This window comes from Parasteatoda tepidariorum, chromosome 5, assembly GCF_982258835.1.
Source record: "Parasteatoda tepidariorum strain Cologne lab strain chromosome 5, Ptep-v5.0, whole genome shotgun sequence".
NCBI classification, from domain to species: domain Eukaryota; kingdom Metazoa; phylum Arthropoda; class Arachnida; order Araneae; family Theridiidae; genus Parasteatoda; species Parasteatoda tepidariorum.
In genome coordinates, this window is record NC_141759.1 from 81211392 (window position 1) to 81283480 (window position 72089).

Consider the following 72089-nt stretch of genomic DNA (forward strand, 5'->3'; position numbering starts at 1 on the left):
GCATAAAATTATGTACACATATTTTTGAGATACAAGATATTACCGGCGTATATGCAGATTAATTTTTGTCATACATTAATTCCGTGCATCAATAGCGGGACAAAACGGTGGTAATGAGACAAAGTTTGTCTTCAGCCATGTCACAGTGAATGTAAAATGAATTATTTATCAGTACTACTTTTATTTAAAGAAAAATATGAACTTGAATACTATTGTATCTTGGTCATATTATAATTTAATATGAACTTCAGTAATAGTTTTGGATATGGTTATATGGTCTGTTATATGGTTTGTTAGAGTATTGTCACTTTGCGTTTTTAGATGTTTAAATATCATAATATAATTTGAAACTAAATGTATGCCAGGAATAGTTTACCATGCAATAACAAATAATTTTATTACTCTATCCTCACGTTTTTTCAAGTATCATTATCTGAAAACTTGTTCGCTTAAATAGATATCAATATTTGCCTAACCTCAAGTAAAGAATATAATTGTGAGTTAACATATGATCTTGAGTGTCCAATATAATTTCTGTCAAACCAAATATTTCAGTAAGTTTCGAAGGAATACTAAGTTTTTAATACTATAAGAGTTCGTGCAAATTTCTAAGTCTTTGAAAGAAAAATCCCTTACTAATTTAACATATTAGAGTCCTATCTGCAAATTATTTTGCAAGGGCATTCACGTGTTAATTAACAAACTTCAGCTAGTTAGGCATTATTACTCAAAAAATTTGCCAAAAAACTTATTTTTCAAATGAATCGTATGAAAATCGCATGGCTATTAATTATATCGGACAAAAATGAAACGCATCTAGACATTGTAACATTTATTGAAAAAAAAACTTATCGTTTGTGTTAACTGAAGTATATGAAAGCTTTAGATTCTATTTCACAATTCTATTATTAAATTAGTTCTATTATTAAATTAATTCTATTATTAAATACTCTTAACATTGTTATTTCGGGACTTTCAGTTGACTGACAGGGTAAATTATATATTCGTCAAACTCTTTTTCGAAGTAAACAATCTATGATCTTAGTTATTTTTCGTCGCTAACTCAAATTTACTATTAACGAATCTAGTTAAATAACATAAGTATACCTTACACTGAGTTTTATTGTATTTTAGTTTAAACCAGAATAAATTAAATTATTCAAAGTCAGCGTCATGTTAAACTCAATGACATTTTTAAAGTTCTGCATCCAAATTCCTTTTCAATAATTTTTTATCTTTGAAACTTATTTATTAAATGGTGTATTTTAATAATTTTCAGCCTTAATTATTCGCTTAAAGTTATTTTACTATTGATAGGCTTCTCAGAATGCAGGCACATAAATAAAAATAAATAAAACAGCCAATATAACTTGCATTAGATGTTGCCCATAACTAAACATTGCATATGATACTCTTCACAGTGTAATTTCCTTTTTTTTTAATTATGTGGAAAATATTTGTTTATTTTCCACATAATCAAAAAAACAAATAACAATGTTAATTTTTTAGTTTAATGTTTGTTAATTTTAATTATGTGGAGTTCTGAGAGGAAATTTGTTTTCGGTTAAGTGTACTTTCAAAACAAAATATTATGAAATATATTAACAAGAATTTCTTAAAAGTTAATATTTTTTTGATACAAATTCAATAATTCTAATTTAATTGTATTCATTACTTTTAAAAAGTCAAATATATGTATTTCATTTTTTATTTGAAATTTTGTGAAATTAAAAATTAATTTTTATTAAAAATTAAGATCATTCTTATTAAGATAAGAAAAAAATTAAGAATCATTTTCATTATAACTGTGGGAAAAATGTCCAGTGAAATTGTCAATATCTCTCCTAAATCTAAACATTTTAAATTTCAACGCATTTCATTTCTGCAGATTTTTTGATTTATCACTTTCAAAAGTAGTGTATTTGTTTTTTTTTCAATCTAATATTGTAAATTAAAAATAGTTTAAGATAAATAATTTTTGAAAACTGAAATTAATATTGCTTTTTTCTTTTAAAGGGAATTACAGTTGAAATTCGAGAAACTAATTAAAATAAGAAAGAAAATCTACAAGATTCGGTATTTTTTTCCAACGTGGTATTGTTTATGAAATCGAAATAATTTTTATTTATTGTGGAAGATTTTATTTCTTTCGCATTTCTTGTAAAACATCAGTACAATATCATGGTTTTTAATTTTATTAAAATTTGATGTGAAACTACCAAATTGGTGAGCAATTAAATGAAGGAAAGTAATTTGGAAAACCAATTGTTACAGTAAGTAGATGGTTTTGATGCAGGTATTTTAAATTGATATCTCCAACACTGGATACAGTGCTAAATACTTTGATGCGAATAACATTGACTTTTCACTAACATTAATACTAATAATCTAAACACCGAAAGGTATTTAGGAGTGTTGATAGTAACATCAGGGGTCTACAACTATCTCAAATATCGAGCTTCTGGTTGCTAGTGCGTCTAAAAAAACTATAGCTGGCCCCAGAATGTAACACATAAGCAAAACGTTTTTACGCTATCTTATATTCTAGAGCAGGGGTTTCCAACTTACACGAGGCCGGGGGCCACAATTAGAAACACAAATCAAATGGCGGGCCGCAACTTTATCAAAATTTTATGTAGGACTCTTTTATGTTTGAAGGAACATTAAATATCACTGTCAGATTTTTATCAAGTTGTGCAAAACAAAAGTATTGAATTACAAATTAAAATAAGAAGTATATTTTAAAAATATTTAATTGCGAATTTCAAAATTCGGGCTACAATAACTTTAATGTGCACCTATGTATTAAACAATTCATGTGCAACAGATATCTAATTGTTAAGATAGAAAACTTTAAAAAGGTTGGTATTAAAACTTACATAGTAGAACACAAAATGTTCAATGACAAAATTGAGGTTTGTCTGCTGCAACCACCAGAGAATAGATATTTACATTTTAAATTTAAAATTTACAAATGCGTGTGTAAATATTTTCGTCCAAAATGAGTGGTTTCAAAAAGTTAAATCGGAGAATTCGAGAAAATTTCTGATACACACATGCTAAATTATATTCACAAAATACAAAAAAAAAAAAGAAATAAAAAAGAGCAACATACAAGATTATTTTTGTATTTGAATAAATATTTTCTTGGATATAAAACCTGAGATATAATTTTTTTTGCACCGTTGGTATGATAAATCTCACAGAAACGAAGAAATTAGGTTTTTATTAACGAGAAAAGTATTTTAAACCCATATAGATATTTTACGAAAATTGTCCGCAAAAAAATGACAACTAATATATTTCAGTTCGCGGGCCACAAAAGAAGGCTTCGCGGGCCGAATGCGTCCCCCGCGCATTCTATATAATATATTTTGTTAAGCTGCGCTCGCTCGCCAATGAACACAATGTTCTAGCACAAAGACATAATATATTATCATCAAAGACATAGTATTTTATCATCAAAGACATAGTATTTTATCATCAAAGACATAGTATTGTACTTATGTAGATGAATTCTACGAATGTTCTTATTGGCTTTTAAAAAAGTATATTAGCTATTTAGATTGTACATGTTGAAAAAATCAAAACATTAGCTAAATAAGAAACATATTAGCAAAATAAATTATCAAATATTGCTTCACTAATATTCTGCATTTTAAAGCGTGAAAATTCAATGCATAAATAAACGCGAAATATAAAAAAATTCAATGCATTCAATACAAACACTTAAACGTTTTTTAGACGTTTAGGTAGCTCCCAGTAGAAAAATATCAATTCAACAGCGGCCTTTTAAAGCATTCTCACTTCAATTAATTAATTAATTCCTAATTGAGTTTAAATTAAATATTGTCATGTTTTTAGTGCATGAATCTGAATTGAACAACCTGATAATGCTCACTCTGGTTATTGTTATCTGGTTGCTCACTACGTGCTCTTGCGCGCCGAATCCAATCAATTAAAAATGAAAACTGTTGCCAGCGCGAGAAAAGAAATATCATCGGTTTTATTGATACATATATTATATAGATGTTAATTTTTTTTATTATATAAACTACCAATTGAAGATTTTAAAAATTAGCAACGATAATAAAAAAGATCCGCAACGATAAAAGATACATGCCACCAGTTTATATGCTTCTTAATAATTCAACTGATATAAAAGCTGCCGCGATGCGCTTAGTTTTTGTCATTAAAAGTCTATTACTTTCAAAGCAAAAACATTTTGCAAACACATAAAATTTGTTTTTGAATTCATACGATTTAAATGAAGATATATAAAAAAAGGATTATGGCGGAATAGAATGTTATATTGATATATATATTGATAAATCGCTCCGTCCTTTTGAATTTAAACAGCCAGAAAAGAGAGTTTTGAACTAATTTTTTTCTAATGTTTTATTTTACAACCGTCGTTGAACAGTCGACCCAATTTTATGGGTTTACGACTGTTCAGCTCCGTAGTCTTGTAATTTTGAACCTAATCCAGAAGACAATAGATCGAATATTGGGAGAAATTTGCCTTCGTGGAGGGCTTTTTGATGGAGCTAACCCACATTGCGTTACATGGAGAGGAAGACCACCTCCCACGGTTAACCTGATGGCAAGGGGACTTTAACCCATGATCCGCCTACCACTGAGGATATTTCACGTTAGCACTGTGGTCGGTGCAAACCGGATGCGGAATTCGTATCGACTGGGATTCGAACCCGGTTCGCTTCATTGGAAGGCGGGAAAGGTAAAGAACGAATGTTCAGTATAATTCGTTCTACATGAGTTGGTACTTGGCTCCGCCTTCATCACGTGGTATCCGACGATACCATTTCGCTATTTTTGAGAGAAGGGTGTGAACAATCCTGAAGACAAGGTTGCTATTTGGCGACCATGTGATTAAAATATTTATTTCGTAATCATAATGTGCATTTTTTCAACATTAAATATTACATAAATTTGATGATATTTCTTTCTTTTGAGTGAATAGTTTGTCCTTTATGAGACATTTTGCTGCAATATATTTAATTAGCTAGAGTAACGAAAGGCATAATAGCAGATGATAAAGCGAAGTAAGTGACTGAAAAAGAATGCACTGTTTACGTTTGGCGCGCATTAAGGGTTGTCTCATTTTCAGGAGCGGAGATGTTTCTTCTGTTACTCCCGCGTGAAATGAACTCTTCGTCCAAGCAGGTGGTGAACTCTTGGTATACCTGACATTAGAAAAAAAATTAATCTGTTTCTAGCATTAACCGTATTAAGGGTTGTCTCATTTTCAAGGGCGGAGATGTTTCTCCTCTTATGCCTCTATCACACGAGAGAAAAATATGTGCAACTGCAAGTGTAACTGCAAGTGTAAGTGCAACTGTAAGTGAAATTCCTCCGTTCGGAGTTGCCGAAAGGGTTGCTTAATTGCCTGAACGGTTGCATGAAATTGGGTTACCATATTTTGTTATTTATCTTTACTTTTGGCTCATATTTAATTTTATCATATAATTCTATTATATCATAGTTTCTCAACGATGTTCGTAAAGATGCTGTAGAATATTGATTGATTTTGATTTAATTTTTTACATTTGTATTTGTGTTAAGTCTTTTCTTCAGCAGGAAATTAAAATTCTGAAAACTTTATTTCCCCATTAGTGAAGTAGCATAGTATAAAAAGGATTATGATTTCTACCTCATAATATAAAATGATATTAAGATATCAATGAATTTCATGTTGTGTCCCTAAAAGGATAAGGAGGTGAAAGGGGGATGGACTTAAATACTATCTAGAATTTTGACGATTTTTTTTATCTTGATTTGAGTGACTAAGGTATAAAACATGGTGCGTAGCGTTTTTAAAAAGTGCTTAAAGGTGCTTATTTTTGATTTTCATTTTTTAAAGGCCCTTAAAGATGCTTTTCTTAATAAGTGTTTTTAAAAAGTGCCTTATTTTCCTTTTTCGAGAAAGAGATTTATGAAAAGGAATGTCGATTTTCGCCACATATTATGTAAAAACGTACTTTTCACATTTTTCTATTTCACGTTTTCAGAATTCATTCGTCCCGCACTGGACTGATCGTTAAGACACGGTTCCCAGCAGATCACCGAAGTCAAGCATCACTGGCTATGGTCAGTGTGCGGGTGGGTGACCACTTGGATCAGTCTGCGTAGGGAACGAGGGTGTGCGGTATGGGTCCTCGTTAAACTGTTCTACCGCAAAGTGCTCAACTTCGCTCGCAGGTCGTCGGGCTACCGAGGCGGGGGTGCCATCCCCTCCGCAGAGGATCAAAATTGTGATGGCATGTCTTCGGATCATCCTCCGGGATGTTTCCCAGACCGTCGCCAATAGCCCATTGTGCAGCCCTAGTGCGACGTAAATTAACAACAACAGCAGAATTCATTCAACCATGATCAATTTCAGCGTACCGTCAGTCCATAGCGTATTAAAACGCCAATCATTTTACAGGTTTGGTGAAATACTTGCGAGTCCGCATGTGCGTCTAGTGAGCTGGGTTCGGTGAGATTCTTGCTCTCTCATGCTGTATTTTGCAAGATATTCTCAATTTCAGGCTTTATTTTCCACCCTCTGAAATCGAACCGAAAAATCTCTTGATCATTTTTTTAATGGCTAATATAATCAAGAAAACAGTTCTTTGTCAAATTCTAATTATTTTATCATGATCATGTAAAGTCTGAGAATTATTTTGCATTTTGTCAATTTACCTAGAGCTTTAAAATATTTTTTGAGTGCCTAAAATGTTCTTAAAAGTTGCTTATTTTTTGTTGAAAGATTTGGCTCCGCACCCTGTAAAAGCATAGTTTATTTATATATATTTACTATGTAACATGCTAGCTAGGCAAGTGCGGTATCATTATCTATGTAAACACTAAATCGAATGAGAATAAAAACAAGCTGTCTGATTTAATAGTTTAACAATTCGAAAATTTATACAAAGTTTAATGTGTAGAAAGGACTATTTTATGACTTATACCACTTTATGCAACTGACATTGCTATCTAATCAAGTAAGGCATTTCTTCAAATTTATTTTTTAAGCTTAATTCAAAAACATAGTCCTTTGAAATAATTCTGTAGAAGAAATGATGGTTTAATGTATGAAATATAAATTTTTGAATTACCTTTCACTCATAAAATATTTATAACATCAAAACTATTAGATCTATCAAATCAATTCTATTTTTTAAATTCAGTCTAAAAAATACATAATAAATAATGTCAGACTTGTCTATATTACAATGTCTCAGAATTTTATTTTCATCAAATTAATTTACATTACATGAAGGGATCATCAATTTTATTCATTTACACATTGCATATCAGGAATATCACTTTTATGAAAATTATTTTTTCCACTTTCTTAGTAAAATTGCTTTTTAAATATAAGAGGATTTTCAATGTCATACTTACATTTTATTATTGTAAAATTTATATCATTCATTATTGGTATAAGATAATTTAATTAAAAATTATAGGATTTATTTTGGGACAAATTTATTGTAATATACAGTATATAAATTAAAATTTATTTATAACTATAAAAAAAAACAATATTTTATTAAGAACATACTTTTAATGTATCATATTATTTTGTTATAGCCCTTTACGTGTTTTGTTTTGCATTTTAAATAATACAAGAATCAATTTAAAAAATAAAACATTTATTGTCAAGTGAAACATTTAGAACATTATTCATTTTTATTTCTTATTTTTTAATTTCTTCCATAAAAACAGTATTACATCTCTTTCCTTCTTTACCAGATAAACCTTACAGGATTATACGAAATATCTGAAATAAAAGAAAGAAATCACTTTCATGATAAAATTTTACCAACACATTATTAGAATAAGGAAGATTAAATGCCATTAATTTGAAATCATTTAAGTCCTTAGGTATCCCTTTTAAACTTATTTTAAGTTTGACAGATATTATGATTATAGTTCTAAGATTATTCTATACACTAATGAAAGATGGCAGCTGTGTTTAGTTTTGTAGTTCTTATGTTTGGATTGAAATTTGTTTCAAGAAAAATAAATTGTATTTAAAAACGAAGACTCTTAAAAATGTAAGTATATTGAAAAATTAGTAAGGTACACTTACATACTTACTGTCATTATAGAAAAGCTAAGTATCAAGAGATAAATGTGAAGTATAAATAAAAAGTAAAGTATCATTAGTTAACTTTGAATAATTATAAACAAAATATTATGCAAATCATCATACACAAAAAAAAAAAAAAAATAGAAGGGATGAATGTAGAAACAGACAAGGAGATTGGGAATTTGCATTTTTAATAATTACTTTTTATATATAATATACTACCTTTCTAGTAATACTTTTCAATAATTACTGGAAAATGGAGTAACTTTGTGAGAAACAAGGTAAATATTTACCACACATATTTTCTAACTTGTTTTAAAATGAGATTTTCAAAAATTAAAAGAATTCTTAGGGAAGAATAAAATAATTATTTCACTAATAATTATAAAACTTTCAAATAATCGGACACATGCTTTTACAATCAACAGAAACAAAGATTAAAATTTAAAAATAAAGAAATATAATCATTATTATATTTTATGTTATAATACTGAAACAAAGTTTGGCGAGTTGCTTGGCGAATATTTCAAAGTAAAGCTTTTCGCCAGTATAATTCTTTACATATATAAAAATAGAAATTATTTCTATTTAAAGTAATTAAAACTTTGATCGGAACAAATTATAATAAGATTTAATTTTATTAGCTTAAAATAAATAAATATTTTAAAAGAAAATTTATCGCAAAAATAATGTACTATACTTACCGATACTAAAATCGTGTGCAGGTTCCTGTTATGGTAGTACATCAACTGCATTGAGATGGTCATCACATAGTGCGAAAGTATTTTTAATGCTTTCATTTTAAAGGAAATGTTATTATTAAACTAAAAACTTGTTCCGTCTCATCTATAAAAAAATTTCATCCGATCATCCTCTTCCTAACGTCGCCGCCATTTTTATTTACATTTGTATATGTCATCACATAAAATTGAAACGTCATAAAAAGCAAACGATCTGATTGGTTCATGAAAGAAATTGCCTGAACGGTTGCAGATATTTCGTGCAACCGTAATTTCTATATCACACGAGCGTTTTTTTGGAGAAATTTCACTTACAGTTGCACTTACACTTGCAGTTACACTTGCAGTTGCACATATTTTCTCTCGTGTGATATAGCCATTACTCCCGCGCGGAAATGAACTCCTGGTATACCTGACATTAGAAAAAAATATTAATCTGTTTCTACCAATGCCAAATATTGGCGATATTTCATTTTGTATGCCGAATGTTAATTTCTTTCTAAGCCCCCCTAATAACCAGAGTTATATGAAATATGGTTTCAGGAGTTATTCATACACGCTAAATCGAATGCGATAAAAAAAGTATTTGTTTCTCAAGAAAAAGTTAGTTTTTTCGTAAAGGTAAGCATATTCCTCATGGTTACAGTGCACTGTTACATGTAAAGATTTTTTTTGAGAGATTGTCCTAACACTTTTCAGAATAAAAATCCATCCTATAGTTCCCAATTTATAAAAATGATTATTTCTTTTTACTGACTATATATTTCACACACCAAGTTATCTGCAAAATACTGCATAAAATACCATAGAGAATATTCAAATAATTTTAAGTAAAAGGAACTTTTTTCACATCTTTACTAAAAAATGCAGTAAAGATTTTAGAAAACGTAAACACATCAATTATTCAAATCGTATATTCAATGAACTGAAAAAACGTGAATGCATTCTTAAAAGGAAATAACAAATTGATTTTTCTTTAATTTTCTTTTATGAAAAAAACTACATAAAAACTAAATTCTGTTTTCCTTTTAGACTTATATCTTTTATATATTTTCGCCTCTAATGGAGGCAGTTCATTCATATTTAAATATGAAAATAATTAGAATTTTGTAAAGTAAATCTAAAAATCGTCAAGAGATTTGGTGAAAAAACTATTATAGAATTCGAATGTTTTAAGAAACTATTTATGCTGCAGCTTAAATTCATATTTATATTTTGTTTTCAATTTTTTTGGAATATATAGTGAATAAATCAGTGTTTTTAGGGTGCAAATAGATGAAGAATTGCTTTGAACAAATATTTGCATATTATTATCAAAACATTTTTCTGTAATAGTTAAAAATATTTGATGCGTTTATGTATAAATACAACAAAATTTTTTTGTGAAATTATACAAAAAAATAACAAAAAAAAAACAAGCAAAAGGAAAAAAAAACATCTTAATTTTAAATTAAAATTTAATTATTTAGCTAAAATAATTCAAATTTCACTTAATTAAATAATTTATCATTGATGTGATTTTCAGAAATTAAATCCATAATTTATAAGGCAAAAAAAATAAAAAAACGTTGAACGCGACATTTTTTAAAAAAATAATTGAGATATTTCGGTGAAAGCTTTTAATTTTATCTTAATAAACTGGATATCATAAACATGGTTTTTTGAATTGTTGAATTTTGAAGATAATTGTCGGTATTAAGAAGTATTTTTTGTTTCGGAGTGGAAGAAAGTTCAAAGTACATTTGGAAAGAGCAAAGAGCATTTGTAGATGACACCCAAAAATATTTTCTGATTAGAAACGAAATGTAATAAGGATGTGGTTAAAATTTATTTTTTTATGCACAAAATACCTGCGAAACACTTTTAAAACTTACTTATTATAATTCACTAAAATTTCACTCAAAATTTTATATAATTTATTTTGCCAAGTCCTTGAATTCCGAAGCTCTTAGAACGCACTAAGTGACAGTCATTGTTTTGTAATAGAGGAAATTTACAAGTGCATTTGGGAACAAACAGTCGACGACACCCTTAGAAAACTTAGATATTTAGTAGTATTTTAAAATACCAACCGTTCAAACGCTGGAAAGTGAAATGCTAAAGCAATTGATAAGGACTAGAAAATTTTACCAATTTAGAAACTTGCAAACAAACAATAAATTTCTGGGTAATATTCTTTATTCTCATCATTAGCGTATAAACTCAAAACAACATACTAAAAATATTTAAAAAAATTAAACAGAAAAGTCAATTTTAGATTGATATTAGTTTTATTACACAAATTGCAATTTTTTCCATGCAAATCTGGTAACTTAGGATAAAAAAATATATAAAATAAAACTGTTAAGCAAGCAGGGGTATTATTAATAATAAATATTTTTTAAGGTTCAGTCTATATATAAAAATGAGTATCACGAAACCTCTCACTGTTAGCCTGATGGCAAGGGGACTCAAACGCATCATCTTTCTACCATTAACGATATTTTACATCTGCACTGAGTTCAGTGCTAGCCGGGTGCGGAATTCGTATCGCCCAGACATCACTGGGATTCGAACCCGGAGGCAACAGTTCTAACCCCTGAGTCACCATGGCTCTTGTCAATGTCATTTCATAAGCAAATTCTCTTGCATGGTGTTACAATAGTCTAACATCTAAACTGAATTCAATTTAAATTTTCTAAGTTATAGTAGACGTTATTAGAAAAGAATTTTTCAGCTTCATTTAAGTTGGTCATCGTTATTTTGAATTGAAATATTTGTTTTTTAAAATTCTAAACCCAGTCTATTGTGCATTGATAAAATAGTTGAAAAAATTATTTTAATTCTAATTTATTAAAATATCAATCGATATTTTCAGAAACTACGAAAATCCAATAGCAGTCAAAATGTCCGCTTACGCTGCTCCCTAATTTAAATTTTTCAAAAAAATAAAAATATCATATTATTAAATTGCTGTGAATTAATCAGTTTGGTGTATACAAAAAAGATGGGCAAAATTTTAGGAAGTGATAGTGCACACCCAAGCAAACAATTTTTATCAAAGAATGCATGGTCGAAAACAAAACGCAAAGGTGCTGGTGCATTTGGAAAGTTGTTTGATGTAAACGTGAAAGCTCCATTCCTGTTGGGAGTTACTGCGCTGCGTTACTTGTCGCCAAGCTTTCGGCCGCTGCAGGGATAGTTCGTGATATGCCTGGTGTGTTTCAGAATGTTCACCTATCTTTTCTTCGCCGTTGTATTGCATGCATAGCCGCTGCCGGCCACTGTTTCGAACACTTATTGTAATCACATGCAATTAAATTTGCTTTTATAACTTAACTTCATCGTTCTTTGTGTGTTTTTGCCTCATATAAGAACATAAACTTTGACGCCCTCTAGCGGCTTTGCGTTTTGTTTTCGACCATGCGTTCTTTGATAATAATCATATAAGAACATAAACTTTGACGCCCTCTAGCGGCTTTGCGTTTTGTTTTCGACCATGCGTTCTTTGATAAAAATTGTTTGCTTGGGTGTGTACTATCACTTCCTAAAATTTTGCCCATCTTTTTAGAATCACCCTGTATACAATAATTTAAATTACTTTGCCTTCAATTTTTTAAATTTTTTTATCTAAATGTTTTTCTGTATCAATTTTTTCTCTCCAGTGAATATTATATCTTTACGCAAGAATAATGCTAAGTGACAATGAAATCTGAAAAAAATTCAGCAAACAGAAAATGTATGCATTTTTTAAAGCCACGCCGGCTTCTTGCCAATTTTGTAATTTATTTAGATGCGCTGTAATGTGCTGTTGACAGTCTCTTTTTTTTATCTTCTAAACGCGTCGTTACTTCCCAAGACAGACTCCTGCACCTACGTAACAAAAATAATGTCTCGCAACCTCCTACGATCATGACGTCTTCTTAAGAAGATAAAAGAATTTGCCGAACGTCTTCGCCTTAGATCACATAAACCCGTTAACCATGATATCAAATAAAATGCTTTATATGTTGACAAGGCGTTCCGGAAGTTTTTAAAAATAAATATTTTCGCATATCTCTGTGACTTTATAGTTTATAGTGTCAAACGTTATTTTGTTTCTCTAAATATAAGAAAATGAGAATATCATATAGTGAATAAACAAATAATGCTAGAATGAAAAACTTTATTTTTAAGCTTTTGGTTTTTCATGATTGCAAACATTACTGAGTAAAATACATTATATCAAACATAAAAGAGTAGGAAATATTTTTTTAAATATTTCGTTAAGGATATTCTTAAAATAAGAAATAAAGTTGCTTTATGGTAGGACCCCGATTTAATCTAGAATACTCATATTTTCTTAATACTAACTACGCTTTTATGTGCTAATTATTTGTGACGATGCAATTTAATATTCGGAATTTTTAGACCATCCTGAATAACTAGAAGTGTGAAACATCATCTTCTCTTCCCTGTTAAATTATAATCGAATTATAATGGAACAAGTAAATTATAATCGTCAAATAACATTTATCTTCAATCAATACCCTAGCCTTTTTATAGGTATCTTGAGTACTCATATTTTAACTGCAACTTGGTGTCTGATTAAAATACAAATACCATAGGTACATGTATCTGCTGAAAATTACCTTTTCTCTCAGATTTATGTCTAAATTGATGAAGTGATCTCACAAATGAGAGGTGCTACCATATATCTGTGGGATTCTCGTCTAAGATGTATTTTTACCTTTGCGGTGCTCTTTTGTCAAATAAAAGGCGCCTCATTTTGACTTAATTCCCAAAAGGACGACATTTGCGACAAATAACACTTATCTTCAGTCAATCTCATAGAAATTTTCTAGATATCTTCAGTACTCTAATTTTAACTGCAACTTAGTGTCTGATAAAAATACAAATACGATAGGTAAATGGATCTGCAGAAAATGTCCTTCCCCTTCAGATATATGTCTAAATTGAGGAAGTGGCCTCATAAATGAGAGGTGCTGCCATAGAACTGTGGGATTCTCAGCTAAGACGTTGTTTTCGCTTTACGGTGCTCTTTTGTCAAACAAAAGGAGCCACTTCCTGATTTAATTCACAAAAGGCCAATGACTGGCAAGCTTGACTTGTCCAAGGGTCTTTAAAAACACACAAAATATTGTATTTAATTGTCCTTAAATTAAATTATTTACAATTACTGTATATATCTCGCACAAATTGTGCTAGTATTATTTACACGTCAAACAATTTTACAAACTCACCTAAAACAAATAATAAAAGCTTGGAAAAATGTGAAAATGTACATGGTAAACTTTTCAGGCATTTTATCTGTTTCAAAATTGTTACCTTCTTCCGCGAACTTTATCGGTAATTCTTCCAGCTGAGTTGTTTTAACTTGAAATTTTACGCATTTTATTGGAAATTGTGCAAACTTATAATTTTGAGGCGGAGCAGAAACTGTTCCGTCTCGAAACTTCCTTAAACTCTTTCGAATAGTATCTGAAGACTGCAAAAATGTGCAGATATTTGTAAAAAAACAAAAAAAAAGTTTTCATAGAATAGACATTTATTATTCTTGAAACGCATTTCTCTTTTAGTTTCATCAATAAACCAATAGTTTTCGTATTTTATTAAACTGTATAAAATTACACCAACACACAACTGCATTTTTGGATTTAAAATAATTCTACTTTCTTATAAACGTTTTCTCAAAAATTTATGGTTTGTATAATACAGATTCGGACGTAATATATAAAATACGTAGAATTTAGCATCCATTAGCAGTTCTCCGAATATTTATTGATCATAATAACCTCAATATAGCATTCGTATAGTCATTAAAACAGTTTTTGAAGTTTTAGCATAAGTAAGACACTAAAATGTATTTCCATAAACCAGTATTTTCTTCTATGCTCAATATTTTCGCGTAAAATATATCGCAGACTCATTTATATCGTTGTTTTAATTTTAAAGTGAAAGCTTATAAAAAGTATCGTCTATTTCAATATTTCCACCACTTTTTTTAAAAAAATTATTTAAGAACCGTACGAACGTTATTACACAAGGAAATATTCCTTTTTTTTGGTTTTTCCATTGCATAAAATTTTGAAATTTAAATATTTTTGCATGGCTGATTTCAAATTTCCAATGGATTTCTTTTTACAAGGGACAGTTTTCATGCAGTTTAAGAGAATATTTTTTAACTAGGATTTTTTAAAATTCGCTAGAGAGACACTTCCCCACTTTCTGGTATGCAAGACGTGGTAGGAAGTCATGCATTTAATACATTTCAGTTTTCAATGCGATAAGTTTAAGTCATATGTTTTTTGTCTTTTATATTTAAAAGAGCAACGGACTCACTATAAGAATCTGAGATGAGGTTTTCAAATATAGAAGGACTTAATTAAAATTAAACACATGCAAAACATTTTTCCGCAGTGGACTGACTGTTAGGACACGGCTCCCAGCAGATCAAGGAAGTTAAGCATCATTGGCTGTTATCAGTGTGAGGGTGGGTAACCACTTGGATTAGTCTGTGAGAGATCGAGGGTATGCGGTATTCATCCTCTTTAAACTGTTCTATCGAAAAGTGCTCGACTTTGCTTGCAAGTGGTCGATCTTTCGAAGCCCGATGCAGAGAATCAAAATTGTGATGGCATGTCTTTCGATCATTCTCAGGGATGTTTCCCAGACCATCGCCAATAGCCCATTGTGCAGCTCTAGTGCAACGTAAATGAACTACAACAACAACATACAAAAAGTTATTATACCGAGTTGCAGATTTTAAAAAAATTCAAATCAGTAGGTTATTCATATAACATAGGTTATTCATAACTTAAAAAAAATATTTGAAATTTTTTTGAAATTAATGAGTTTGTTTCTCATTCTATATTTTACCCATTTTCTAGGAGCTCTGTTTTCTTCAAGAGATTTTCTAAAAAAGCTGAGACTTTAAAATTTGAAATTTTCATACTGAAATTTGATTGGCTTATTGGATTAACATATGCTTGCGTGCTCAATTAAAGCTTAAAAACTCTTGTCAGGTTGAAGCACAGTTAAAACAATTCGGAGAAGAGCATCACGAATATACTTTCAGGGTTGCGGTGGGATTCGAACCCGCTATCACCCCGTTATAGATCGTTTAGCAGGCGATACCGCTCGGCCCCATAAGTGCGTATATTGGTTTAATGAATTTACTTACATTTGCAGGCTTGTGTGCTCAATTTAGGCTTATAAACCTTTGTCAAATAGAAAGACAGATAACACAATACCAGGAAAGACAGCACGAAGATATATCCAGAGTAACAGTGGGATTAAAACCTTCTACCTCCACGCTTTGCACAGCATTTGGAGGGTGATACCATTCGGCCTTGTCTGATGGCAATGCAAGGGAATCAAAATGGTTTTAGCTGGAGAAAAAATGAGTCGGAATAATTTAATGCCGTGTATCAGATGGCAATGCAAAAGGATTAAAATGGTGTTAGCTAGAGGAAAATGAGTAGAAATAATTTAATGCCATGTCAGATGGCAATGCAACAGAATCAAAATGGTTTCAGCTAGAGGAAAAATGGGTCGGAATAATTTAATGCCTTTTATCAGATGGCAATGCAAAAGGATTAACATGGTTTTAGCTAGAAGAAAATAAGTAGAAATAATTTAATACCCTGTCAGATGGCAATGCAAGAGAATCAAAATGGGCTTAGCAAACAGAAAAAATGAATCGGAGTAATTTAATGCCTTGTATCAGATGGCAATGCAAAAGGATTAAAATGGTTTTAGCTAGAGGAAAATGAGTAGAAATAATTTAATGCCTTGTCAGATAACAATGCAAGAGAATCAAAATGGTTTCAGCTAGAGAAAAATGAGTCGGAATAATTTAATGCCTTGTACCAGATGGCAATGCAAAAGGATTAAAATGGTTTTAGCTAGAGGAAAATGAGTACAATTAATTTAATGCCTTTTTTGGATGGCAATGCCAGATAATCAAAATGGTTTCAGCTAAAGAAAAATGAGTCGGAATAATTTAATGCCTTGTACCAGATGGCAATGCAAAAGGATTAAAATGGTTTTAGCTAGAGGAAAATGAGTACAATTAATTTAATGCCTTTTTTGGATGGCAATGCCAGATAATCAAAATGGTTTCAGCTAAAGAAAAATGAGTCGGAATAATTTAATGCCTTGTACCAGATGACAATGCAAAAGGATTAAAATGGTTTTAGGTAGAGGAAAATGAGTACAATTAATTTAATGCCTTTTTCGGATGGCAATGCCAGATAATCAAAATGGTTTCAGCTAAAGAAAAATTAGTCGGAATAATTTAATGCCTTGTACCAGATGGCAATGCAAAAGGATTAAAATGGTTTTAGCTAGAGGAAAATGAGTACAATTAATTTAATGCCTTTTTTGGATGGCAATGCCAGATAATTAAAATGGTTTCAGCTAAAGAAAAATGAGTCGGAATAATTTAATGCCTTGTACCAGATGGCAATGCAAAAGGATTAAAATGGTTTTAGCTAGAGGAAAATGAGTACAATTAATTTAATGCCTTTTTCGGATGGCAATGCCAGATAATCAAAATGGTTTCAGCTAAAGAAAAATGAGTCGGAATAATTTAATGCCTTGTACCAGATGGCAATTCAAAAGGATTAAAATTGTTTTAGCTAGAGGAAAATGAGTACAATTAATTTAATGCCTTTTTTGGATGGCAATGCCAGATAATCAAAATGACATGTAAAGACAAGAAGATCAAAATGCCTTGGGAAATTAGTTTTAAAAGCATAACAATATTGCCTAATGCTGCTTTACACGTTTACACCTGCTCTGGCTAGGTTTTGACACTTGTAGCTTAGTGGAAAAATCAAAGAGGCTTTTTAGCTACGAAAATTTAGAGACTTAGCCGAAGAAATTAGCTACAATAAGTTGTGATTTGAATGCTTGTCGTAACTTCTTAAGAACACATAGCAAAACAACTAAAGACAGCTTTTTCCAAATTTTACTAATAAAAAAGGCATATATAACACAGAGTTTATTTATTCGTATGATAAAAATTTTACTGAATTTTCCTGTAAAATTGTAATTATTAAGGACAAACAAACAAAACGGATAATATATTTTAAAAACGAAGCGCCAAATATAAAGACTATTAATTTATTTAAAAAATTCTTTTCATTTCGTAATTCTTCTAATGCTTAAAGATGTTGCATTTTAATTCCAAGAGACATTTTTTATTTTAAAATCAGGATTTGCAGACAAAAGAAACTTCCATTTCCTATTAAAATATTTAACTGTTAAATTAAATATTTGCGACACTGTATGCCTGAGGGATTTTCATAGAAAATATGTTATTTGGAAAGTCAAATGTATTTTTCTTTCACAAGGAGTTTCTAGAAACAGTTTTGAGTTTTCAAAAGAGTGAATAATGTATGTTTACTTGCAAATATTTTTGAATAAATAACATCTGGAGACACAGTACATTTTAAATTTAGAAGAATTTAATGTTTTGTGCTTGTGCTCGAATAATAAAAAAAATTAATTCATGGAATAATAGTTAAACGCATTATATTCTTTAAAAAAAACAAGTTTGCTCTCTTTTAAGTAAGAATGCAGTGTTTAGATGGATTTTAAAAGCAACTAATTTTTAAAAAAAAAAAATTTATTGTTTATGCTAAAGAAAACCATTAATTTATACAAACCCAAGAAACCTTCATGAATTTACCGGTCAACTTTCGTAACTCCTTTGGTCGACGAACCAATTATTAGGAATCTAATTTAAGAACGCCTTTAATGTTTATTATTAAAATAACTAAATGTATACGCTAATATTTTCATCTTAGCTAACAAAGTTGATTTTTAACACCACTACCTATAAATAAACAAGTTTCGCTAATTTCCCTCTAAAATATATGTTTGTATAGGTAAGACAATGTCTGCTTGCAATTTCAAAATTTTTCTACTACAAAGAATATGAATCAGAGAGGATCAAATTTAAAAGCCTGTCCACTCGTTCACATATACTTTTATTTTATATAATGCTAGTGGTAAACAGCTGGCTCGAAAATTAGGTACACATTTTCTTTTTTCTACACGAGAGCAAAATTCAGTAAATAATACAGATGCGTTTTTAAATAAATTGCGATAGATTAAAAATTTCGAATAGGGATATTTATTTAGGATGGCAAGTGAAAGGCGGAGCTTTCAACTTCTACGCTTCTTGAAAAAAAACATTTATTCTGTGGTAGATAATTAAAATTTAAAAGCTATAAGAGAGTTTGTGATAATTTTTCAGGTCTTGTACGGTCACTATAAAGTTTAAAAAATGGAAGAAATACTTTAATAAAAAAGCTAAAATACTAGCCCACACTTTAAAATTTGAACTGCAAGCACAGTGGTTTTGCAACTGGATATAATTATTTGGAAATATTAATTGTGGTAGTGAATTCATTAAATCACAGCTTGTTATTCTAGTTTGCTACCATTTCTTAAAATTTATAAGTACTGTACAAATTCTGTTTCGCTAACATTTTAAATGCCTCATCGCAAGAAATATGAAACGGAATATATACAATCGCAAATGGAAACCTGTATCTAAAATATTGACAAACACTTTTTCAATGATTGTTCTTTCTAATGACACTTGGACAAGCCAGTCTTCGTCCATAATGTGTTAATTAAGTCCATAATTTGCGTCTTTCGTAATGACCAGAGAGCACCAAAAGAGTGAAAGTACGTCTTAGCTCAATATCCCACTTATAGATGGCAGCACGACTCATTCCTGAAGCAACCTCCTCAATTTAGACATAGATTTGAAGGGGAAGAAAATATTTCCAGACCTCTGTTTCTATAATGCTCAGCAACCAACCACAGGCTTTTGTAAGAGCAAAACTAATAACCTCCTCCAAAGCGAATTAAAAGCAGGACTTCCTGTAGGATGGAAATCAATTATTTCACACTTAATGATTTATTTTTACTTTAAGTAACTGCCCTTCACATATTAAAGATTAAAGGTAATTTCCACATTGTTTTTATTTTAAATATAGCACAGACTCTGATGAAGTATTTGAAAGAAATTTTTCAAAGAACAAATTAAGGAGTACATAAAGATTATACGAATCTGAAATAAAGTCAAATTTTGAAGTAATTTGCAAGGGATAAGCGATGGATCAGTGAGTCGTATTTTCTTATCATACCTGAGCAGCAATAAAATCTTAGATTAATATTCAGCTAGATATTAAACTGACCTTTAGATTAGGAATAGGGGAACGATTCTATTTTAATTATATATCGGGAAATATAATAAGAAATAACCGATATATCAGATAGTTGATAAGATATTTCCTGTTCATATTGCATTTTCTTATCATACTTGAGCAGCAATAAAACCTTAGATAAATATTCAGCCAGATATTACACTGAACTTAAGATTAAGAGAAAGCAAAAGATTCGTTTTCAATTATATTTTGGGATATATTATAAGGGATAAGCGATATATCAGATAGTTGATAAGCTATTTCAAGTTCTTATCGTATCTTCTTATTATACCAGAGCAGCAATAAAATCTTAGATTAATATTCAGCTAGATATTAAACTGACCTTTAGATTAGGAATAGGGGAACGAGTGTATTTTAATTATATATCGGGACATATAATAAGAAATAACCGATATATCAGATAGTTGATAAGATATTTCATGTTCTTATTGTATTTTCTTTTCATACTTGTGCAGTAATAAAACCTTAGATAAATATTCAGCCAGATATTACACTGAACCTAAGATTAAGAGAAAGCAAAAGATTTGTTTTCAATTATATTTTGGGATATATTATAAGGGATAAGCGATATATCAGATAGTTGATAAGCTATTTCAAGTTCTTATCGTATCTTCTTATTATACCAGAGCAGCAATAAAATCTTAGATTAATATTCAGCTAGATATTAAACTGACCTTTAGATTAGGAATAGGGGAACGAGTGTATTTTAATTATATATCGGGACATATAATAAGAAATAACCGATATATCAGATAGTTGATAAGATATTTCATGTTCTTATTGCATTTTCTTATCATACTTGAGCAGCAATAAAGTCTTAGATAAATATTCAGCCAGATATTACACTGAACTTAAGATTAAGAGAAAGCAAAAGATTCGTTTTCAATTATATTTTGGGATATATTATAAGGGATAAGCGATATATCAGATAGTTGATAAGCTATTTCAAGTTCTTATCGTATCTTCTTATTATACCAGAGCAGCAATAAAATCTTAGATTAATATTCAGCTAGATATTACACTGACCTTTAGATTAGGAATAAATGAAAGATTCTATTTCAATTTTATATCGGGAAATATAATAAGAAATAATCGATATATCAGATAGTTGATAAGATATTTCATGTTCTTATTGTATTTTCTTTTCATACTTGTGCAGTAATAAAACCTTAGATAAATATTCAGCCAGATATTACACTGAACTTAAGATTAAGAGAAAGCAAAAGATTTGTTTTCAATTATATTTTGGGATATATTATAAGGGATAAGCGATATATCAGATAGTTGATAAGCTATTTCAAGTTCTTATCGTATCTTCTTATTATACCAGAGCAGCAATAAAATCTTAGATTAATATTCAGCTAGATATTAAACTGACCTTTAGATTAGGAATAGGGGAACGAGTGTATTTTAATTATATATCGGGACATATAATAAGAAATAACCGATATATCAGATAGTTGATAAGATATTTCATGTTCTTATTGCATTTTCTTATCATACTATACTGTTCGAATTAATTGGGACAAATGAAAAAAAAGTGATTCATTGAAACTTTAGCTTTTAATCATTACATACCTTAAGTTACATTGATACATGTCTGTATTAATATGAAGTATGTCCTCCTTTAGCAGATATGACTTCAAGAACAAGTTTTGGCATTGATTCCACTAGTGTAGCGTACATGTTCTTGACTGCATCGTCGTGGAACCATACTTGAATAGCACTTCTTATCATTTGTTCTGCTGTCGTGCAATTCATCTTGGCTACTCGATTTTTTAGAATATGTCACAGGTTCTGAATGGGATTTAGGTCTGGTGAATTACCAGACCAATCAAGCACTTTTATTTTGTTTTCTCGCATAAAATTCTGGACCAGTTTGGAATTGTGACAGGAGGCCAAATCAAGTTGAAATGTTCCGTCGAATGTTTCCATGAATGGAACAATCCTTCTATGTAATATATCGATGTATTTGGCTGAATTCATCATGCCTTTTGGAGGCACTAAGCTTCCAGTGCTATTTGTTGTGAAGAAACCCCAAAACATTTGTTTAGAAGGGTGTTTTACAGTCTGTTGGATATGATCTGGTCTCAGACTTTCGCCTTCACTTCGTCTAACTACACTTGATTTGTGTTCCTGCGGAAATAAATGTGTTTCATCACTGAGAACCACTTTCTTCCAGTCATTTACAGTCCATTTTTGATATTTTCTGGCCCATGCTAAACGTTTTTTCATCCTTTTCTGAGTTAGAAATTGTTTTTCCCTTGGTCTTCTTGCCTTACGTCCAACTTCTAGAAGCCTTTTTCGTACAGTTGAAGTACTCACATAAACACCACAATCCAATAATTCCCTTCGGTGGTCTGTGCTCGTCTTTCTTGGATTAATTTTACTATTTCTTATTAGACTTTTATCAGTTCTTGGACTAATTTTCCGTTTGCGTCCACATTTTCCTTTTCTTTTTGGAGAGGATGAGCCGGAATCTTAAAATGTTCTAAGAATTCTGGAAACACTAGATTTCCCTGCAACAATTGCTGTAGCGATGTCTCTTACAGTCATAGAAGTGTGTTCATTAAGAGCGATAATTTTAGAGCGCTTCCTCGGACTAATATCAATCTTTTATAAGCACATAACTTGTGTTAGACTAAACTCAAAATTATAACCACCAGTTTCTACACTGAAATGCTCACAACTGAACTACAAATACACTAAAAAAAAGTCAGACGAGTAAATTATAGTGAAGGTCTATCCGTCACCGCAGCTCAAGGCAGATATAACTGGTTTGAAGTGGTTCGGGACATCACTGGCAATCCCATACCAACTCGAATGAGAAAATCTTGCTTGTCCCAATTAATTCGAACACTATAGTACTTGAGCAGCAATAAAGTCTTAGATAAATATTCAGCCAGATATTACACTGAACTTAAGATTAAGAGAAAGCAAAAGATTCGTTTTCAATTATATTTTGGGATATATTATAAGGGATAAGCGATATATCAGATAGTTGATAAGCTATTTCAAGTTCTTATCGTATCTTCTTATTATACCAGAGCAGCAATAAAATCTTAGATTAATATTCAGCTAGATATTACACTGACCTTTAGATTAGGAATAAATGAAAGATTCTATTTCAATTTTATATCGGGAAATATAATAAGAAATAATCGATATATCAGATAGTTGATAAGATATTTCATGTTCTTATTGTATTTTCTTTTCATACTTGTGCAGTAATAAAACCTATTCAGCCAGATATTACACTGAACTTAAGATTAAGAGAAAGCAAAAGATTTGTTTTCAATTATATTTTGGGATATATTATAAGGGATAAGCGATATATCAGATAGTTGATAAGCTATTTCAAGTTCTTATCGTATCTTCTTATTATACCAGAGCAGCAATAAAATCTTAGATTAATATTCAGCTAGATATTAAACTGACCTTTAGATTAGGAATAGGGGAACGAGTGTATTTTAATTATATATCGGGACATATAATAAGAAATAACCGATATATCAGATAGTTGATAAGATATTTCATGTTCTTATTGCATTTTCTTATCATACTTGAGCAGCAATAAAGTCTTAGATAAATATTCAGCCAGATATTACACTGAACTTAAGATTAAGAGAAAGCAAAAGATTCGTTTTCAATTATATTTTGGGATATATTATAAGGGATAAGCGATATATCAGATAGTTGATAAGCTATTTCAAGTTCTTATCGTATCTTCTTATTATACCAGAGCAGCAATAAAATCTTAGATTAATATTCAGCTAGATATTACACTGACCTTTAGATTAGGAATAAATGAAAGATTCTATTTCAATTTTATATCGGGAAATATAATAAGAAATAATCGATATATCAGATAGTTGATAAGATATTTCATGTTCTTATTGTATTTTCTTTTCATACTTGTGCAGTAATAAAACCTTAGATAAATATTCAGCCAGATATTACACTGAACTTAAGATTAAGAGAAAGCAAAAGATTTGTTTTCAATTATATTTTGGGATATATTATAAGGGATAAGCGATATATCAGATAGTTGATAAGCTATTTCAAGTTCTTATCGTATCTTCTTATTATACCAGAGCAGCAATAAAATCTTAGATTAATATTCAGCTAGATATTAAACTGACCTTAGATTAGGAATAGAGGAACGATTCTATTTTAATTATATATCGGGAAATATAATGAGAAATAACCGATATATCAGATAGTTGATAAGATATTTCATGTTCTTATTGTATTTTCTTTTCATACTTGGGCAGCAATAAAACCTTAGATAAATATTCAGCCAGATATTACACTGAACTTAAGATTAAGAGAAAGCAAAAGATTCGTTTTCAATTATATTTTGGGATATATTATAAGGGATAAGCGATATATCAGATAGTTGATAAGCTATTTCAAGTTCTTATCGTATCTTCTTATTTTACCAAAGCAGCAATAAAATCTTAGATTAATATTCAGCTAGATATTAAACTAACCTTTAGATTAGGAATAGGGGAACAATTCTATTTTAATTATATATCGGGAAATATAATAAGAAATAACCGATATATCAAATAGTTGATAAGATATTTCATGTTCTTATTGCATTTTCTTATCATACTTGAGCAGCAATAAAACATTAGATAAATATTCAGCCAGATATTACACTGAACTTAAGATTAAGAGAAAGCAAAAGATTCGTTTTCAATTATATTTTGGGATATATTATAAGGGATAAGCGATATATCAGATAGTTGATAAGCTATTTCAAGTTCTTATCGTATCTTCTTATTATACCAGAGCAGCAATAAAATCTTAGATTAATATTCAGCTAGATATTAAACTAACCTTTAGATTAGGAATAGGGGAACGATTCTATTTTAATTATATATCGGGAAATATAATAAGAAATAACCGATATATCAGATAGTTGATAAGATATTTCATGTTCTTATTGCATTTTCTTATCATACTTGAGCAGCAATAAAACCTTAGATAAATATTCAGCCAGATATTACACTGACCTTTAGATTAGGAATAAGCGAAAGATTCGATTTCAATTATATTACGTAGAAATAAGGTTCTTTTCTCTAAGAAACATGATAAAATATAATGCATAAAATTTTCGCTCTTTCCTAAACTAATATTCATACTCTGCATCCGTATCTAAAGCTCAATTTTTATGTTTAATCAATCTTCCTTTGTTTAGAACGTATTGAAAAATTTCGTTTCATTGAAAAATATCGTCAACAATAAAACTTTTCTTCGGAGATAATAAAATTTGTATTCATGAATTCAAGAAATAAATTCCCACTACCTTTAGAAAATAAAATAGAAAGAACGACGCTTTTCTGTGGAAAATTTACTTTAAGCTTTGAATGTATTTTTTGTTAAAAGCGCTTAATAGAGCGATCGTCATATTCCCTAGCATATCTTTTTTTTGTTTTGAAAGATCAGAACGCATGAATAAGGCAAAAATTATAATGTCATTGTCTATTTAGTAAAATTTCCATCGAAACTAATGCTGGACAAACTTTTAAAAACTGAATGCAAACACTATTGTTGCATTTCATGTAAAATATATTTTCAAAACAGAATTGAATTATTTTAAAAGCTGAAAATTATTTAACTTTCTTCTATAGTTACAATCCTTATAAATCAAACAAAGATTTCACGTTAGTTTATAAAAAAAAACACAAAAAATGAGGTAACATAGGTGTTTTATTTTTAGGAGTTTTATTTCAGAGATAAAATGTTTCTTGCCCTTGGCATCGAAAAAATGCATAACGTGGTAAAAACTCAGTTCAATTTCATTTAACTAGGAGGCTTCGCCCCCCTGCTCGTTGGAGCTCGCCAACTCCCGGAACTGCTTTCGCAGTTCATTTCGGATTGCTTCACAATCCGATGCTCGCTTTGCTCGCTCATTGGATACGTTCTTAACATCTAGCTTTTGTATACTTTTTTGAACACTGAAGAAACTTTTCACTGTAGAAAATTCTAAACCTGTACATTTCAGTATTAATTTGAAATTGCAAACAGTTCACATATTTTTCTTAATCACACTATTCCTTTTAAAGTCTTTCCCACCAGAGGGATAAAGCCATGTGTTGTAAAACAACATGAAATAGTAGTCTGCCACTGAACGCCGGATGTAAAGCATCGGCTTCGATGAAGATTATTTTGTATTTTTAATTCTCTGAAGGGCGCCACCCTAATAATATGGAATTTGTAAAATAAATGTATATATTTTTGATTGTTGATGAAGCCCATCATTTTGTGTTTTCATCAGTGTTCAGAAGCAGAGCAGCTATAAGTTTTTTATTTAATCACAAAAATATTAAATGTATAAAAAACAAAGAAAATGAGTATAGAAAAAGCTTAAATTATAATATAGTATTTGTCAGTTAAAATAAAACTTTTTGCTTAAGTCATTGTTAACAATTCAAATTTCTCCGAGGCAATTCTAAATCTTAATTTTGTTCCAAATGTCAGTATTCAGACACACAACAGAAGTTTAATATGAAGTTGTAAAATGCAAATATATATATGCATATATAAATATACATAGAAAAATAAAAAAGTATCATAGTAATTATATCTTATACTATAATACGAGGAATGGTTTCCAAGTCCAAAATCGCCCCAGAATTAATAAACTCCGGTAAACTTGGGGGTCTGGGGTTTTTGGCCACGAGGAATCGATTGGCGCCGGTTTTGAAGCGCTACGGTCGAGCAGTTCGGAGTTACAGATAGGATATTTTCAAACTTTATTAGTTCGCCATAATGGCTATAGATACTTTTCTCCACTCTTATAAATGTATGCTAATGCGAACCTTACAATTGAAATATTAATTTTCGACAACTTAAACCAATAATATACGAAGGAATTAATAATTTAATTGTAAGGTTCGCATTAGTTTACATTTATCAAAGTGGAGAAAAGTTTAACTTTTGTGTTAAAATCACCGTCAACAAAGTCCGACATTTCACCATTCATCAGATTTCAAGCTACATTTTCAACATGCAGAACGCACCTCTACATGAAATTCTTGAAGGAGCCGGAATTTTGGAACGACAAGCGATCAACTCAATTCTACCCGCAAATGGACAACTAGAAGATACCGTCATTGTCAGAATGCTTCTCCATTACGCCGAACAAGCTTACCCGACCGTCAAAGTTGCCGTACTTCACCCTGAATTTGTCGCACGCTTCTACGTTACAACAGCGGATGGCGCTTATGAAGGAATGTCTCTTCTCAACGATATCAGCGACCAGAACAAGGAGTCCAACTATCTATACGGCGTTCAACAAGGATTCGACGTGCTACTCATTCCCATTCACAAGAGAGCTCAAATGGATAGAGGCGAGCACTGGATGCTAGGAATTTACGAAGCAAGCTATGGAGAACGTCAACTATTAGTCTGCGATCCAGTCGACAACCCGCTGCCCATCGATGCTGTTTTGAGAAAAATACTGCGACACGTTTTGAATACCGTTGTTACGAATGAAAAGCTGAAAGGATGCATCGTGAAACCTCGCAACGCTTACAACCACCAAGATGACGCGTCTTCCTGCGGAGTTTACATCGTCTTTTATGCTCGACAATACCTCTCTCATCGACGCCTTTTCCTGGACAAGAATTTTCAAGAAGCGGATGAACGGAAGCAAATTTACGAATTCGTTGTGAACAGTGTCTTTAATTGTATAATTTTTTTGTTATCAATTACATTTTATTTCCTATGACTTTTCAAACTTTATACCTTTGTATAGAATAGTTCCCTTTCCAAACTCTGTTTAGATAGTTTACAATGGTGTGCACTTTAACCGGTTATCTTTTCACCAATGGTTTCACAAATTTTCTTATGGCATGTATTGTTTTGATAAATCACAATTGAAAATTTAAATCTTCGAGTTAGCTGCGATACCTGTTTTCTCCGAGCGGAGCTCGGTCACCCGCTGATAAGTAAAAATTAAGGTAGTATTGTCAAGTTGAGACAAAATATTTTAAGTTTTGATGTCAACAATACAATTCAATTTTTCACAAAAACGATTGTTTCCATTCTTAAATTCAATGTCAACAATTCAAATTTTTCTGAGGCAACTCTTGAACTCCAAATATTATTTTTTTTATGTACACATTTCTAAATGTCAGTGTTCAACCACAAAACAACTTAAAGTCCTCAAATTTAGCATGAAGTTGTAAAATGTAATAAAGAGGGTCATAGCAATAATGTAAGTAGTTATAAAACGGCATTTAACTCATAACTAATAATATAACAAAACGCGGAATAGTAAAGCGCTCTACTCAAAATAAAATAGCAATAGCATAACACTTCTCATTTCTGCTAATGAAAAGGAACTATTTCAGAATTCTAAACCAACCAACCGTTTTTATCTCGGCGACAATCGGAAATGTGGCACACCCATATTCGGTTAGAATTCGGTGAGAATCGAAGACAAATACTATTGTGTTTATGTAATGAGTTCACAACTTCTTTTTTATGTGGATAAATACGAAAAAAAGTTCAGAGATTTGTACAAAACGCCTACAATTAAAAACAAAACGCTTACAATTAAAAGTGAAAACTGTTGCCAACGCGAGAAAAGAAATATCATCGGTTTTATTGATACATACGAACGTATTAGCGCTTTATATAATATAGATTATTATCTCATTCATTTATCAATAGTAACTACTACTATTAGTTGCATTTCAAATTATTAATATTTAAATTAAAATATTCGTCGTAGTCAATATCAATAGATAATTTAAAATAATATACGCTAATAAGTTGCTTATACTATTTTAATAAAACTTAGAAATATATTAGGAACCGCTTTTCTGCACTTTTAATCACCTGTGGCAGCCCTGTAGTTTGTACCATAATATATTAACAATACGAATTACCATATGTATCTGAAATCAACGGGCGGGGCTTTTTCAAAGCTTAAGTAAGTATATCAAAGATGTGTCTAATTCGTGTAACCATATGTATTTAGTCTGCAAAAAAAATGGAACACCTTTGATAACTTTTGATCTAATGACCTGATTTTAATGTATCAGTTCTCAGTGCCTGATCATAATGTTCTCAGTGCCTGATGATAATCTTAATGTTCTCAGTGCCTGATCACAAATTTTCTAATTAATCAGAACAGACGATATTTAAAGTTACGGAATCAGACACGAAAATTTATGTAAATTTAATTACCCTTAACATGCCTTTTTTCCAATGGATTTAAATTTTTGACCCTCAAAATGTAGCGAGTTGCTGCAATCTGGAAAATATGGTCAGTTTAGTTCGGCCAGGAGAGTGGTCGAAATTTTGTCAATATATTTTTTGTGTGCATATTTTGTAAATATATTTTTTTGTGTATTTTGTCATATCTCTAGAACATATTAAGAGAAACGAAACTTTTTTGCAAATAATTATAAAATTCGTTTATCCAAAGATAGTTTTATGCAAAATATAATTTTAAATAATAAATTAATTAATTTTTAATAATTTATTGAATAAAATTCTGAAACAATTTGAAGCATAAGGAATAAAAGCTTTGACGTCTTTTTAAAGAATGAAATTTTATGTGACAAATAGCGATTTTTTGAACAAAATTGGTCGAATAGTTCTCGAGAAATTAAATTTTAAGTATGCCTTTTTTTTAAAAATATAATAATTCAAAAACTATTCGAGCAATTGAGCTCAAATTTTGTGTTCCTTAAAATTATGTTAAATTTTGTGTATCTTACAATTCAATTAATCTCACAAAAATAAATTTCAATATCGTGAGATAAAATTTTTTGATTCTCTTAAAATGGATGATATGGGATATACGGGAAAAGTAAAATTAACATGAAGCAATTCAAACTTTCAACCACCCTCCAAATTGTTAAGAATATATTTTCAAGATTGCAACTACCTCCCCCCCCCCTATGTTAAAGGGTCTGAAATCCGCAAGGGCCATTCAGGAAAAATACGTTTTTGTGTCTGATTAGGTAATTTAATATTTCAGAAATTTCAAGCGTTTTTATGTATACAGTCTACAATAGTATTACATTACTATTTTTAACTTGTACTATTTTTTACTTGTACTGGTATTTAATTTGTACTTGTACAAGCTTAATGCAACTATTCAGATAAATAGATAAATAAGGTGTAGTTCCTTTGTGTACTTTTTAATAGTGAATCCAATGAATTTAAATTCAAGTCAATAGATAGACTATTTATTTAAAATACTATAGACTATTAAATAAATAGTTAATGGACTATTTATTTAAAAGAAACGTATGCAAAAACAGACAAATACTTTTGAAATGAAAGTAAAAAATTGTTGGTTGCGTATAAAATGTACAAAAATAGTATTATTTATGCATCGAAAATGTCGGCAGCCTCTCTATACCTCGGAAAAAACGTTTCATCTCAAATTTCGTCTCATCTCCATTGATGCATTAAAATTTAAAGTTTAGAGAACAGTGAATTCAGACATACCTGTTCTAATCCATGAATATTTTCCATACATGCATTTCAATAGTTCGAAAAAAATTTAGAGTTTGAAACTTCATGGTTCGCTCTTGGTTTAACTGAACCATCTTTTCTATAATCTTAATATTTTAAAATACTATTGATGGTGAAAGATGATTTGCCGTAAATGGAAGTATTCTTTTTAAGCTGACTTGCTCTATTGACTTGTGCCTTGTTTCATTATAGTCAAAATAAATTCATAGGAAACAATACTTCATTCGTTCAGACGCAATTTTAGATGCTTAGCTTGCTTAGATTCTAAAAGTTGCTTAGCTTTCTTGCTTGGTGAGATATTAGATGTGTAATTAAGTACAACCTCTGCTACTTCTGAAATATTAGTCTGATTGGTTCATGTTTCGTGTATTTCAATTCAGAGCTGAAAATACATGACAAATATTACTTTGCTTGCTTTGATATTAGATTTATAAGTACAAGTCGATCATTGTAATTTTGCACACCGAAAAAAAATAAAAATAAAAATTAGTGTATCTTAACGCCAAAAATGACAACAACTACTTTACACCAAAAATAGTGTTTCATTTAGTGTAGACTAAAAATAGTGTTTGTTTTCTAGTTCTTAGTGTAGTGAAACACTAAGAATACTCTTTACACTACTTTGTGTAAGGTAGCCATTTTCGACATTCAGTAACACTAAAATGACAGAAAAATAAAATACAAATAAAACTCAGTAAAATTACTTTGATGAAAAAGTATAAAGTAGTAGTTATTTTCTTAGGATACTAATGTAAAAAATTTTTAACATGGAATTAGTTATGCATATCAAAAATGCGTGTAGCAAAGAGAAGATATTAAAACAAATTCGAATTAGGCTTAGCAGAAAAGAAGCAGACATAAATTATGCATTATAAAATTAATACAGTTCGCGGAAATTTAAAAATTAAAACATGCATTACTTCATTAGACCTAAGATATTAAGAAAAATTTGAATTAGGCTTAACAAAATAGAAGTGGACATAAAATATGTATTTTAAACTTAATACAGTTCACAGAAATTTAAAAATTAAGTTATAAATTACCTCATTAGACCTATGAAAAAATGCAGAATTAAAAAAAGTCAAAAGCAAGGTTTACAGTAATTGTAAATTAAAGCTATAGAAAGAGAAAGAAAGAAACAATTATTATCAACTAATGTTTCTATTTAAAAAAGGATTAATTAGTCAACCTTTCTATGCCAACCAAATACAACGTTTGTCGTAAGGTTGCCTGCTGTCTGGGTTGGGTTTTGGTGTAAAGGAATGCACCTTTGGTGCGAAGTAGTTGCATCCATATTTGGTGTTCAAATAGATTTAAAAAAGTTTACAATGTATCTACTGTAGGTTTAATAACACTGGGGATCAAGTTTGTTTTTGTTTTCATTTGCATGAGATTTTTGAACGTATTATAGATATTTTTGCTTCACTGATTTCAAATCTGCTATCGGTTTCTCTTTACAAGCTACAGCTTTGCAATTCAATAACATATTCGTAACTAAGATTCACTCGATTGAATACTAATTGACCCCTCTTCCCTGATACGTAGAAGGAAAAGGAGCTAATACTTTTCAGTTTATGATGTGATGCGTTGAGGTCATATGTTTTCTTACTTTTTTTGTTTTAAGACACACTTAAAGCAAAAACAGGTACACATTATTTCAAAGAAGCATACAAATGCATTTGCCTGCGTGTAAACTATACGTTCTCAATTAACTTGTACATTTAGACAAAAAAATAAATTAAACTAAAAATATAAATGTATAGAAAAGCTGTCACTTTCCTAACAAAACTAATTTAAGATTCGAAATCATCACGCCCAAATATCAGGTACGATGAAGTACTTGTATAAAAACAGTAAAACGTTTACTCCCCAGACTTGTTAAAACAATAAAACGTTTGCTCCCGATAAAATTAATTTGAGATTTGAAATCATCACACCCAAATATTAGGTAAGATGAAGTACTTGTATAAAAACAGTAAAACGTTTGTTCCCCAGACTTGTTAAAACAATAAAACGTTTACTCCCGATAAAATTAATTTAAGATTTGAAATCACCACACCAAAATATTAGGTAAGATGAAGTACTTGTATAAAAACAGTAAAACGTTTGCTCCCCAGACTTGTTAAAACAATAAAACGTTTACTCCCGATAAAATTAATTTAAGATTTGAAATCACCACACCCAAATATTAGGTAAGATGAAGTACTTGTATAAAAACAGTAAAACGTTTGTTCCCCAGACTTGTTAAAACAATAAAACGTTTACTCCCGATAAAATTAATTTAAGATTTGAAATCACCACACCCAAATATTAGGTACGACAAAGTGCTTGTATAAAAGCAGTAAAACGTTTACTCCCCAGACTTGTTAAAACAGTAAAACGTTTGTTCCCGATAAAATTAATTTAAGATTTGATATCACCACACCCAAATATTAGGTAAGATGAAGTACTTGTATAAAAACAGTAAAACGTTTGTTCCCCAGACTTGTTAAAACAATAAAATTAATTTAAGATTTGAAATCACCACATCCAAATATTAGGTACGATAAAGTACTTGTATAAAAGCAGTAAAACGTTTGCTCCCCAGACTTGTTAAAACAATAAAACGTTTGTTCCCAACAAAACTAATTTAAGATTTGAAATCACCACACCCAAATATTAGGTGCGACGAAGTACTTGTATAAAAACAGTAAAACGTTTGCTCCCCAGACTTGTTAAAACAATAAAACGTTTACTCCCGATAAAATTAATTTAAGATTTGAAATCACCACACCCTAATTAGGTACAATGAAGTACTTTCACAAAAACAGTAAGACGTTTAGTCATCCAGCTTGTAAAAACAGTAAAACGTTTGTGCATATACATAAACACAATGAACATGCATACATATAAACATAAAAAACAGAAAGAAAAACACAAGAGGGCAAACATATAGCACAAACATTTGACATAAAAAGAAACACAGTAGACCTGTAGATTTTATTATAGTTTACGTTCTCAGTAACCACTATTACTGTAAAGTTGTTTCTTCCTTTTCTCTTTTTTTAAACATATCTTCAAAATTTAAACATTTTTAGTGAACACAAAGGAGACATGTTACGCCAATAAATATGGAAACTGCTCTCTAGATAACATTCTTGTTTATTTAAAAAGAAAATATAGAATGTATTTTCTCTTTGTATGCTTTCTTTATATCTAAGGCCATCTATTTTTTAAGAAGAATTCATAATAATGGAAAAATATTGCACAGTTGTGACTCGTATTTTAAACAGAAAAAGTGCGTTTCTTCAATATTTGAAGGCTAGTTTTTCCCCGAAATGTGTTAAAAAACTTAAAACTGTTCAAATGTGATATAATTTATGTTTTAAAAAAAGACATATTTTAGGAATTATATCTTTTTATCAAAGTTTTATTGTTTTGCAGATTTAAGTTATTTAAATGCAATATAATTTAAGATAAAATTTAAGATTGTTGGAAAGTTCTCGCTCTCTCTCTTTTTTTGATAAGTAAACTATTAGCAAAAAAATATAATAAGATGGATACAAATAATAAGGCTTAGCAGGAAGAGAGCTGGACTCCTGTTCGTGAGAACGGGGGTTCGAATCCAGCTGGCCGTGCAGTAAATGAGACTAATGGACATTAAATCTGTCGGGTCACAAAGTCCTTCATGTTCCTATATCAAATTATACCACTGGGTGTACTGAATTGGAGAATGATTGTTCCCTGGTTCTGGTCAAAATTACAATCTGTGGATGGAAGTATGAATGGGTCACAACCTATAAATTGGTGTGGCAGAAGTCGAATTTTTGACTCTAGATGGCTCCACTGGAAAACAAGAATAATCTCACCACTTGCTTTAATGACCTACGCCAACAAGAACATCATATTTACTATTATAGTGCAATAATAGTTTAGGGAATTTAAATATGAGATTTTAATACTAAAATAACGAAATTTAATTTAAGTTTAAAACTCTCATAGTTTTCATGTTCATTGTGAAATATAAAGTATAATTTTGATTCTTTTTTCTCTTTATTTTACAAAAATGAAGAACGTTTTTCTTTTCCTTTGTAGAATGTTTATCTTAGTTAAAACTAAAGTATTTTCATTATGTTTAATCCAATCATTTAACAATTTGTATGAACATATTTCGCTACTTTTTAAATTGAAAATACATAAAACGAAATTCTGGAAAGTTCAGTTAATTTTTTTCGCTATTTATCTTTTCAATTAATGAAATTTGAAATTAGCCAGAAGGCAGACACAGCAATTAAATTATGATATCCAAACTTGTCTGTATGTTCTTGCTGATCAGTTTTACTTCAGGTAGTTTTGTGAAACTGTCAGCAATTGTTCTAAAATTTATTGTGTTTTTAAAGAAAATAAGTAAAGAAACGCTCTTTCAATTAATATTATTTTTTTCTTCTCAAAGCAAACTAATATTATACTCGGTGAATACTGAAAACGCAATGTTCTGTGTGTACTGTGAATACTGAAGCCTGACTTTTGTTCTTTACCGTTTCAACAAAAAAATCAACATATTTCAAGTTATAAAAAACAATAACAGTTTCTTATAACTAAATTAATAAAAATGGCTCTTGCGTTTGATTTTTTTAGACAATTCAAACGAACTTTTTTATTGATAAAGATTACTAAACTTACGATTAAATTATTCTAAATTCTTTTTAATGAAGTTAAAATAGATAATGCAATACTTAGGAAATTGAACGCGCTTATGACCAATTAAAAGAGTCGTCCAAAAAAAGCCGGCAGCTACTAGCTTCATTTTTCATTGTATAACTAAAAGGTTATAAAGCTTCATTTTTCATTGTATTATCTTAAAGTCTTAAGCCTCTGGGTAACGCGAAATGAGTAACAACTCTGGCATCTTCTAAGGCGAAACGAATAAAGTTCAGCGCCTGCCATTCAAAAAAAAAAAAAAAAAAAAAGAACTTAAAGTTTTGAAATAAGTGCTACAGTATGTAGTTTTTATTCCAAGTGAATTTATTTTTGCAACAATTTTGTATCAATTATATACAATTTTTATCAAAATACATTTAAAAAAAATACATACAATTTTTTATCAAAATACGTTTTGCAAAATATATACCATTTTATAAAAATACATATACAAAAAAATTTATAATTTTTATCAAATTTATCTATTTTTGACCTACTATTTCATTTATTTATTGTTACACATGCATATGCAAGCTTTTGCGTTCATTACAAAACACTGCGAAGCACTTGTTAAGTTAAAGAACCGACAGTAGTACTTAGAACAAGACGTGCATATGTGTAAATTTTAAAATCTTCGTTTAACAACCGATCCAATTTTTTGGGTATACGACTACTAATGTTCAACTCCGCAGCCTTGCAATTTTGAACCCAATCCAGAAGACAAGATTACACCTGGATAAAGTGTTGGGTTAAATTTTCCTTCGGGCAGGACTTTTTGACGGAACTATCCACATTTGCGTCAGGGGTGAAAGCGAGACGGAAAAGAGGAAAGGCTGGTAGTAAAACCATTTCAGTTATAGCTAGTTTTGGGGAGGAGTTTACTTATTCTTTTTTTAAATTTTTCAACAATATCAACTTTATCTTGGAAAAGAAGCAGTTTTATATATATGCCAGAATTATAAAAGAAATCTTGATAGTTACAGATATTTCATTTTTTTTCGAAAGAAATGCTGGAATGAAATGTTTTACGTACCAAGTTTTTCTCTTTTCCGTCTTGCTATATAAAGGCTTTCACCCATGATTTGCGTTAATTGGAGAAGAAAACCGCACGGTTAGTCTGACGTAAGGGGACTATACCCGTGATCCGTTAACCATTAAGGGTATTTTGCGTCAGAACTGTGATCGGTGTGAGCTGAGGACGGTATTCATATCGTCTAGCCTTCGCTGTGATTCGAACCCAGTTCACCTCCTGGGAAGGCGAAAGCTGTATCCCCTGCGCAACTACTACTCCATACGTGTAAATTATTGATTTTTTTAAAGGGTGTGGTAGCCCAGTGATTAGAGAATCAGACTCCGGTCAGGATTGGTAGGGATTCAATCCTCGACTCCGCTAAGTACATGTGATATAGGTGCTCGTAAAATCTGCTGATTCGCCTTGTGGTCGGTAACTGAGCAGTACCATGGATGCAGGGATTTGGACATAATTTCCTTAATTTCAGGTCTATGTCTACATTGAGGAAGTGGCCTCTCGATTGCGTGGTGCTGCCACCTATCAGTGGGGTTTAGAGACACTACATACTTTCACCCTTGCGGTGCTTTCTTGACAAACGGAAGGCGCACCTTCCTGACTTATTTCACAAAAGTCCAATGAATGGTGAGTTCGGATTGTCCAAGTGTCATTAGAAGCAATAACATTGACATTTTATGTTAAACATTTCTTTTTTAATTTAAAAGAAAAAAAATCCTAGTTTTTGATATCATGAGGAAATATTTTCTGACGACTTTTCCTATACCTGCTGTAAAAGTTATAGAAAAGAAGTTGATTTTTGATGTTTTAGATACCTAAAATTTTAATATTTAAACACTGGAACTCAACAAGATATTAACGTAATATTTCTGATTAACTGAAAAATATATGTATACCTACAAAGAAAGCACTTTAAAACGAAAATAACTAACCTAAGAGGATATTTACATACTTTAAACAAACATTTGTTCGCCAAAAAATGTATACATTTAAAATTTCGAAAGAGTTTAATTTATAACAAAATATATCTTTTGCAGAATAAAGATCTTTTTGATAAAAGGATACAAACCTTTAAATCGGTGGTAAAAAATTTCGTCATTGTTAAAAAATTATTTAAAAACAAATTGTCGAGTTCTAAGAACTATGTAAGTTCAAAAAATATGCAAGAGTAAGGAAAATTAAACACATACATAATGTTAAAACTTGCATTCATGTAATACAACACAGTAGCTTGTTTTATTTAAGTATTATTAAGGGATATTCTATATTAAGCATTTATTAAAGAATATTCTTTAGACTATGTAGATCTTTTTATCTTTTCGGTACCACTTCAGAATTTAAAAGAAGAATATTTCAATTCCATGTTGAATATTTCATAATAAACAAGCATATTGTGCTGTATAAAATCGTTTCGTTTTACCTCGACAAATGTGAAAAATAAATCATATTTTGCAATTGATGTATTATTATGAATAAAAAAATATTTTTGTTTAAAATATTATCTTTGCATCTAATAAATTGTGCAAAAATGTGACCACGGATCAACTTAAAAAATCACGTACTAGCTTCTGCTAGCGTTTTTAAATAAGGATGACTAATAAGGATGAATTCTAATAAGGATGACTTCGAGAAAATATCGCCTAACTTTTACATTTTATTAAACAAAATATATTATATAATAAGTGGGAGATAAACTTTTTTCTTAAATTAATTCTATAACAGAGATGCCAATTTCCTCCTCAGCTTTGTATAAACAAATTTCAAATGGTAATGAAATTTAAGTTCTTTTTAGTTTAGTATTTTTCTTTTTAAATAATTTTTCCTCTACTACATATCGAAAATCCAAAATTTGAAATGAAGTGCAACTTTGTAGCCATTATCTACCTAGCATAAGTTTGGTAGTCTTCATGACTTAAAAGTACATGATAACTTAGTTTAGATTAGGTTTAAGCCGCCAATTGTAATGGAAGAGCCAAAAGTTACTATTTGCAAAATTTTCCTGCTTTTAAAGAGCCACTAAAAATCTCAGATTAATTATTATAAATTTTGCTTACATATTTTACTTATTGTTTTGTTATGTCAACTTACGTATATATATGTCAAATTATGTTTATATTTATATATGTCAACTTAGATTCGATGAATCAGATATTCAAATGTTATATTTACTCAAGCAAAGTGCTTGCTTTTCTATTAGCTACCACATCGACTGCTAAATTCAAAATGTTATTACTATAAATTTTCTGTAAATTTCTAGATGTATGGGATAGGGGCCGCTAAGAGGCCCAGGTGCCCAATTTTTGTAAATAAAAGTAAAGTACTTATTGTTTTAAAATAAACAGCATGAACACTAATAGGTTTACGGGACGTGTCATTTTGACTCATTTGGAAATTTATAAGGAAAATTACAAAACCCGTTTGCATTTTTATTTTATCTCTTGTAATGACTTTTATCCATTGATCGAGGTAAATATATATTGAAGTCTATTCTCTTCAAAAGCGTTGAAATTCTCTTTGTGGTATACCTCTTTCTACGGATATGTGTCAATTTGACGCGATCGTAATTTTGACAATATTTTGATTAAACATGCAAACATCACATCAATAATAAATAGGAATGTACCGACAATACTTCGATCCGATATCGTTCTCTCAAATGAAACAAGCGATAAACAACTGTTGCCGATAAGCAATAATAGAAAGAACAAACGCAGAATGTCAGATTTTGAAGGTTTACTTAGTTCGAGTATTGAAAAATAAAATACTAGAATATTTCATCACATATTTTCATTTTTTTTCCTTATAGTATGTAATTCCATTGCTTTCTAAGTGCAGAGATGCCAGCTGCTCCGGACAAGGCAAATAATTTTTAAAAAGCGGCAAATAACTACTATGTAAATTTTGCTATTATAAAGTGATGAATTATATAATCCTATGAATTATTTAGAAATAGTGGTGGATAAAAATCTACTAAATTGATTTTATTAAACTAAGAATTACAATTGATAAACTACCACTTTAAAATATATATTTTGCTGTCCGGAGCAAAGTTGGCATCTCTATAAGTGCTGTTATATGTATTCGTTCATGCGTCTAATTGATGCGTGTTCGTAGCGATAGGTACATAAGAAACGTCCGTAAACTTAGTGTTAAATACGGAATAATATTTATTCATATAAAAACACAAATATAGATAGTTACATTGATGGGAGCATTGGCTATTGAATAAGTAATTAAATCTGACTTATAACTTGTTTTAAGTTTCAAGCATGACTATAGATTTTTATTTGTTAGTTGACTTCTGAATTTATTTTTTATTATATTCATGCAAGAGAACACTTGCTCACAAGAATATTTCGACTAGAATATAGTCAACACTTCATATGCCAGCTTCTGACACCAAATTCTGATGTCAACTTCTGATTTTCTTTCTGGGTTTTTATAAAAATTTATTTAGTTTTTCGTAACGAGCTGGAGAGCCGCAACTTTACATCAAAAGAGCCGCAGATTGCCGACCCTTGGTTTAGATGAATCGGTAGGTGGTGCTTCGCGCCAAATACCGAGCACCAATATCCAGTATCCAGCATAGCCGTTATCTCTCATCATCCTTGAAAACAGCAGAAAAAAAAAACAAAAATACAGACCAATAACAGCACATTTAACTTCCGATGCCTCATATCATACCCATCAAAATAAATAAACAATTTCATCAACCTGATAAAACCCATCAACCTTCCGCAAATCAAATCAACTTCAAACCTCATTGCAGCCTCAACTCCAGTTTCAGCTACAAATCTCAATTCAAATTTCAACTCCTGATTTCAACTCCAATTCCACGAAAAACGAAATTTCTACTACTGTGACAGTTATACCTGCAAAAAGAATGCAAGGCATTCCCTTATATTTTACTCTTATCCGCAAACAAAAAAGTAAAATTTTGAGCGAATTGTTTCTTTATTGAGTTTACTTACTTTTACCTATATTATTTCCACGAGCAATGCGCATGAACCTAATCCTCATCTACAACTAAAGCTTTTGAGCAAGCTACTTCTTATTATTTCCAATTATTTTAATTTCCTCCATCAAAGTGCGTGAACTACTTTTCCAGCAGCCACACGGACAGCTGACCTCACAGTGCTAAAACAAACTTAAAAACAAATTCATGATGGACGGAATAGGGGCCGTTTCGTGGCCCAGGTGCCAGTTTCAGAGCACAACTATGATTACTAGCCGTTATCTCGTGGCGACACTTATAAAGAGTAGGTGTAATTATCTTAATTATACAAGTTCTGCTATTCAATTCGCTACAAAATTATAAACGTATGCAGAAAGCGAAGCAGTTGGCATCCCTGTTGTAATAAAATTTTTGGGAAATAAAATTCTGTCGATCCCATAAAAACTGCCTTTTATTGCATTTCCTCTAATCGGATGTTTAATTAATTCATTAAATCTATATGTAGATCTAATTTTCTTTTGTTGGGCACAACGTTTGTGTCTATTCTGTCCACCAAACCCATTTATTCCTAACGTCCTTTTTAGGACTGTCAGTTTTATACGCTATTTGTAAAAACTTATTCGAGCGTTATCTAAGTTAATGTTTTAATGTATTATTTTTTATTCATTATCCTTCGATGGGTTAATTTTCAAGAAAACGGTCATAAAAGTGCCTATTTTGCCAAACACACGTATTTGATCAGCGCTGACATCTAGTTTAAAATAAACTAACCATCTACAATTACCTTAAAAATATCCTGGTACTGCCATCTTTCGTGTAAAAGGAGAAAAAAAAAATGCTTCCCAGGCAAAAGAAATGAATTAGTTTTTTACTTATTGCCACGTTACTACTGAACACTCCAACCCGGAAATTTCACGGGAGCGAGAAATAGAGGGCGAAACCTCACCCCGTCATTTTCACGGGATCGAGAAGGAAGGGGTTAAATTTATTTTTCACACCACTACATATAAATTATTTAAAAGCTAATTTTCAACTCCACTTCTTTCCTGTTCGCTCGTGGGGAGGCTTTAAAAATGCTTGAAAAACAACCAAAAATTGTGTAAAATTTGGTTTTCAAATGTCTTCGGTTTCTTAATGTCTAGAAGTATTGGTGAGTAAAAACCCTGAAAATCGAAAGTACTAAGCAAAGAATCATGCATTAAAGGACTTCCGTTCGAAAAAATTTATCCGCTGCCTGAAGCTAGCTTGCATTTCTGATCCCCCGTGGCAGGATCACAGCAAAACGGTAACATTATCGCAGAACTATACTTGTGCGTGACGTAGAGCACTTTACGGTTGACAAATTTAACGAGGACCGATACCGTGTACCCTTGATCCCTACGCAGGCTGATCAAAGTGGTCACCCATCCGATTACTGACTGCAACCAGTGATGCTTGACTTTGGTGTTCTACTGGAGACCGTGTCTTAGACTGTGGAACAAAAAAAAAACTGTGGAGTTAAAACACAACAAAACACAACAAAACTCGTAATATTAGTAAGCACACTTATTACAACGGCAAAACAAACAACTTACAAATTAAGCTCGTATTAAATCTTTGTCTTAACTAAAAAGAAATATTTGTTCTTACCAAAAGTTAAATAACATATTTTTTTCTATCATTAAAATTCCTTCACCTATCTTCATTAGAAAAGTGTTAATTGGATGATTTAACTTTTTCTGCAATAGAATTTGCTTTGAAAGGGATTATGATACATTGAACCCACTAAGACTATAATACATCAATACATAACACTGTAAAGTATTTTTTTAAAAAAAACTTCCGAACGAAAAGATCATAATTCCCCCCAACAGTTGCTGATATTTTAATTCATTCTTACAAAGTCAATAAAGAATTTAAAACAAAATGAGAAAATGAATGCTGTTGGGAACACTTCAACTTCAATTTTTTTAAAAAAATGAATGCTTTGATTATTTAAGAGACAGTTTTAACAATGTAGAGAAAAAAAATCGAATATTTTGTTTAAGTTTCAATTTAAATTAATTAATAGAAAATTAAGAGGAATGGTAAAACAATTGCAGAAATAATGTTTTTTTCTACACGATACATATTTCAGAAAAATATTAAGAAATAATACAGATTTTTCTGAAAAGAAATGCTTGCATAGGAAACTTGTAATTTAATTCACAATTTCTAAGAATTGCAGGCGACTAAACTGTAAAAAGTGGTAGAAACTCAATTGTTATTCATTTATTATCTCTTTAATTGTTCAATTGTAACTACCTCCGTGACTTACATTTCAAATTAATTTTTAGAGTAAAAACATTCATTTTCAATAGTAAATTGAAAAAATATGCTATAAAAAGTTGCTAATTTGAAACACTTTTAACACATTGCTGACCGGCAACTTTTCTGAAAATAACCCCCATGTGCCCGGCTATTGTTTTGAAAGCCAATGTTGAAGTAAAACAATATAAATAAACTATAAAATTTTTTATTGCCGTGTGATAAAGAGTATAATAATCACCTACGTGTACTGGTACACCACAAGTTTTGCAAATGTATCAGGTTTCGTAAAGTTATAATAAATTAGTAGAGAATTAAATAGTAAATCTTGAAAGGTAAGGAAAATTACGTCCCAATTTTTAAAATAGTCACCACGAGATCACTGCTAACGAAAACACGAGTTAACTCGTGACCGGTCACCAACGTTTGGCCACGAAAACACGAGTTAACCCTTTTCAAGGCCGTGGTAAGTATACTACCACCACGTTTTACCACTTTAAATTTAGGTTTCCATTTTTCAATAACTTCAGCTTTCCTGAAGTGAGTTTGAATAAAATTGGAAACAATTTGTTACTTTTAAAAAACGTATAAGAGTTATAAAATACATAATTCCTTTTGAAGTTTGTAGCATTTAAGGAATTTATTTTATCAATAAAGAAAAATAAAAGTCAGTAAGTTCCTAATAGGTCATGTTAAGTGTATTTACCACCAAAAAAATTGCATTTTTATAAACTAAATGAGTTTTTTAGTTTTTTATATCAATTACTGTTCTTAAAACAATTTCAATTCCAAAAATACTTTAATTTACCTTTACTAGAAATAAAGGGCTCATTAAAGAGTTAACTCGTGACCGGTCAGCAATGTGTTAATAAATTTTCGAATTTTATTAGACACTACTTTTTGCATTTTATTTGCCCGTGGTAATTTTTCAATTTTGTGTAATCAATAAGTTAGAAATAATAGTAATAGTAATAATAATTACTTATTTTGATGGTTTTTATATTACAATTTCGAATTAATATTAGACGGTCAAATTATATTATTAACCTGTAAAGAATCAGAATTTGTGTGGAACAACTGAAACTTGGAGGTACGAATCTGTCAAATCCTAAGTGGAATACCATTAATAAAAGTAAAAAAGATATATAATAATAATATTTAAAGCAATACTTTTATAACGAGTTAAATTACATACAAGGAGACATTTAATGTAAATGCATTTTTACAGAGTAAGTTCTTGGCGATAAAACTTGGAACATAGATTCTTTTCGGTTAAAATAAATGAAAGGCGCGTATCGACATATATCAAAGAAATTTTCTATTTCAACACATTTCACGAAAAGTTGAACACATTACATAAATTGAACATCGAAGACTTTCCCTGCAAAGATGAAAAGGTAGCGAAATTTAATTTCCCAAAGAGCTCCAAGAGGAAGAACATACTTCTGCAAACAAGTCGAAAATCAAAGTCAATGTAAAATTCTGAATTGATTTCGTTTTCAATTTTTCTAAACAGAAATTGCGTTTCCTTTTTCTTTGCGTGCTTCCCCTAGCATTTGATTTTATCGTGTAAACAGTAAAAATTTTCGCATTTGTTGATTTAATATTATCTATATATATATTTTTTTAAATATGCATATGATAAAAATACAATCTATCGTTTTATATAGTTTTGGAGGGTAATACGCTATTTCATTTTGCATTAACTCATTCATGTTTATATTTTTAAAAACACTGTCCCGTTTTTAAATAACAAAAGAGAAAGTGGTAACTATAGTGCTTCATTATTAGGATTTATTTTGCAGATGTTTCTGTATACAATAATTCAGAGACTCCTGTTACTGAATTCAATATCAATAAGTTACTGATGTTGTGAATAACTGAGTGAACTAAAGCTGAATTTTTCGAAACTAAGTTACAAGAAAAATTATTAGAACTTGAGAGCTAAAACAAATGTCCATATAAAATTATCAGAATTTCCGCGGTCCTTAAATAGTTTCATTAGTGGTAGTAAATTTAGGTTAATGCTAGCACGGCGATTATCAACTGGCGGCCCGCGAAGCTTTTTTTGTGACCCGCGAACTAAAATATAATATTTGTTGTTTTTTTTTTGCAGACAATTTTCGATTAAAATATATATGGGTTTAGAATACTTTTCTTTAAATAAACCTAATTTCTTCGTTTCTGTGAAATTTAACACACCAACGGTGCAAAAAAATTTTTTTCTTAGGTTTTGCATCCAAATTTTAAATATTATTCAAAAATTATTTATTCAAACACAAAATATTTATTCAAATACAAAAATAATCGTGTCTGTTGTTCTTTTTTTTTCTTTTTTTGTATTTTGTGAATATAATTTAGCCTGGGCGTATCAGAAATTTTCTCGAAGAAATTCTCCCATTTAACTTTTTGAAACCACTCATTTTGGATCAAATTATTTACATTTGTAAATTTTAAAACTCATAAAAGAGGGAATGAATATGATGTTTTATTTAAATTCCTTAAATTGAATATCGCATGAGCGGAAAGGAAGAAAAAATTAACTTCAGGTGCTCGAGAATTTTTTGTTGTTGCTATAATTCCTAATAAGTCGAAAAAATGTTAATTTATCACAAAATTAAATTTAAAAGAAAAAAAAATCTTGCCACTAAGTTTTAGATTAAGAGAAGATTCAAAATGATACGTAACAAGCAATATTTGTAATGCTTGTTATTTAGCTTTTTAATATATTGACAAAACTTTGACAAAAATCTGACAGTAATATTTAATGTTCCTTCAAACATAAAAGAGTCCTATTTAAAATTTTGATAAAGTAGCGGCCCGCCATTTGAGTGGGGGTTTTATTTGCGGCCCCCAGTCACATGTAAGTTGGAAACCCATGTGCTAGAAGATCTTTCTTATTTTAATATACTACTTCATCGTTAAATGGTTTAAAAGCAATAATTTTCATGTATATATACTTTCTTTGGAAAACAATTTTTAGTGGTGGTTACGCAGAAATTAAAATATTGATTTTTGTTTTTATTTTCGTTAACCCTTTTTTTAAAATTTTCAGGGCCCGTGGGACTCTATATTTATATAAAAGGGTTCATACGAACCACGAAAAAATGATACAGTGGTAGTAATATAAATTTTTTTATTATTATGTTTATATTAGTTACAAGAATATTTTATTTTCTCTAAGTAAATCTATATAAATCCAGAGTGTCAGACAGGAATGCCTCACCTCAAATTTCACTGGGTGCGAGGCCCGCCCCAGTCGAAAGAGGAACACGATCAAGGACACGCCTACTTCTACAGCCCACAGACTTGGTAGCCTCATCAGTGAACTTAAAGACTAGCTGAAGGACCAAGACGTGCTGCATCTTCTCACAACTTTAATCCAGGGGAATTCCCCATCCAACTGATGTACTACTGAATCAACTCATGCTTCACCTCATCATAGACTTATTATCTGATCCTAACTTAGAACTTTGAACTGCATATGACCTCTAGTCCAAATGTCAAAATAGATGTATCGGTATAGATGAATCGGTTATAGATGAAGTATAGATGAATCGTATAGATGAATCGGTTAGAAGCGCTTCGCGCTTAACGCCGAGATTCCACAGATATTAATCAACAGGAATGCCAAGCTATGCGAAGATAGCCCCCGAAAATGAGGAAACTCAAAAATTCAAACTGCATTCGTTTGACCATTTTTTGACCACAAATGACCACCTTTTAAATTTTTTTGACCACCCTTATTTTGGACATAATCCTGAAAATTAAATTCGGGGGCTAACTTCGCATTTTCACGCCAAATGAATAAAAGTCAAATTTTTATATTGTATTCGTTTGACCACTTTTTGACCACAAATGACCACCCTTTAATTTTTTTTGACCAACCTTATTTTGGACATAATCCTAAAAATTAAATTAGGGGGCTAACTTCGCATTTTTTCGAAAAATAAATAAAATTCCAATTTTTATATTGTATTCGTTTGACCACTTTTTGACCACAAATGACCACCCTTTAATTTTTTTTGACCACCCTTATTTTGGACATAATCTTAAAAATTAAATTCGGGGGCTAACTTCGCATTTTCACGCCATATGAATAAAAATCAAATTTTTATATTGTATTCGTTTGACCACTTTTTGACCACAAATGACCACCCCTTAATTTTTTTTGACCACCCTTATTTTGGACATAATCTTAAAAATTAAATTCGGGGGCTAACTTCGCATTTTCACGCCATATGAATAAAAATCAAATTTTTATATTGTATTCGTTTGACCACTTTTTGACCACAAATGACCACCCTTTAATTTTTTTTTGACCACCCTTATTTTGGACATAATCCCAAAAATTAAATTCGGGGGCTAACTTCGCATTTTTACGAAAAATAATTAAAAATCTAATTTTTATACTGTATTCGTTTCCCCACAAATGACCACCTTTTAGTTCTGGTTGACCACCCTTATTTATGCCGTAATCCTAAAAATAAGACTTGGGAGAAGCATGAATTTAGCCCCCGAAAATAAGAAAAATTACTTTCTTAACAACATTCGTTTGGCCACAAATGAACCATTTGAAAATGAGAAAAATTAAAAAATTTCAAGTGCATTCGTTTGACCAATTTTGACTACAAATAACAACCTTTTATTCTTTTTCTTACTATTCTTATTTTAGTCGTAATTATAAAAATAAAGTTTTAGGGGGGAGTTAAGTTGGACCCTGAAAGTGGTTAAAATAAAAAGTTTCAACAGCATTTGTTTGACCATTTTTTGACCCCAAGTTACCACTTTTTAGCCGTAATCATAAAAAAATATATAGTTGTTAATGAAGTTATACTAAAGCGCAGCATAAAATTATCCTTCTAAAATAAGAAAATTGTAACTGAATTCGAATGTTTAATTCAAAGGACATAATTTGCCTATAGTCAATCTTGGCCAAGCCTTTTTCTACAATGTTTAATGATTTTGATCGTCTAATTATGACATTGTCTGAAAAATAAAATTCCAAAGGTAATGTTTCGGTCTCGGATAAAAAATTTTTGTTTTTGTAAGCATTAATTATTTTCAAGCTTTTAATATAAACATCCTGTTGGCGTTTAAGTTGCTTTTAAGTTATGCTGTTAAGTTATACTTTTTTTATTACTAAATTTCACAATTTTTTTAAAATTTAAAAACTTAATTATTAAAACTTAATTATTAAAACTTAATTATTAAAACTTAATTATTTTAATTAAAATTTAAAAATTTAAAATTTCGTCCGAAACGAGAAAAAAATTTTGATAAAGAAATTATAATTAACTCAAAAGAAGGACAAACAGCATCAAATGAATTGGATTCGAATAAAAAAAATATTATTTTTGATAACGTGGTTAATGATAACACGAATAAGCAAGAAGTTTTACCTAAAGCGTGTCATAATACAGAAAATTATGAGTTATATAATTTGAATAAAGAGAAAACTGCAAAAACAAGTACGACCTGTGAAGCTTTTGATGATAATTTTGGCTATCTGTTCGCAGAAGAGAATTGGAGAAACAAAAATAAGACAAATGAAATCTATAAACTAGAAAAATTATTGGATACTTATTGCGAAAAAACCGTTTTAGAAAAATGTGGCCATTCCAATAATACGAATATGAAGAAAACTTAAAAATTTCACTAAAGCAAAATAATAAAAAAAAGAGGGAAATACCTAACACCTTGTCCAGAAATATCTTTCATACATAATCGACCCATCAGAAAAGAACAAAATTCTATTATAAGGAATGGTAACATTCAGTCTGCTCTATATATTGGGACAAGATTAATGGAAATTCGAAATACATGTGCATTTGATTCCATAGTGGAAATAATGTCTACAGCTTACATGGATAACAGGCATTATTTTTTGAAATTAAATGATATCAATAATGATGAGCAAATATTTTCATTCATTAAAAATTATGCAACAGCTGGTTTTACAAGAAATTTCTACAAAGATAGAGCTCTAATTTTAATGAATATAATAAATAGCGATAACTGCAGTATTTTAAACTGCGCAATTAATATTGGATCAATTATAAATCAGTTGTTTAAAGTAACTCCATCAGCAATCGAAACTGGCATGTGTCCTCACTGTGGAATTTTGAAGAAAGATTATACTTTGATTGAAATTCCTTATGATGAAATTATTGAGCTATGTTTGAAAGAGTACATTGAAACCTTTGTGGAACAATATTTCTTGGATAAAAAACTGAAATGTCCCAATTGCGAATCAGATATGACAAAGAAAAAAGAGCCTGGTATCCATATATTCTGCGCCATAGAAATTGTTCAACAGTTTCGCCAACATCACAATGAACAGACGGTACTTCAAGATATACCAGAAAAAATATTGATTCAGAAACAGCAGTATATATTAGCTGGATTCGTACAGTATATGGGACCAATCGAACACAATTCAATAGGACATTATATTTCCTTTTGCAGACGAATACGGAATTCCTGGGAAATACGAGATGATATGCTAGGTGAACGTAAACTTTTAAATGATTCATTAAATAAAAAAATTAATCCACATATTTTGGTCTATACAAATTATGAAGATTAGTCGAATTAATCTTTTTAAATACTGTTCGAATTTTTCATAAGTAGTTGTTTAATGTAGTGCACAGAAAGAAAACATATTTTCTTAATAGCTAATGATCATTTGATCGGATTTTCAATTTGATCATAAGATCAAAAGATTTCAAGGTGTTCGCTTTCTATGGGACTCTTAACAATTGAAAATTAATTAAATTGTAAAATACGAAAAAGAAAGTTTTGATATTAAATTATAAATATTAAAATATTTGTCTTTTCTGAAACTTAAATTTCAATGGGTCTACGAGACTTCGAATTGTTCAATTGTTAAAATAGTAACGAAATGATTCATGAAAGAATACCTTTTGAAAAATGTGTTAATACACGATTGGATTTACTTCTATTTTATGTTTTTTTTAGTGCTTTTAACAATCTGTCTTTATCTCATTTCATTTGTACATACTTTACATATGTTCTTACTTGTATTAGAGTAATTATTTAACACATTTATTTGGTTACAACATTGTGAAAAAAATACCTTTCTACTTGTAATTGCTAAAATTCTAATAATGATTAAGACCCGATTGTAAATAGTATTGGTAAGTTTTGTGCAGTTTGTTTGAAATTGTTTTCTCCATTGTTTTTGCATAAATTAAAGTTATGTCAGTTTGAGAATGTAATTTAATATAGTCATAAGATATGTGTTTCTATATTGTATATAATTATTTCTATATTTTACAAAAATCAATGTTTTTAAAAATAAAATGCCTAAATGCTAATGAAGAATTCTTAGCTACTCTAAGATTTGAGAATGTAATTTAATATAGTGATAAGATATGTGTTTCTATTTTGTATATAATTATTTCTATATTTTACAAAAATCAATGTTTTTAAAAATAAAATGCCTAAATGCTAATGAAGAATTCTTAGCTACTCTTAGATTTGAGAATTTAATTTAATATAGTGATAAGATAGGTGTTTCTATTTTGTATATAATTATTTCTATATTTAACAAAAATCTATGCTTTTTAAAATAAAATGCCTAAATGCTAATGAAGAATTCTTAAATAGTAAAGCTAAATAATACTTGTTATTGTATGCTAATTTAATATATAACTATTTTTATGTACCATGGCTAAAGAAGAATAACTATTTACTATCTATATATATATATAATATTGATGCGAGCTAATACACTACTGGAGAAAAAGGTGTTATGGTTGGTTTCTAAAATAACTTTATTGCTATGAAACTATTTCTACTCTTTTATAGAAGAAATATGTTAAATTTTATATATCATTATTGAGAAAAATGTTTTTAAACAGTATAACTACTTAATAATTGTTTTAGAAATGTTTTAGATTTACTACATCTTATTAAACTTTTATTTTTCTACTTGTAAAACAATTTTAAAATAACATTGCAGAAAATAAAGATACGATTAATGTGAACAAAACTTATACATATAGTTTTTAGCATTCCTCGTTTTTATGGATTATAATCATTGCATTTGAAGTACATAGTCGTTTTGGAATTTATTTTTAAAATTTTTATATTGCAAGAAAAAGTTTTTGATCATTACTACGTTTGATGTCAGCTATAATTAAAATATATTATATTGATATTGCTAAAAGAAAGACTGAAATAAGAATTGTCGGAAAAACTTCAAGGTCGTCATTTGTAGTCAAAAATGTTGTGCAGTTGAACGAGTGCAGTTGAAATTTGTTATTTTCCTGAATTTTGGGGACTAACTTCACGCCAGTTTTATCTTTAGGAATATGTCCAAAATAAGGGTGGTCAAAAAAAATTAAAGGGTGGTCATTTGTGGTCAAACGAGTACAATATAAAAATTGGATTTTTATATATTTTTCGAAAAAATGCGAAGTTAGCCCCCGAATTTAATTTTTGGGATTATGTCCAAAATAAGGGTGGTCAAAAAAAATTAAAGGGTGGTCATTTGTGGTCAAAAAGTGGTCAAACGAATACAATATAAAAATTGGAATTTTATTTATTTTTCGAAAAAATGCGAAGTTAGCCCCCTAATTTAATTTTTAGGATTATGTCCAAAATAAGGTTGGTCAAAAAAAATTAAAGGGTGGTCATTTGTGGTCAAAAAGTGGTCAAACGAATACAATATAAAAATTTGATTTTTATTCATTTGGCGTGAAAATGCGAAGTTAGCCCCCGAATTTAATTTTCAGGATTATGTCCAAAATAAGGGTGGTCAAAAAAATTTAAAAGGTGGTCATTTGTGGTCAAAAAATGGTCAAACGAATGCAGTTTGAATTTTTGAATTTCCTCATTTTCGGGGGCTATCTTCGCATAGCTGGAATGCCAACTGCTCCGCTCTCTGGAAAAGTTTTAATAAAGTGGTAGCGAATCAAATAGTATAACTTGTAATATAAGCATAGTTAGGCCTACTTTAAAAAACAGTAGCCAAATAATTAATGCCTTTAGGTTGCATGCTATATGATTCTTATAATGTTTTATATTTAATGGTGGAAAAAATAATTAAAAATAAAAATACTAAACTGAAAATAACTTAAATTTCGTCACCGCTAAAAAATACTATTTTGCAAAGCGGAGCAAGTTGGCATCTCTGGTGCCAGATATAAAATAGTGAAAGCAAATATTAAAAAATTTTCAGCTTCTTTAAAACAAAATTGATACCAGTTATTAACTTTTTCCTGGTGAGTACGAACCCTGTAAAATTACTTATGTTTTTTGGTACCCAACATTCTTTTAATTCTAATTTATTAAAATACAAATATATTATCTTAGCTACCACTAGGAAAACTATTTTCAGAAACTATGGAGAATCCGTAGTAGTCGCTTTCCTAATATACAATTTCATTTCATAACCAGCGTTGAATAGCTGACACAATAAGGAGTTTAGGACTATCCATATTCAGCTCCATATTCCGATAATCAAGCAGAAGTATGTCTTGAAGGATCAAGTAAGAAGGATCAAACTAGCCAAAGTGGAGGAATTATTTGATGGAATTAGCTCGCATTTGAGTTACATGGAGAGGAAAACTGCGAGAACCTCACCCGGTTAGCCCGATGAGAAAGGGGCCACTATGACTTACATTTGAAATTATTAGCCAGAAGCTTCACTGTCTGAACCGGTTGTTCTTGATTGGATCCTATACAGCACAATAAGGTTGATTTTCTCTCAACAAAAACCTTTTAATGTAAACCTAAAAGGGTTTTTCTGCGGTTTACGTGTCAACCTTCTAATCTTAAAAGGAGATCTGTGACAATCTGCTCTATTCTACGCACATTACCCTAATCCAAAACCTTGGAAAACTACCTTTTATATAAAAAACCATAAATCTAGGTTGTCTTATGGTTTTCAAGTGTTTAAAACATCCTGGAATAAAGCTAGTCTCAAGGTGAAAATAATCTTAAATCTAGGTAATTATAAGGTTTATTTTCGCAACGTTTTGTATGCTCATCTAAAATCCACCTTGTCTTGAAATTTTAATGGACAAGGTAATTTGATCCTATCGCTAGTGTGACGTCATTTAAAACGTCATTATGGACCTGAGTGACAATACTTTTTAAAAAAGCTTTAAGAAATAATTTTTAATCCTTTTAGGATGAAAGGTTTGAAACTGCAATGTTTTCACTTTATTGAAAAACGGTTTTTAGTAGAAACATTTTCGGGACATTGAAAGGAAAATTTCGACACAAGGATGCCGTAAGCTTACATGCTTTCTGGAGTTTATTAGTTTTCGTAACACCCACTCATCTCAATGTGCGTTGGCAGTTATTATCAAAATGAATGATATAAATGAAATCTCAAGAAATATGCCAATAAAGAATACAGTGCTGTTAACAAATCGTGGAAAAGTGCAACAGCATATCAATCATAAAAAATTTAAACACATTCCTTCTCACCCCAATCCTAGCTGTCAAAACACGCTTCATAATCGAAGCAATGGTTTTTAGTAGGGGTTGGGGTTTAGATGTTAAACTAGGTTACATGTTAACCAAGGGATCGGTTAACATCTAACCAAGGAATCTATAGAAGGTTGCCTTCTTCCATTATGTTTATTGAAGTTATACTTCTTATGTGACTTCCAACAAGGTTGCGTTAAACGTTTAACGCTACATTTTTATTGGCCGGGAAATCACGTGGGTCAATCAATCCAGTTTTCCCTCATTCATTTCCATATTGTTTTGGTTCTCACTGGCAAAAAAAATAATAAAAGTAATAAAAGTATTGTTTCTCTATAAATATTTTTTTAGTTTGTTTTGATACACATATAATTTAATAGGGTAGTATTTTTTATTTTCCAACTTAGTGGATAACAATCGTAAAATAATGAGTGAAAACAATCCCACGGACAATGCGACAGATTTAAGGTTATGTCAAGGTACGTCTCTTGGGAATATCAATTGATTGATAGGTTTTCTCTTCTGAAATTACATTATGACGCATTCACATACATTATTAATACAAATACATTTTCCAGGGCGAGACGAACCACAAGCATTTCCACTGGTTCGAGAGTTCCACGAGGGGAAAATGCACAATATTACCGTGATTACAGAGCATGGAAGCGAGAGGAGCAGGAAAGAGAGTCGTTGAATAGAACTAGTGATCCTTCTAAGACTGCTGATTCTTCTACAATTAACGTCGCAGGTTGCGAAGTTTAACTGCTTCCGCGCAAAGGGACTCCACGCACTATTTTTTCTTACATATTCCTCTCAATCTATAGTGTCCCGCAGTGGACTAATCGTGAAGACACATGTTTCTAATAGTACACCGTAGTCAAGTATCACAGACTGCGGTGAGTAAGCTGGTTGGCGACCACAGACACAGCAGGCTGTTAGCGTGCCTGAGTGCGAAGCCATTGCTGCGGGTTCGAATCCTGCTCAGGGCATCGATGTATTTCTCTGTGTGTTGTTCTCTGTTGTGTAAGTATTGCCCACCCTATAAACGGTATCTGTGGAAGTGTGGCTTGGAAAATGCTGCTTGCCTCCGTGACTTAGGTGCCCACTGTGTAATGTTAAACGAGTAATAATTCCGGCATCTTCCTAGGCGAAGGACCTAAAAGTTCAGTGCCTGCCATTAGAAAAAAAGAATAAAAATAAATCAGACACATAAAAATAATGGCTAAACTATCTGGTACGCAAAAAGAGGACCATGCCTGAACAATTACGCTCAACAGTAGATGTAGCAGGCATTTAACTAAACATTGTAAATAAATAAAACTAAAAAAAAAATCCAGCATAAGTATTAGTACCCAAATAAAACACATTAAACAGTTTTCTTAAAATGGGACCCCAGGTGGGACTTTGGAATAATGTGAAAAGATAATATCAGAGCAAATAAGGAGAAAATATATAGGCCAATTTGTTCTGAGAGAGCTATGTAGAGACAACGATCCAATGGCATTATTACATTTGCTAAGATTATCCTCTCGTTGTTTTGTTTCCCTCTTTCTAGCTCTATTCCTTTTTCTCTCTTTCTCTCATTTTTTCCAGATGTCCTCAAAGATTAAGAAAGAAAAATTGTTCCTCGATTACGAATACGTCAATTTATTTGATAATTAAACATGGAAGGCAATTAAGTAAACGATGCAGTATATAAATTACGGATTTTTAATTTTGTGTTTAACTTCATAAAAATAAACATTTTTAAATGGCAAAAGTGATGCGTTTTATATAAGAAAAATTATGTCCACATTTTCAAAAAGGAAGCCATTCAAATTCAATTAGGTTTGAATTTGCAATTAGTATACAACACTAAATAATTTACGTTTTGTTTTTAGCACAAAAATTTATAATCATGATCAGGCTCTCCATAATAACGTTACTCTTTCATTGCAATCTTGAAATTTAATTCGAATATTGAGCTGAAGAAAGACGAAAGAACAGGAAGGCCGATATTTAAGAAGATTGAAAAAGGAAAAAAAAAGGAAGGCAAGGATTTGACTTTCAGAATCATTTAACTAAATAAAAAATTTAGACAAATGTAGATTATTCATTATTAACTTATTCAAAAAAACAATAACAGATTAACAATATTTTAATTTTTAAATTTTTATTTTTTAACATTTCGTTCCTAAATCTTAAAATAGTTTAGTGCAAAATCAGAAATGCTATTAGTATCGTGAATAATGTTGAATTGCTCAGTTTCATTTGCTACTCAGCTTACTCTTTGCTATACATAGAGTGAGAAAAATAGCAAATGATTAGCCTTTACGAAGAACCCAAGGCACTAATTTGTTAACTTAAAATGACTTTGAACATTTCACATGATACAAATAATAATCGTAAACTGCTTCATATCCCTTACAAAAATTTTAGGTGTTTTTGAGGTTTATTTGAGGTTGTTTTGAGGTGTAAAGGTTAATTTAAAGTTTATTTGAAGTTGACTTCAAAAATAACTTTAAATGATCAACCTCTCAAGGTTTATAATCAAGGGGTATGAAGTTGTTTTATTCACACTTGAGGTTGTTTCGAGGCTGTTGGGGTGTTAAAAATTTCACCAAATCTTAACTAGAAGTACTGCCGAGTTATACACCGAAGAGCCATTACATTATGACCACAATCTATAACAATGGTCTCGCCCAGGTTTTCATGGTTTCTCGCCCAAGAACAATGTTTTAATGGGACACATTAGGACCCATTATCCTCATAGAACAATCCCTGACGTCTGTAAGCTACTTGAAAACAGTTGCAGACCAGGTTCACCCATTCATGGCAACAGTTTTTCCCGCGGGGTATGGTGTTGACCAACAGAATAATGCACCATGTCATAAGGGTCGAATCGTCATGGATTGGTTCGGGGAACATTCCAGTGACTTTCAAGTCATGTCTTGGCCCCCCATATTCACCTGACCTTAATCCAATAGAGCATTTGTGGTCTTACTTGGTAAACCAAATTCGTGCTGGCGCGCTACCCTCTACGCAATGTGAGGGAATTGTAGGACCAGTTGGTGAGCGCTTGGTACCAGATACCTCAGACTACCTATCAGCACCTTGTAGAATCAATGCTACGGTGGGTGCTAGCAGTTTTGAGAGCTAAAGGTGGTCCTACATGTTATTAGCAGGATGGTCATAATGTAATGGCTCTTCGGTGTATATGAGGATGATTTTATAAGATCTAAATGAGGTTGATATTGATGTTTATTAATGCGGTTATTTTGGGAGTGCAAAACATAACCTCATTTTCTACCTCAGGTAAATTTTGTTACATCCGTCAACCTCAAAACAGCCTCAAAAGCACCTTACTTTTTTGTAAGGGGTCATATATCCGGAGAGATAGGCAATGTTTTTTTTATCGTAGCATCATTAATTAAGTTAATTAACATCAAACTTATTTTAGCATTGTTTTCAGATTGGTTAGATACCATAAACGCTTTTCTGAGCAATTTAAAAATGTCTTATAATGCTGTTATTTATTTAAATATTGATACAATCTTAGTGTCTTGAAGATCGATTTCAATTTAAAAATTCCAAAATTAAACAGAAAACAAAAATATTTCGCAGCCATTTGAAATATAAATATTAAATCTTATAGAAAATTCTCAAAAGTAGCGCCTGTTATGTACAACCGATAATTAAAAACCGATAATTTATATTCCAACATGGCTCCAGGATAAACAATTCTTTTGGTTCAGTTTGCTCTCAGATCATTATTTGTTTATTTTCTTCCATTAACTTCATAAAGCTTTGAAAGCCAGGTGTGTTTCTTCTCATTTTAGTTCACATATAAAGCTGCATTGCGGGAGAATAATATGATAAAGAATGTGGAAAACATAGGTACAACCTCATAAAGACGTTTGGATGTACGGTAACTACGGAGTAATTGTTTTTAGGGAAACATAAAAAGGAAAGTAGAGCTTTATTCCCTCGTGATTTTTTTTCTATATCTGCAGAAAACTCAAGAAATCAAAAGGGTAAAATATATATTTATTTACTTCATATTAATAGAAAAATTCGTTAAAAAAATAATAACTTATTTATGAATTTAAGTTTTCATATTACATAAAAATATTCATTCACTTTCTTGTAATTTAATTATATATTTCATTCATCTTTTTTTAACTACTTGTATTTACAAAAAAGCAGATATTCTAATGTAATTTTTTTATGAAACAACAACCATATACCATAAAAGTAGCATAAGTTTCGCTTCAAAATCGTGTGTTGAATAAAGGTGCAAATATTCTAATATTTATTATTTTTTATGAAACCTATCAACTAATTAATTTTATAGAAGACGTATTTAATTTGTTTCATAATTCTGAAATGAATTGTCGAAGTTATCCTTCTTATGCGACTTCCAACAAGGTTGCGTTAAACGTTTAACGCTACATTTTTATTGGCCGGGAAATCACGTGGTAGGATCAAGTTTTCCCTCATTCATTTCCATATTGTTTTGGTTCTCACTAGCATAAAAATAATAAAGGTCATAAAAGTATTCGCGATCGCAACGAACTATAGGGGGCGTTGTTGTATGAGACTAATACCTGCGATTTCTATATGAACAGTCATTCAGTTACTCTAGAGACGTCGTTAATGTAGCACGTAGCATTGCAACGTTCCTTCTTTATTGTGGCTAATTAAATTTAAAAAAGAAAAATGCTTGATATTCTTTCTTATGCAAAAGAAAACAAAATGGTATCTCTTTTTATTAGAGAAGGAATATCCAAAACACATCGGAAAAATATTTGTACATTAACAGAAAAAAATATGTATATTCTTATAAGAGTTAAAACCTAATGCCCGAGAAATAGTATTACTAAATTTAATGATATAACATGAAATGCCCATTTAAACTTTACATTCTATAGTTTTAAGAATCATATTACTTCAAAAATTAAAATGAACAAAAAGTATACATAAGCCTCATAATTTTATGAAATTTAATTTTGTAAACAAAGTTTTTTGACAACAATTTTTATCAAAAAATTTCAAGTTTCAATAAAAATCATTTTTTAGAAACTAAGAAACGTAAAATAAAGAATGCTGACGAAACAAAAAGAAAAAAACAATTCTTTTTTGTTGCCATTTTTCGTGCTACGGATATTCGTCTTTGGGATTTGCCAAAAACAAAACAAGATGCAATTTTATTTTTTCAGGAGGGAAATATTTTACCGAAAAAACGAAAATGTACCAATTCCCACAACATGAAACTTTATCTTGGTAAACGTACGTTTTGGAAATGTTATTTCATTTGGAATCTTATTTATCAGAGTTCATATGGCGATATGATTGTTTTGAATCTATGCTAAACTCTATATCGGCTCATTTTCCACCGAAATCCGATCGACTATTTTGGTTTTAAATAAAGTGTTTTATTTTATGAATTGTCGCAAAAATTTTAAGTGTAGATTGGCGGCACTTAAAAACCGCCAAATCTGTAGCGGCGGTGGCGTTAATACGTAAGTACCGAATTTTTATTCCATACTTTTCTGAATCATATTACTTCAAACATTGGAATATACAAGAAGTATACATAAACACATAATGTTATACCATTTAATTTTTCAAAAAAAGTATTTTGAGAACAATTTTTATCAAAAAATTATAAACTAAAAAACGGAAAATAAAGAATTCTTAGGATAAAAAAACGATTTTAAGAATTCTTTACATTGAAATAAAAACTTTCATATTGTTTCTTTTTTTATTATTCTTATAGTTCTTAATCAGACGTAAAAAACCATTCTGTAGAGAACCATCATCAAATGAAAAAAAAAATATTTACAAGCAAATTTTTTATTGTAAAAATCATTGCACTTACCTGATTTATAATTCCCGGAGAATTCCAAAATGATAAGTTCCTTGTTTGAAAACTTTATTCTCAAATAATAGATACATAGTTTATCCCCTCATTACTTTTAGATAACATACTAGACAGCAAAATTTTATAATTAATATGAATTCGAATATGTAGCTAAAAACAGAAGAGCTGAATTCTAGTTGAACTTGTTCTTTCAAAACTAAAAAATACTTACCAAGAAAACGATAAAAATTAATTAAGAATCAGCATAAATGGCACTATTTCAAGTAACTTGGATAATTTTTTATTGTTGTTTTCCCAATTATATGGATACAGAAATATATACTATTCCAAAACGAAGAAGAATATGCTATATTACAATTCTGTATGTTCTGAATTCATATTTATTCACTGGAATGACGAAAGCAATGTTGACTTCACTTTAATTCGTAATGAATTAAAGACAGAAGAAATGCATTTTACCTTAATACACACATCTGTAACAGTATCCGAAATCGGAAGTCATCAGCTGCAAGTTTGTTGATAATAGAAATTAAAAATTATTGAGGAATTTTTCTTCAAATGTTTGGCATGTTCTGTTCCTGAAAGATTTACTAATATTCAGGAGATTTTTTTCAAGTTCTTCGGCCTTTTCCTTAGAGAAATTTTGTTTCTTATTTGCTGCTTAAAAATGGCGTCTGATTCAGTCAATGATTTTGATGGAACTAAATGAAAACGTGATAAATTAATGTCTGATATTTACAGGCTCCCGCTAGACGGCGTTGCGATCGCGAATTGTTTTTCTTAAAATATTTTATTAGTTTGTTTTGATACACATATAATTAAATAGGGTAGTATTTTTTATTTTCAAATTTAGTGGATAACAATTGTAAAAAATGAATGAAAACAATCCCACGGACAATGCCACGGATTTAAGGTTAAGTCAAGGTACGTCTCTTGTGAATATCAATTGATTGCTAGGTTTTCTCTTCTGAAATTACATTATGGCGCATTCACATACACTATTAATACAAATACAATCTTCAGGGCGAGACGATGAGGCAACCACAATCACTTCTACTGGTTCAAGAGGTTCACGAGGGAAAAATGCACAATATTACCGTGATTACAGAGCACGGAAGTGAGCGGAGCAGGAAAAAGAGTAGTTGAATAGAACTAGTGATCCTTCTACGACTGCTGATTCTTCTACAATTAACGTCGCAGGTTGCGAAATTTAACTTCTTCCGCGCGGAGGGACTTCACGCACTATTTTTTTTAAACATATTTTTCGACATCTCAACATGTATAAAGTGTTCTATATATAGAAAATAATTATTCTTCTTTGGGAAAGAGGGAATATTGGCTAAAAAACGGATAAATTTCGACTCTGGAGCTACGCACACGACTCACTCCGTAACTCCCTTTAATATTAACTTATAATTTTCAAGCTCAGCCAGAAATTAGAGATTTATATGCTAAACTATCTTAATAAAGGGAATTTTTATAGACCAATTAGGAAGCACATAATGGGCTAAAATAGATTTTGTTAATTAACCGGAAGGAAGTTCTTTAAGCTATATATTCGTGGAAGCAATGTGTGAGCCGTGGTGTGTTCGTTAGTGCCACGGATAAAGACGTTTGTAACCCGGAGGTCAGGGGTTCGGTGCTGGTCACACAGCGATTTTTAATTTTTTTCTCTTTTTATTTTATTTCACTTTTTTTCATATTTTATTTTTCAATATTTCAACGTGAATAGAGTGCTCTACATATAAAAATAATTATTCTTCTTTGGGAAAGAGGGAATATTAGCTAAAAACGGATAAATTTCGACTCTGGAGCTACGCACAAGACTCACTCCGTAACTCCCTTTAATATTAACTTATAATTTTCAAACTCTGCCAGAAATTAGAGTTTTATATACCAAACAATCGTATTAAAGGGAATTTTTATAGACTAATTAGAGAGCACATAATGGGCCAAAATAGATTTTGTTAATGAACCGGAAGGTAGTTCTTAAAGCTATATATTCGTGGAATCGACGTGTAAGACGAAGTGGGGCAGTTAGCGCCAAGGGTAAAGAAGTTTGTAGACCAGATAGTCAGGGGTTCGGTGCTGGTCACACAGTAATTTTTAATTTTTTATCTTTTTATTGTAATTAACTTATTTTATATTTCATTTTTCGATATTTCAACGTGAATAAAGTGCTCTATATATAAATAAAAATATTCTTCTTTGGAAAAGAGGGAATATTAGCTAAAAACGGATAAATTTCGACTCTGGAGCTACACACACGACTCACTCCGTAACTCCCTTTAATATTAACTTATAATTATCAAACTCTGCCATAAATTAGAGTTTTATATACCAAACAATCGGTTCAAAGGGAATTTTTATAGACTATAATAAGGGAGCACAAAATGGCCAAATTAGATTTCGTTAATTAACCGGAAGGAAGTTCTTTAAGCTATATATTCGTGGAATCGACGTGTAAGACGAAGTGGGGCAGTTAGCGCCAAGGGTAAAGAAGTTTGTAGACCTGATAGTCAGGAGTTCGGTCTGGTCACGCTTTAATTTTTAATTTTTTTTCTCTTTTCATTTTATTTAGCTTCTTTTATATTTTATTTTTCGATATTTCACTGCGAATAAAGTGTTCCACACATAAAAATAATTGTTCTTCTTTGCGAAATAGTGAATATTTGCTAAAAACGGATAATTTTCGACTTTGGAGCTACGCACACGACTCACTCCGTAACTCCCTTTAATATTAACTTATAATTTTCAAACTCTGCCAGAAATTAGAGTTTTATATACCAAACAATCGTATTAAAGGGAATTTTTATAGACTAAGTAGGGAGCACATAAAGGGCCAAAATAGATTTTGTTAATTATCCGGAAGGAAGTTCTTTAAGCTATATATTCGTGGAAGCAATGTGTGAGCCGTGGTGTGGTCGTTGGCGCCACGGGTAAAGAAGTTCGTAGACCCGATTGTCAGGGGATCGGTCTGGTAACGCTTTAATTTTGAATTTTTTTTCTCTTTTTATTTTATTTAACTTCTTTTATATTTTATTTTTCGATATTTCACTGTGAATAAAGTGTTCCACACATAAAAATAATTGTTCTTCTTTGCGAAATAGTGAATATTTGCTAAAAACGGATAATTTTCGACTCTGGAGCTACGCACACGACTCACTCCGTAACTCCCTTTAATATTAACTTATAATTTTCAAACTCTGCCAGAAATTAGAGTTTTATATACCAAACAATCGTATTAAAGGGAATTTTTATAGACTAAGTAGGGAGCACATAAAGGGCCAAAATAGATTTTGTTAATTATCCGGAAGGAAGTTCTTTAAGCTATATATTCGTGGAAGCAATGTGTGAGCCGTGGTGTGGTCGTTGGCGCCACGGGTAAAGAAGTTCGTAGACCCGATTGTCAGGGGATCGGTCTGGTAACGCTTTAATTTTGAATTTTTTTTCTCTTTTTATTTTATTTAACTTCTTTTATATTTTATTTTTCGATATTTCACTGTGAATAAAGTGTTCCACACATAAAAATAATTGTTCTTCTTTGCGAAAGGGTGAATATTTGCTAAAAACGGATAATTTTCGACTCTGGAGCTACGCACACGACTCACTCCGTAACTCCCTTTAATAATAACTTATAATTTTCAAATTCTGCCAGAAATTAGAGTTTTATATACCAAACAAACGTATTAAAGGGAATTTTTATAGACTAAGTAGGGAGCACATAAAGGGCCAAAATAGATTTTGTTAATTATCCGGAAGGAAGTTCTTTACGCTATATATTCGTGGAAGCAACGTGTGAGTCGTGGTGTTGTCGTTAGTGCCACGGGTAAAAAAGTTTGTTGACCCGATGGTCAGGGGTTCGGTGCTGGTCACACAGCAATTTTTAATTTTTTTCTCTTTTTATTTTATTTCACTTTATTTCATATTTAATTTTTCAATATTTCAACGTGAATAAAGTGTTCTACATATAGAAAGAATTATTCTTCTTTGAGAAAGAGGGAATATTAGCATAAAAACGGAAAAATTTCAACTCTGGAGCTACGCACACGACTCACACCGTAACTCCCTTCAATATTAACTTATAATTTTCAAACTCTGCCAGAAATTAGAGTTTTATATACCAAACAATCGTATTAAAGGGAATTTTTATAGACTAATTAGAGAGCACATAATGGGCCAAAATAGATTTCGTTAATTAACCGGAAGGAAGTTCTTTAAGCTATATATTCGTGGAAGCAGCGTGTGAGTCGTGGTGTTGTCGTTAGTGCCACAGTTAAAAAAGTTTGTTGACCCAATGGTCAGGGGTTCGGTGCTGGTCACACAGCAATTTTTAATTTTTTTCTCTTTTTATTTTATTTCACTTTTTCTCATATTTTATTTTTCAATATTTCAACGTGAATAAAGTGTTCTACATATAAAAATAATTATTCTTCTTTGAGAAAGAGGGAATATTAGCTTAAAAACGGATAAATTTCGACTCTGGAGCTACGCACACGACTCACTCCGTAACTTCCTTTAATATTAACTTATAAATTTCAAACTCTGCCTGAAATTAGAGTTCTAAATTCCAAACAATCGTATTAAAGAGAATTTGCATAGACGAATAAGGGAGCACATAATGGGCCAAAATTAGTTTTGTTAATTAACCGGAAGGAAGTTCTTTAAGCTATATATTCCTGGAAGCACCGTGTGAGCCGTGGTGCGGTCGTTAGCGCCTCGTGTAAAGAAGTTTGTAGTCCCGATGGTCAGGGGTTCGGTGCTGGTCTCGCATTAGTTTTCAATTTTTTTTCCTGTTTATTTTATTTAAATTTTTTTATATTCCATTTTTCGATATTTCAACGTGAATAAAGTGTTCTATATATAAAAATAATTATTCTTCTTTGGGAAAGAGGGATCTATTTATTTTATTTTATTTTTGAAGTCTTACTTCTTATGCGACTTCCAACAAGGTTGCGTTAAACGTTTATATTTATATTGGCCGGGAAGTTACGTGGTAGGATCCAGTTTTTCCTCATTCATTTCCATATTGTTTTGGTTCTCACTAGCATACAAATAATAAAAGTTATAAAAGTACTGTTTTTCTATAAATATTTCTTTAGTTTGTTTTGATACACATATAATTTAATAGGGTAGTATTTTTTATTTTCAAATTTAGTGGATAACAATTGTAAAAAATGAATGAAAACAATCCCACGGACAAAGCGACGGATTTAAGGTTATGTCAAGGTACGTCTCTTGCGCATATGAATTGATTGTTAGGTTTTCTCTTCTGAAATTACATTATGACGCATTCACATACATTATTAATACAAATACATTCTTCAGGGCGAGACGATGAGGCAACCACAAGATTTTCCACTGGTTCAAGAGGTCCAAAGGAAAAATGCACAATATTACCGTGATTACAGAGCACGGAAGCGAGGGGAGCTGGGAAAAGAGTCGTTGAATAGAATTAGTGATCCTTCTACGACTGCTGATTCTTCTACAATTAACGTCGCAGGTTGAGAAGTTTAACTTCTTCCACGAGTAGGGACTCGACGCACTATTTTTTTTTTTTTTTTTTTTTGTTTCTTTTCGTATTTTCATTTTCTTCCTTATTTATTTGAGATTTTAAACTGTTATTTAAATTTAAAATTTTGAAAACTTCCATTTCTTTTGAGACCTTTTCTTTTTTTTGATTTTTTGTTTTACAGATTCGGTTTTTTGACCTCCGAAATAGGGACACTACCGTAAGTTGCAACAATTTAATATTACTAACAACTAATTTGTTTTGCACAATCTGCCTTTTTTCTGGAATTATTAAAGAAGTAAAACAAATACACACAATTAATAATTTAGTTATCTTATTATAATTTGATAACAGATAAAATTAAATTAATGTAAATAAATTTTTATAATATTATAATTTTGTCATGACTAAGATCATTTCAATTAAAATTTATAAAATATTTATATCATTTCAGATTATGCAGTTTTAAATAACAATTATCAATTTTGAAAACGCTGTCAACTTATAACTGAAAAACATAAAAATACAACTTTTTTGGAATATTTTAATCCTGATTCCGTTCGACTGTTTTTATTTAAAACTTCCAGATTTTCTATGCCCTCCCCTGTTTAGAGAGTCAAAAATTTAAATTCATCGCTAAAAAGCTATTTTTAGAAAATACATTTTTCTATCTGATTAAGTGACTTGAACAAAAATCATCTCTTCTAAATTAATGCATTTAAAGTTAATATATCGAATTATCAAGATTGAATTTCATTATGTAAATATCCGGCCACAAACTAAAAATAATTTAGTATATTAAAAAGCAATAATAAAAAGTAATTTTAATTTATCTTCTTATTTGTTAGAAGTGCTACACTGTTAACCCTTTCGATAGCCGTGGTAAGTATACTTATGTGGTAAGTATTTTACCACCAATTTCCATGCTAATTTTTCTACCACTCTTTATTTAGGTTTCCATTTGTTAATTACTTCAGCTTTCTTGAAGCGTGTTTGAATAAAATTGGCAACCATTTTTTAGCAAAATAAAACGTTTAAAAGTTATAAAATGAATAATTCCTTCTGAAGTTTGTAGCATTTATAAAATTTATTTTGCAAATAAAGAATAATAAAAGTCAACTAGTTCCTAATAGGTCGTGTTAAATATACTTACCTCCAAAAAAATGGCATTAAAATTTGAATTAATTTTTTTAATATGCTAAATGAGTTTTTCTTTTCTTATATCGCTTACTATTCTTAAATGAATTTCAATTCCAACAATTCCGACAAAGGACTTTCAAATTTTTTTTTTTGAAATTGTCCTGGGATATGCTTGAAATTTTCAGAATACATTTATATTGTTAAGTACAAAATTTCAAAAAAATATTTCAAAATTTAAGAAATTGAAAAATGTAAATTTTTGAATTTTTTATGTTTTTTTATAATACTCCTCGCGTCTGAAATTTTGTCAAAATGACAAAATTCTTTTAAAATATTACATATTAGGTAATATTGAAAAAATTGTTGGGAGTACTTTTTTTATTTTTTATTATGGAAACAAATGACATTAAAAAAACAGTGAAAATCCTACATTTTTAGAAAAAAAACATCATACCTCTGTAAAATATCATGCATAAAAAAAATACTATTCACTTAATTTTCAAAACTTTTCAGCAAAATGTTAATAATATTCATAAATATATAGCATTAAATTCTCAGGTCAATAGAATGAAAATTCATTACGCTGGAACAGTTCGAAATTTGTAAATTTGTCAAAAAATACATTTTGAGAAAAATGAATTTTATTACTTTTTCATTGCAAATTTTACTTCTGAACAAATATTTCTTGTTTTTAATATAAATACCTAGAAATATTTTCTAATGAACTAGTTTAATAATTATATACTTTAAATTTTTTTAAAAAAATTAACAAAATATTCAACTAATTTAAAACTAATTTTTAAATGAAACTAATTTTAACAGTTACCTGCAGACAAAAAAAGGTAAACAAAGGGGCTTGGTCAAAACTGAAATGGCCATAACTTCATCAATTTTGCTCTTATTCCAGAATTTTTTTCTTAAATGTTCAGTTAAATGCCTAGATTTCAAAAATATAACATTTCAAATATCGATATTTTGACAAATTTTTGCTTTTTTTTGTCCCTTGTCACCTTATTTACCTTTACTGGAAATGAATGGCCCACTAAAGGGTTAAAAGCGTGTTATACGCCTTTAATGGTGTCCTTTAAAAATACAAATGTTGCTTCAAATAAATATTAAGCAAGACAAATGCTTACGTTTGATTTAATTTTATTCCGCAACGGGGAATAAACTTTAAACATTTATTGTACTTTGCAAGACAAATACCCAACTATTCCGATTTTTTTTTTTTTTTGAATTTTAAATTGCTTCACAATGTTTTGCAATCCCTTTAGAGAATCCGTCGTAATATTCTAAAGTCCAATGTCAATTTACTTGATAGCATATTGCCTCACTTACCCTTTACAAGAATTGATATCTTGCTTTTATTTAATCTCACGTTTCCCCTAACCTGGTTTAAAAACAATGCATTCCATTCTTGTTTCAAGATATTCACTTTAAAGATTTTCGAAGTGTGTTTTGAATTTAAAAATATAGTGCGTATATATATATATAAGATGTTTAAAAATATTTAGTAACATTTAAAATAAATTTTTTTAAATTTTCAATAGCTAAGAAACTATTACTACTTAACATTTATCAGACGCAAAGTGCCAATTAATATAAAATAAAATAAAAACTAAAACTTGATTAACTTTACCAACATTTTAAAATGCTAATCGCGTGGTCAAAATATATATATATATATATATATATATATATATATATATATATATATATATATATATATATATATATATATATATATATATATATATATATATATATATATATATATATATATATATATATATATATATGAAATGTAAACAACAGGAATGCAGTTGTAAAGAAGATGTCTTTTGTCAAATCCTTGAAATGAATTGAAGTTCGAGCATCTATTCATTCTGAAAGCATCGTGATTTATATGTTAGGGATTTTAAAAGGAAAATTTTGTAAGTCTTCCCGATCACCTACTACAAGGGGTAATTCAACAATTATAATAGTTCAGTACAATCTGTGGAGTTTTCCAGCGGGATATCTTATTTTCTAAAGGAAAAAAAAAATTATGATAATTACTACCTTCTTCAATCTAATTTTAGAGGATTCTGAATTACTAATTATGAGAACAGGCTTTGTTCTGAATAATGAAATTAGAATGGAAATTTAGATACGGAAATAATATAAGAAGATTTGCTAAAGATTTTTGTATTACAAATCTTCTATACTTACTCAGTGTAATTTCTTTTATATTTTACTTTAACAGCATATGATTTGGAACGTTTTACGTCACAAAACTGCTGATAAATTTTAAAGACCATGCTTAAATTTTATAGAAATTATGTTCTTTTTATCAAAGCAAAATTTACATTGACCAAAATGATAGCAAGAAATTAAAAGCTTTTGCCGATTTTTAATATCTCTTTAATTTTAAAAGCATTCTTATATAACTATGGTAATTTTATATCATGATCACAAAATTGCTGGCATTAAATCTAAAAATAAGTTATTAACTTTTTCAGCTCATTTTTTAATATTTTTTATATCCGTCGTTGAACAGCCGACCCAACTTTTGGTTTTACGACTACTAATGCTCAACTCCGTAGCCTTGTAATTTTGAACCAATCCAGAAGACAAGGAAACTCCTGCATCAGCACCCCCAGAGGCATTGATTTGTTATGGGAATATGGAGGACTTTTCGACTCAACAGATTTAACGTGCATCAGTCACCATTCACTATACGGGGATTCTTTGGCCGGCGGGGATCGAACTCACGAACTCTTGGTCGGGCCCAGCGCCCTATCGACCAGGCTATTTCAGTCTTTTCAGCTCATTTTGGTCAATCTGAAGTTTAGATGGGTAAAAAGGAACATCATTTCTAAAAGCTTTAAGCACCAGTTTTGCCCTATAAAATATTTACTGATAGAAGGAAAAACGTTTTCACATAGAATTAGTATAGAAGTATCTAAGTTTTTGTTCTATCCCTATAAAATAAGCCGTGGTGGCTCAGAGAACAGAGCGTTCGCCTCTCAATGAGGTTAGCGGATTCGAATTCCAGAGATGGCTGATGGTCGATACGAATTCCGCGCCCGATTCGCACAGACCACACTGCTGACGTAAAATACCATCAGTGGTGGATAGATCATGGGTGACTGTGCGTCGTCAGGCTTACTGTGGAAGGTTTCGTGGTTTTTCTCTCTATGCAACGTAAATGTGGGTTAGTTCCCTCAAAAAGTCCCCCACGAAAGCAAATTTCTCCCAATACTTCATCCAGAAGTTCTCTTTTGTTCTGAATTTGAATTCAAAATTACAAAGCTGCGGATTACATTAGTAGTCGTAAATCAAAAATCGGGTCGTCTTTTCAACGATTTTTATAAAATAAAATAAAATCTCTTTAAACTACTTAAGTGTCATCATCAATATTTATTATTTTTATGACTACCTATTTAAGTGATCTCAAGCTGAAAGGTTTTAAGATGCAAGAGCAAGTCGTATTTACTCATTTTGAAAACCTGGTAAGAATGATAAGTCTGATGTTTATTTTTTTTTCTCGGTTTGTTGAGTTATTAAAAAAATGATGGAAAACTGTTTTTGTATTGAATTAGTTTCTTTTAAATTATAAACGTAAATGTTTTGCCTATAAATCCTTATTTTTAATTGGATATTTTCTTAACGTAGGATTTTGAAGATTGAGTGGCAGATTAACTAAGAATCTAAGTGTGAATGGTTGCATAATATACATGATTGATATTTTTAATTATATGAATAATTTTTTTTAGGTAGTCGTAAATTAATCAAAACTTATTTTTTGCTTGATAAAATAATTTTGTGTTTAATTTCAAAATATGAAAAATATCAGAATGCATTTCGCATGTATTGGTGAAATTTCCGTTACAATTTTTGACTTGTCTGGTAAACTGCAACTTATCTATTCATTTATCTGTCCATATTTTTATTAAAAATGTTAATTTTTTGAATTTTCTTCATCCATAATTTGAAATTTAACATTAATCGCTAAAGCATTAAATTAACAGAAAATTTTTCAAATGTTTAAAAATTGAAAATTATGCAATATGTTTACGAACATATATATTTGAATCGAGCATGAACCTCATATCAAATTGCCATTTGATGATTCGGTGAATAGTTAAAATGGTTCAATCATTTCAAATTCCTTTAGGGGAATCATCCGAGATTAGCTCGACAAATTGGAATTCAATTGAGTTTACGTAGCCGCGATTACTGTGAGAGCAGGAAGATGTATCGAAAATCTATACATCTTCTAGAATGTTATCTTTATAGTATTAAAATCTTGCAAAATTTCTAGAATTGTTTAAAGTTTGAATGCTATGAAAATTACAGAACAAATAAGAGTATTTTTCATTTCTTGCTTATGGATGTTATAATTATTTAATTTCAAATACTTAAGTGCAATTTTTTTAACATTAGGTTTTTTAAATTACACATTTTCAGTAAAATGCTTAAAGTTAGCTACGTTAGATAAAAAAAATAGTGCGTGGAGTCCCTCCGCGTGGAAGAAGTTAAACTTCACAACCTGTGACGTTAATTGTAGAAGAATCAGCAGTCGTAGAAGGATCACTAGTTCTATTCAACAACTCTTTTTCCTGCTGCGCTCGCTTCCGTGCTCTAAAATCACGGTAATATTGTGCATTTTTCCCTAGTGGACCTCTTGAACCAGTGCTTGTAGTTGCCTCATCGTCTCGCCCTGGAAAATGTATTTGTATTAATAATGCATGTGAATGCGTCATAATGTAATTTCAGAAGAGAAAACCTAACAATTAATTGATATTCACAAGTTACGTACCTTGACATAACCTTAAATACGTCGCATTGTCCGTGGGATTGTTTTCACTCATTTCTTACAATTGTTATCCACTAAATTTGAAAATAAATTATACTACCCTTTTAAATTATATGTGTATCAAAACAAACTAAAAAAATATTTATAGAAAAACAATACTTTTATGACTTTTATTATTTTTATGCTAGTGAGAACCATAACAATATGGAAATGAATGAGGGAAAACTGGATCCTACCACGTGATTTCCCGGCCAATAAAAATGTAGCGTTAAACGTTTAACGCAACCTTGTTGGAAGTCGCATAAGAAGTATAACTTCAAAAAGAAAATGACGGCTAACTAAATGACAAAACAAGTAAGTGTTAAATGCTAAGAGATTGTTATAGATTAAGCAAAGATTAAATGCAAAGAAAATAACTGAAAAAAAACAAGAGTTAAAAGCTAAGAAAATAGGACAAAATTAGTCAGAATTAAATGCTAAGAATAAGGCAGAATAAGCAAGAATTAAATGCGGAGAAAATGAAAAAATAAGCAAGAATATTATTTATTTTGGGTTTAGAACTTTGCACAAATCATAATTATTTCCCGTTAAACATTTAAGCATAGTTTTTTTAGAATTGGTTTTTTAAATAACACAATTTCTAAAAAGGACTTAAAATTATTAATACTGGATGATAAGAAAATGAGAGTTGAGTGAATGACGAAGGAAGTAAGAGTTGGTAAAATTGGAAATTGCAGGAATTAAATGATGAAAAAAATGTCAGAATAAGCAAGAATTGAATGCCAAGAAAATAACTGAATAAACAAGAGTTAAATTTAAAAAAACATATGTCAAAAAATAAGAAAGAATTAAATTATAGGAACGTAACAGAGTAAAAAAGAATTAAATGAGAAGAAAATGGCAGAATAAATAAGAGGGCTAATTTTTTTGGTAAGAATTGATTAAATCATAATTATTTCACGTTAAATTTAAGCATACTTTTTTTATCTTTGGTTTCTTAATCGACACAATTGCAATAAAATGTTTAAAATTTGTTATACTAGCTAACAGGAAATGATAGTTAAGTAAATGATAGAATAAGTAAAAGTTAAATGCTAAAAGAATATGACAGAATAATCCAGAATTAAATGCGAAGAAAATAATTGAATAAGCAAGAATTAAATGCTGAGAAAAAAAGTAACAGAATAAGCAAGAACGAAATGTTAACAAAATGACAGAATAAGCAAGAATTAAAGACAAAGAGAATGGCAGGAAAAATTATGTTATTTGCTTTTCAGTTATAATTTTGAGCAAATCATAATTATTTTACGTAATATATTGAACCGCAGTTTCTTTATCAATGGTAGTTTCTTAGATTAATAGTTAGTTTGATTAGCAGTATTCAAACTAACTATTAACCTAACGTATTCTTCTGTTATTTTTCTTGTACTTAGGCTGGATTTTTTGCTTACTGTTTTCATGTATTCTGCCGGTTATTTTTACTTGTTTTTTTCCCAACTAATTAAGCTGTTTGCTTGTTTTTTGACTGATAAGAATAGTACTTATTTCCAATCTGATGGTAAAAAATGTAAAAACAAAGTTTTTTCCCGATTGTTTTATCAATTCAATTGTTGTTGTTTGTTTGTTTAATGTTTCGTGTTACTTAAAGTTATCACTTTTCAGATCAGCTCATAGATTTTTTTTCTTTAATAAATTGAACAAATTTTATTTCTAAATTATAATTTTAATGTTGTGAGCTCTTTTATCTAATTTTACGCTGTTTGGTAAGTTTTTTTTCTATCCAAAG